Raw genomic sequence first — 72,089 nt, forward strand, 5'->3', positions numbered from 1 at the left:
CCGATAAACCCTAGTTTTCGAACTAAAATCGATTGACTGACCTAAACCTCTAATTTTTATCCACGCGAAGTGGGACAATTACACCATGGCCGAAAATCTGTCCAACAAAAAGTTTCGGCAAAATTGAGCATCAAAACGATTAGGGGTGAACAAAAAGAGTGTTGGGGTTGGTAGTACATACCATGAACTATTTCTAGGAGCTTGGAATCGATCAAAAAGTCGAAGCACGGAAGGGAGGGGGTGGCTGGAAGTGGCCGATCGGACAGGGCTGCACTAGGGTTTATTTATTTATTTTTTGTTTAGTGTTATATCATAAAACTTTTTCATTCTAGCCCCCGTAAAATAATAATAATAATAATGCAACTTGGAAGAAATGTTAAGCGATTAGACGTACCGGGATGACGTAAAGGCTTCCGAGAAACGTCGGATAAATCCCGAGAATTATACATACCCTACAATCTTTCTTCCTTGAAATCGGAACTAACGGGCGTTACAAGTCCACCTCCCTTACGATGGGATTCGTCCTCGAATCCCGATGCGACAGGAACAACTGCGGATAATGCTTTATCATCTCGTCTTCGGACTCCCAAGTGGCCTCGGAACCCCTACGATGCTTCCACTGCACCTTCACCTGTCTAACCACCTTATTCCTCAAATGCCGCTCCTAACTGTTAAGAATAGCAATCAGTTGTTCAACGTAGTTCAGCTTACTTTCGAGCTCAATCTCCTCAAGAGTCACATGGGCCTCACCATCCGCTAAGCATTTCCTCAGGTGGGACACATGGAAGGTAGGATGAATCCCCGCGAGCTCCTCGGGCAATTCCAGCCTATATGCTACCTCACCGACTCGGGCTAATATACGGAACGGGCCAATAAACCTCGGACTGAGCTTCCCCCTCTTATGAAAACGAATAATGCCCTTCCAGGGAGAAACTTTTAACGTAACCCAATCCCCAGTCTCAAACACAATAGGCCTTCGCCTTTTATCTGCATAAGACTTCTGACGATCCTGCACGGCCCTCATAAATGCTTTAATCTTGTCTAACTTCTCAGTCTTAGCCTCGACCACCTCTAAACTACCCAACTGCTTTTGACCAATGGAACCCCAACAGACTGGAGTCCTATACCTCCTACCATACAACATCTCAAACGGTGGCATCCCAATCGTGGCGTGATAACTGTTATTCTACGAAAACTCACGGTAAGTGACGGTCCTAACTACCACCAAAATCGATAACACAAGCCCGCAACATATTCTCGAGAGTCTGAATGGTCTTCTCGGACTGACCATCCGTCTGCGGGTGATAAGCAGTACTGATGAGGAGTTTGGTGCCCATCTCCTCGTGAAATCTTTTCCAAAATCTGGAGGTGAAACGCGTATCCCTATCCGAAACAATAGGTACCGGCATCCCGTGCCTAGAGACGATCTCACGAATAAACACATCGGCCAGCTGCTCAGAATTAAAAGTCTCTCGAATCGGCAAGAAATGAGCGCTCTTGGTCAATCTATCCACGATTACCCAAATGGTGTCATAATTACCCCTAGGAGTACGAGGCAATTTAGTTACGAAATCCATAGTAAGATGCTCCCATTTCCACTCAGGTATTTCCAACGGCTGAAGTTTCCCAAATGGCTTCTGATGCTCGGCCTTAACTTTTAGACACGTCAAACACTTACTCACGTACTGAGCCACCTCAAACTTCATCGCAGGCCACCAATTTTTCAAGTCTTGGTACATCTTGGTCGCGCCCGGATGAATGGAATAGCGCGACTTGTTCCCCTCATCCAAAATTTTATCTCTGAATCCCCCATACCTCGGTACCCATAAACGACCATCCTTATATTTCACCCCGTCACCGACGTCTTCCAACAATTTCTCCTGACCCCAAACACGTTCTGACATAATCCATTTCACCTGCAACGCTTCATTTTGGACGTTGGCTATTTGTTTCAAAATGTCGGGTTTGAGAATAAGCTGGTAGGATTTCACACGAATCGACTTCGTTTTCTCCTTCCGGCTCAATGCGTCGGCCACCCCGTTAGCCTTACCAGGGTGGTACATAATATCCAAATCATAGTCCTTAATCAACTCCAACCATCGACGTTGTCGCATATTCAGTTCCTTTTGCTCAAAGAAGTATTTTAAACTCTTATGGTCGGTATAAATAATGCAAGGAAGACCGTACAAATAATGTCTCCACAACTTAAGCGCAAACACCACCGCCGCCAGCTCCAAATCGTGGGTAGGATAATTCGCCTCATGAGGCTTCAACTGCCGTGAGGCATAAGCGATGACTCGACCTCGCTGCATCAAAACACACCCAAGCCCGTGGTAAGAGGCATCAGAATACACCACCAAATCATCGGTGCCATCAGGTAAAGCTAAGATCGGGGCATGCGTCAATCTGTTTTTCAACTCGAGAAAAGCCTCCTCCTGTTCCGTACCCCAAACGAACTTAACACTCTTCTTAGTCAGCTTGGTCAGTGAAGAAGCAATTTTCGAAAAATCGGGAATAAAGCGGCGGTAATACCCCACCAAACCCAGAAAACTACGGATTTCGGTTGGAGACTTAGGAGACTCCCATTCATTCACAGCTTCCACTTTTGCAGGGTCAACTAGAATACCACTCGGGTTAATAATATGGCCCAAGAATTGGACCTCACGTAACCAGAAGGAACACTTTAAAAATTTCGCATACAATTTGTTCTTCCGCAGAGCCTCCAGCACTTCCCTGAGATAACCGGCGTGATCGGATTCACTTTTAGAGTACACAAGAATGTCGTCGATGAACACAATAACCGAACGATCGAGCATCGGTCTACACACCCGGTTCATAAGATCCATGAACGCAGCCGGTGCATTGGTCAAACCGAAAGACATCACCAGAATTCGTAATGTCCATAACGAGTGCGGAAGGCAGTCTTAGGAATATCTTCCTCCCGAATCTTTAGCTGATGATACCCGAACCTAAGATCGATCTTCGAGAACCAATTAGCCCCTTGGAGTTGATTAAATAAGTCTTCGATCCTCGGAGCGGGTACCGATTTTTAACAGTAAGCTTGTTTAATTCACGATAGTCAATGCACATCCGCATGCTACCGTCCTTCTTCTTAATTAACAGGACCGGGGCACCCCAAGGTGAGATGCTCGGTCGAATAAAGCCCTTATCGAGCAAGTCTTCCAACTGAGCCATAAGCTCCTTCATTTCATTCGCCGCTAGGCGGTAGGGAGCTCGGGCAACGGGCTTGGCGCCCAGTACAAGGTCTATCTGGAACTCGACCTCGCGATCCGGCGGCACATCTGACAAATAATTTGGAAATACATCCTGGAAATCCCGAACAATAGGAACATCACCGACGGTAGCCACCTTGGTATTCACATTCATAGCATACGCCAGATACGCCCCGCACCCCCGCTGCATCAACTTTCCGGCCTTAAGCATTGATATAATATGTGGCGTCACAACATTCCGATCTCCGAAGACCGTAATTCGAGTCCCATCCGGGGCCCATAGACGAACGAGTTTCTGACCACAAATGATCTGAGCATCAACATTCGCGAGCCAATCCATCCCGAGCACCACATCGAAACAACCAATCGGCATCAAATACAATCGCACCGGAAATCTATAACCAGACAAATCTATGGAACAACCCTTAATAGCCCTAGACACGGACACAGATTTTCCTATGGCGACCTCAACCTCAAACCCATCGATTACGCGCTCGGGTGATTTATTCAACAAGGAACAAAAAGCAGTAGACACAAAACTCCTACTGGCGACCGAATCAAATAAAACTGACGCATGTAACTCATCCAATAGGAAAGTACCTGGGACGATATTATACTACTACTCAGCTACACGGTCAACACATACGATTTCAAAGGAACAAGAAATTATAATGGTGGAATGAAAGCTAAATAAGGAAAAAGTACCTGAAACGACATCCGCATCCTCCTTCGCTTCCTTCTTAGAGATGTTGAAAGCCCTATCCCTGGCCTTCGGCTTCTCATCCATCTTCCCCCTCGAGGAAGTCCCCTGCCCGGACACCCCCCCCCCCCGCCTTACTAGAAGGAGAGTTTGATGCCAAGTGACCCGAACCCTTACAGTGGAAACAGGTCAATGTCGGACACTCGAAATGAGGGTGTCCTACCTTATCACAACAAAAACAAGTGCCAGACCCAATCCTACATTCCCCTTTGTGCGGCTTCCCGCACTTCTTGCAATTAGCGAACTCCGCACCCCTTTTGAACTTAGAAGTCCCAGTCTTTACCCTTTTCTCTGACTGATTAAATTTTCTTCCCCCTGGCCGTTTGCCGTACGAATTTGAGTTCCATGTCTTCCTATTCTCGGGCGGCGGCAGCTTCTCCCTCTGATCATACAGCGTACCTGCTAGAGTTACCACCGACTGAAAAGAGTTCATGTCGGTAGTCAACACACCCCAACGGATATCCACCGGAAGCCCCTTCACGTACTTCTTAATCCTCTTGGTCTCGGGAGTAACCAAATCGGGACATAAACGAGCCATCTTGTTAAACTTGGTGGTATACTCCCGATGCGACATAGTACCAGCCTCCAAGGTCAAGAATTCCTGCTCTATCTTATCCAATTCATGTAGAGGACAAAACTGATCGAGAACCAATTTCTTCAACTCATCCCACGTCATCCTCCTAATCGAACGATCACCCATAGCTTGCGCCAAGTTATCCCACCAACATAGTGCCTCGGAACGAAACGAGGCAGTAGCATAAGTCACCATATCATCCCCCTTGCACTTACTAACCCTCAGAACAGACTCCATCTCTCTCACCCACTGATGTGCTGCCAATGCATCTTTAGTGCCATCGAAAGAAGGGGGTCGCACTTCTTAAAGTCACCATACGAGAAACCCTGAGTAGATACACTAATAGTCCGCACCTCATCTTTATCCCCACTCGCCACATATACTTCTTCTTCCTCTTCTACCTGCACCTCCTTACTCTTCCTTCTCTTATCCGAACCCTTACCAACTAGTGACTCCTCCATGGCCCTGACGGCCTCAACAACGATCTCGGGAATGGCGCTATGGAGCACCTGATAAACCTCATCCGCGATAGCCGCGCGCATAGCAGGATCTAAGGCGGGGTTATCCCCCTCCTCATGAATCGGGGTGTCCTGCTGGGAAGTAGGAATCTCACTCTCGGCTTCGGCACGTGGTTTACGACCACGAAAACTAGAACCACCTCTCTTAGCCGCTCGAGTATTAACCATGACTTATCCTTACAAAGACAGAATTTTAATATGGTCAGGTACAAGTGGCATTTAGAACATGTGAGGTAAGGGTAAACTGCTAATGACATTGATCAAGTGTAATTAGTCGTTTACTTTACCCGCCCGTCCAAATCACCCTTGCCCCTACCCACATTAGCCTTCTATCTAACACTTAAAAAGTTAATCACATACTGGAAACTTTTAAACTTAAAGGAATGACTAATAATCTAAAGTTACCTTTTGACGTGCAGCTACTCACAGTGGGCATACTGGTCTCTTTTCATACAGTTCGAGTCCAAGCATTCGGGGATGCTCGGATCCCTCGAACCAAGGCTCTGACACCAACTTGTAAGGCCCTGAACCCCAAGAACCCCACAATTGGTAATCATACAAAACACTTAAGAAAATAATTAAACTTGAAAACGGTTTCTTCCATTAAAACAAACATCTCAGAGTATAATTCAACGGAAAACATAAATAATAAAATAAGTTCCCAAAACCCGGGAATTTTTCCCAAAATCAACATAGTTATCTTTAAATAAAAACTTTTAATAATAAATGTTTAATAGTTAAACTTCAGTTCCCGTATGCCCTTCACCGTCCAAGTAGCTTCGTGCACGTCCAAGCGATAAAGCATCCTCTTCCTAACCTGAAACTCACACTAACATGCACACAAAGTCAGCTTGAGCTGAGTGAATTCAAGTTTTAAGTAAATAACATCAGTAGTAATAGTTAAGATAGTCAAACCAAAAGTTTTAAAAGTAAAAGGGTACATCCATCAAGTCCTCATTACCGAAAACTAAACATCCTCATACATACATATACAAAAGGCATATGTAAACATCCTTTCAATTACATCTCTATATATATCACAGTATATATATATATATATATATATAACATCCACGTATAACATCAGGGTCGAGCAAACGTACAACCCAAACACGTAACATCAGTGCATGCAAACACAAAGTAGGCACGCACAACATCAGTAGTCGAAACGACTACAACATCGCCAGATATAGGCCAAGAAATAATGTACATATATATATATTTAACATCCCAAGGCCTACCATATGCTAGCCAGCATATATAAATTCGTTTAAAACCTTTCATCATGTAAGAAAACACTTAGGTGTGCATGCTAGCCCAAAAGTAAAAAGAGTAAAAAGGGCATCATGAACTCACCTAAAATCAATCGAACAACTGCAACGAGCTAAGAAATTCCTAATTGCACGATCACAAGAAAGGGCCTGTAAATTATACAAAACACGTTACTAACCTAGACCGTAAGAACACTCTTGCCTAATGGGCCGTTCAAGCCCAACGCTTTGGCCCAAGGCCCAACAACTTGGCCCAAGGCCCAACACTTGGCCCAAGGCCCAACAACTCGGCCCAAGGCCCAACAACTTGGCCCAAGGCCCAATACTTTGCCCAAGGCCTAATACTTGGCCCAAGGATAGTCAAATAGGGTCGAATGCACGTGTAATAAACCTTAAAACAATTTGTTAAAAGAATCAGCCCCGAATGGACCAAATTCCATTTTAAATCTTTTCATTCATTAAGATTATGTCACCCGAGATGATAGGGTTGACGGTTCCTTTTTACAACTCTTACTTTAAAGTTTAAACAAAAATTCGCGCATCGCCGACTCGATTGACGAAGCACTAACCACAACAGCCTTGAGCATCAAAAAAATAATTTTTCCACAGCCCTTAAACCTCCCTAGGGCTGTACATACTGATTCGGTCGGTCACCCGATCAATTAACGCATTAAACTCAACAATTTGCAATTCTACACCCGATAAACCCTAGTTTTCGAACTAAAATCGATTGACCGACCTAAACATCTTCAATGAGCACGAAATTTTAATATGATGTAAATGCCATACCTGGGGATCTTTCTATACCGGAAACTCTAATTTTTATTCACGGGAAGTGGGTCAATTACACCTTGGTCGAAAATCTGTCCAACGAAAAGTTTCGGCAAAATTGAGCATCAAAACGATTAGGGGTGAACAAAAAGAGTGTTGGGGTTTGTAGTACATACCTTAAACTACTTCTAGGAGCTTGAAATCGATCTAAAAGTCAAAGCACGGATGGGAGGGGGTGGCTGGAAGTGGCCGATCGGACACGGCTGCACTAGGGTTTATTTATTTATTTTTTGTTTAGTGTTATATCATAAAACTTTTTCATTCTAGCCCCTGTAAAATAATAATAATGCAACTTGGAAGAAATGTTAAGCGATTAGACATACCGGGATGACGTAAAGGCTTCCGAGAAACGTCGAATAAATCCCGAGAATTATACATACCCTGCAATCTTTCATCCTTGAAATCGGAATTAACGGGCGTTACACTTATTTAATATAATTAATTTTTTTTTTGACAAAAAAACATGATTGGAATAAATGATGTCTTTTAGAATTTGAAAAAGATGGACATTGTATTTTTACTTAAATACCCTTTAAAAATTTAATATTATTCTTTCTCTTTCATCTCTTAATTTTATATTTTTTTAATCCAAACCATAATATATCAATGAATTAATTGAATGTGTGGCTATGATTTAGTTCTCAAAGTTCTTACAACTTAAATGGTTCTCAAATTATACAAACTATATATATATATAGGGAGATGATCAAGAGAGAATTCCTTCTTAAAAAGAGAACTAGAGAACTAATAAAGAAATATTTTTAATTTAATTAAAAAAAATATATCTAAATTTCCGTTTTTCCATTATTCTTATATTTTGTTACCATTTACTCGAAAAATATTAAAAAAAAAACTCGTTGTAGTGCACATATGCAATACATCGACTTTTTTTATTGCATATGTGCACTAGTGTATATTTTGATATGTGCAATAATATTCAATAGCATATATGCAATTTTTTGTATTGTATTAGTACAATAGTGTTATATTATATACAAAAATACCAAAAAAGCAATACAGTGCATATGTGCATTAGTGTTGTATTACGTATATGCGATAGTTTGTTTTAAGTACAATTATTAGTGTTTGTATTTGCATATATTCAGTAAATAGTTGTATTGTATAATGCAATTGTGTTGTATTATATGCAATAAAACACTATTGTACATATGCAATACACATTAGTGCACATATGCACTACACATTAGTGCACATATGCACTACATTGCTGGTTTTTTTTAGGAACAATATCATCTTATTAGAAATAGGAAAGAAAAAAAAATCGCAAAATATTTTTTAAAAAAAAGTTAAAAATAGTTTTGATTTTTTCTCTAGTTCTCTATTTAATAGGAGTTCTCTCTAGATCCACCCCTATATATATATATATATATGGATAGGTTAAAATAAAAACCCATTTCTATATAAAAACTATGGAAACTTGTTTTGAACCATTAATCTTAAAGACCAATGGTTGAGATGAATAGATGAAGGTGGGACTAACATTAAAAAGTAAAGAATGTTTCAAAAATGGCCAGAAGGGTATTTTGATAATTGACTATTTTATTGCTTTTTGCAGGCGGAACAACTTTTGCATGTGGACAAATATGACTACTAACATTGGAAATTGTGTTTCTCTCTCCAGCAAAAATGTAAAAGATGTAAACCAGACGTAAAACAAGTAAATAAAAATATTTTACACATTTTCCTAATTTACACAAAAAAGTATGCACTCCTAATTTTTTTTTTTGAGGTAAAGACCATTATATTTTTCTTATTGGTTTAAAGATCATAGTAACAATTACACGAAACAGAAGCAAGAGGGCAACAAGCTGCGTCGCTACCCCTGTTTGAATTGCAAAACCCAATCTTTTGAAAACCACATTCGCTGATCTTGGAGTCATAACATTACTATGTATAACCCGTTGAACTCGGGTAAGTAACTCCACAGCTTCAGGCGTGACGAAACCAAAAGTGTCAAAAGCAAAAGGAATAAATACATGTTGGTTGTCGATACGCCTGATCATGTTTAGTTACCTTGCCTGAAGCAGCTTTTAAAGCAGCTTGACCGACTGTGAAACAACTACTCCCTAAGCCAACCAGAGGGGAAACCCCTGTTAAATCCACGCACGCATGTTTTCCTCATATCCATCCAAATACCAAAATGTCAGCTGGTCGAATAGATGATCTTCCTTCCGATGGGTCAATCAAGAAATTCACAGGTGCTTCTTTCTTAACAGAAATTCCGCCATGCCTGAATATGCCAAAGAGCACATCCCTAACTAGATCGTGTCTGTACTTGAACCCTGGTAGCTCTTTACAATGCACCGCATGCTCCCCATATGAGTCTAAACATGCCTTATGATAAACATGACATATCTCATCAACCTAGAATAGAAGAATCATAAGGCGATACGTAAGGATATATGATACTTCACTGGAGACATATGCTGGCCTAACCCATATATTGGGATAACAAGAAGAAAATTTTGAGCATGCGGTGGTCATAGACACTCAAAAACTCATAATTTATACAAGTTACAGCAAACATATATATATATATATATATATATATATATATATATATTTACACATTTTTCTTCATTTCTTCATTTCTTCAATATATTCATCATCTTTGAAACACAAAAATCCACCTACGAACACAATACAAAAACAATTTTTAGGAAAGCTAAAATTACATACACAAAATTATCTCTCCCCCCCCCCAAGGTACATTTACATCACTTACAAAAATTACCCAAATTACATTTATTACCCAACCATGAAACACGTAAAATAACATTAATTACCCAACTACGAAACACCTAAATTACATAAATTACACAACACAAAAGACACATATTACATAAAATACACAAATTACCCAAAATACTTCTACACAAATTACACCAATTACCCAAATTACATTAATTACCTCACCACAAGTTACAGAAAATACATAAATTACAGTAATTAACTATATTACAAGTTACAAAAATTATATTAGCTACATGCTATATTACCTAAATTACAAAAATTATGCAGGTTTTGTACCACCACCAAACCCAAATCTTCATGTGTTTATAAGAACAAAATTCATTTTCTCATCACAAAAAAGTCTATTGCAGGTGAGAGATTTTCATTCATTTTCTTACATGCTAGCAAAACCTACAACCAACTAAAAAAATACCACCTTTGTTTAGAAAATACCACCAAACCCAAATAATATATCGTTTATATACCACCACCAAACCCAAATAATACCACCCGTGTTTGGAAAATTTAATAAAATAATAAAATTCAATCAACAAAGTTAAATACACAAAGTCAAACAACACAAAAGTTAAATAACAAAGTTACCAACCCTCGTTCAGCCCCAAATCTCGAGACATGTGTGTTTCTTCAAATATGAAAACTTGAAATTCGATTCAGTTTGAAATTTGATTTAATTCGTTTGTGATTTGATTCGTTTTGAGAATTCGATTCGATTCGTTTTGGAATTCGATTCGATTTGCTTGGGGATTCGATTCATTTTGGGACTCGATTTGATTCGTTTGGAACTTGATTTGATTCGTTTAAAATGTCAACTTTTTGATGAATTTTTAATAAAGACTTATTAACGAAAATAAAATTTTTCGTTAACCCCAGCCAGGGGCTTTACCCCCTGGACCCTACTAGGGGTTGACACCCCTAGGACCCCGCTACCAGGGGCTTGCCCTCGGACCCTCTTTCGTTAGGGTTTTCACTAACCTAGAAATATGATCTGATTAGGAGTAGTTAAGTGATGCTTGTAATTTTTTGCACAGTTAGCTGTGCCATGCTGAAAAGAGGTGTGATCGTTAACTTCGAGTGAAACAGGATCCAGGTGAGTTTCTAGCCCCATTTCTCTGTTATGTTTCTCGTGGCTGTGTGCACACTCCTATGTGTTTAGTTAATACACTTACGTTAAGTGGTAAGTGTATGCTATATGAATGCTTATGAATGATATTTGAATCATATAGAAAAGGTTAAGAGTATGTACGTAGATGAGTATGAATAAAAATATAATTTAAAGTATATATGAATATGTATGGTTGTATGGCCGTATGGTTGTATGGGACGAGAAGAAGGGACCGGACCCTAATAATATCCTTGGTATGAAGGGACCATACCCTAATAATTTCCGAGGTATGTTGGGACCAGACCCTAATAATATCTGAGGTATGTAGGGACATGACCCTAATAATATCCGAGGAAGTAGGGCGAAATGCTCTTTAAAACGTAGAGACAGCATGCATGAATTAAATAAGTTCAAACATGAAAGTATTAAAGATAAGAAAGCATGAAAGTATGAAAAGAAAAAAAAGCATGAAACTATGAAAAGATTGAATGTATGTATGTAAGTATGTATGAATGAACCATGAGCATTTTAAGTATGTTATATGTATATCCAGATACGTGCAATTAAGTATGTGAATGTAATGCATGTTGTCTGATTAACTAGAATTCACTCAGCATAGCTGACTTTTAGTATGCACGCACGCAAATAGGTAAAAGCAGTTGGCTTGAGGGAGACACATGGCATTGGACTGAAGAGGCTGACATCCAGGAAAGAATGTTATGATGTTATATTTTGTTATGTTTTTATTTTGCAAGATAAATATGAGTAATGTTAGTACAAGATTTTGAATGTTTTGTATTGAATGGTTGATGTTTTTTTATGTTCCGCGAGAAGTTTTAATTCACTATGATATTTAGAACTGTGCTTATGAGTAAATCCAACACCCAATGTAGGGCACAGGGTCCGGGGCCTTACAATTACACATACTATACAAGGTACATAAATTACACAACACAAAATACCCGTATTACATAAAATACACAAATTACCCAAATTATACCTCAAGTGCAACATCACATCATAATAACCAAATACAAAATAACCATCGTATGAACTCCAAATAAATTGTGTAATAAAATTTAATTGGATAACAAAAAGTAATCAAACTTTATGTATCTATTGTTATTTTTCCAGTCTTAATAAAATTTAAATTAAAAAGAAACTGAAAGCACAAACATAAAATTAGATCGGAATACATAAATTAAATAGAAGATTTGTTCAGACCCACATATCCATCTCTACACACATAAACTATTTGAACTTCTATTAAACTGTAAAAAAATATTTATATACATTTGTAACAAACCGGCTAAAGCGGAAACGCCTGAGTGTGACGTACAGATTGCTCAAACATACGTGACACTATTAGGTGACCATAATAACATTATTTCATTTAAATCTTCATGTAACACAAATTTATCAATTAATACAAGCTGTAACAAATAAATAAACAAAATGATAAGTTTTCTTTGAATATCCTATAAGCATGCTATGTGTCTTCTAACTTTCATCATCGTATCTTTACACCTGCAACATGTATAAAATAAAGTCAGCTACGAACATAGCTTGTGAGATTCCCACAGTTTGATATGATACGCAAAAATCATACAATTCCATGAAACTTGTGAAATGAGCACATAAGGGTTCTTTACACTCGATGCAATGGACCTGAGTGTAAAGAACAAACGAAGGTCCTTTCCAGTTGGGGCTACCAACGTACTCGGATATGAGGTCCCTTTTCCATTCAATACAAATGGACCTGAGTGCGAAGGGGGGCGTATGATCATACTTATTGAGGCATCCACTTGAAATCCATGTTTAAAACAAATAAGCAAGTAAGCACACAAGACCTTGATGTGAATTGTAGTTTGTAAGCAAAATTGTAAATCTTGAAGTTTGATAATAAATACATATGCCACCCCAAAATATATAAAAAAAAACCGTTTAAAAAGGGGTTGTGAGAAACTCACCTCGAAATCGTAGATAACTTGAAATATAAATCGAAAGCACAATAACAGAATCGAAGCAACCGAACTTTAAGAACTATAACAAAAATGAAATCTATCTAACGAGATTATAAAAGTTAAATATTGGATTATTTTTAGATTTCAAGGCATTGTATTATAATATTATTTTTAATCTTTACCGGCATTTTAACGATCTATTTTAGTATGATTGGATAATTAATCTAGTATTAACATGGGAATACGAAGCACGGTTTGAATGGAAAAGTTATTCTGCAAAACATAATTTAGCGTATTAAAAAATAAACTAAAGAAGGATTATAAAGTTAATGGTAACGAATTATAATATTAACGTTTTGTATTGTTTTTACATTATTTCAATTAATATTTTATTATTAATAAGAGGATTATGATATTAATGAAATATGAATTTTTGATGGTGTAGCTTTAATCTCTCAACCACAAAACGTTAGCGTTTTATAGATATTAACGAAAGGAAATGTAAAATTAATGGATTGGAGTTGTAAAATAATGTTACCGGGTTTAACGAATATGAAAATTTAGTTTTTAGGTGAAAAAGACGAATAAAATTTATAGTTAATTTTATTTAATTTAATATGATTTTATTTAATTTATAATATAAATATAAATCAATTTATTTTGGTTAATATAATATAAGAAGGAAAGAAAATTGATTTAACAAAAATAAAACCCAAAACCGGCCTGACCCGGGTTCGAACCCGGGTCCTTCCGGCCAAACATACATGCTGCAACCAGTTGGGCTGAGATTGATTGTGGTTTTAAGACAGAAAAAAAAGTATATAAATTAACAAACTAGTTCATCATCTTTCTTAAAACCCAAGCTTTTTAAATCTGTTAATTTGTTCTATGTTTGATGAAATTAATTTGGGGATTTTGTTTGTCGGTTGGAAACTAATCAAAAGCATATAAAATTTACCTCTAAATGGTGCCGGAAAAGTGGAGAACGATGGTCGCCGGAGCTCGGAGCTTGGGAGGGTAAATCGGAGGTTAAAGAGAGGATAAAAGGTGTGATTGATGATTGGAATGAGTTTAGATGAAACCTAAGGTCCTATTTATACTATCAATTAGGTTGATTGCACGATATTTGCATTAATTTGATTTGGCCATGTAACACCCGTAAAACTTTCGGTTTAATGATTTAGCGTGTGTAAAGTATGTATAACTTGGGGGTCTTAACCGATGTTTCTCGGAAGCCTTTACGTCATCCCGGTACGTTAAAGAACATAAGTTTTCCTTCCATTTTTCCTTACACTTCAATCTGGAGGGACTAGAGTGTAATATATTATGTTATAACATAAACTAACCCTAGCCCCCCCCCCCCCCCCCCCCCGTTGTTGCGATCGGCAGAAAGAGCAGACCCAAGAACAACGATTTTCTTTTTTTGCAGCCAATTTTAAGCCTTAGAACTTCAATTCAAGGTATGTACTACGATTCCCCAAGTCTTTTACATGTTAATTGATCTTTATATTGCGCGTACTGATAAAAAAACGTCTTGTTGTAGGCTAACCGGGTGGCTGCCCAATTGAGCTTTTCCGGGGCTGTTTTGAGTGAGGTTTTCGCATCAAAATTCCACTAGGTATGACATGTACATCAAATTATAATTTCATGGCCAATGGAGGTGTTTAGGTCGGTCAATCGATTTTAGTTCGAAAACTAGGGTTTACCGAGCGTAGGATTGACAATTGTTGAGTTTGATGTGTTAATTGATCGGATGACCGACCGAATCAGTTTATACAGCCCTAGGGGGGTTTAAGGGCTGTGGAAAAATTAATTTTTTGATGCTCGGGGCTGTTTTGGTTAGTGCTTCATCAATCGAGTCGGCGGTGCGCAAATTTTCGTTTAAATGTTAAAGTGAGAGTTGTAAAAAGGAACCGTCAACCCTATCAACTCGGGTGACATAATCATGATGAATGAAATGATTAAAATGGGAATTTGGTCCATTTGGGGCTGATTCGTTTAACAAATGGTTTTAAGGTTTATTACGCACGTATTCGACTCGATTTGATTACATTGGGCCAAGTTGTTGGGCCTTGGGCCAAATTGTTGGGCCTTGGGCCAAGTGTTGGGCCTTGGTCCAAGTTTTTGGGCCTTGGGCCAAGTTGTTGGTCCTTGGGCCAAAGTGTTGGGCTTGAACGGTCCATTAGGCAAGAGTGTTCTGACGGTATAGTTTAGTAACGCGTTGTGTATAATTTACAGGTCCTTGCTTGTGATTGTGCACTTAGGGATTTCCTAGCTCGTTGTAGGTGTTCAATTGATTTCAGGTGAGTTCATGATACCCTTTTTACTCTTTTAACTTTTGGGCTAGCATGCACACCTAAGTGTTTTCCTACTGGATGAAATGTTTTAAACGATTTATATAGGCTTGCTAGAATAGGGTAGGCCTTGGAATGTTAACATATATACATATATATAAATTATTGTTTGGCCTCTATTTGGCGAATGTTGTAGTCGTTTCGACTATTGAATGTTGTGCATGCCTACTGAATGTTACGTGTTTGGGTTGTACGTTTGCTCGACCCTGAATGTTATACGTGAATGTTATATATATATATATGTTGTTATACATATATGGATGTATTTAAAGGATGTTTACATATGTATGAGAATGTCTAGTCTTCGGTAATGAGGACTAAATGAATGTACTCTTTTATTTTTACTTTAAAAAATTTTGGTAGGATTATCATAATTTCCATTACAGGTAATATTTATTTAAAACTTGAACTCACTCAGCTCAAGCTGACTTTGTGTGCATGTTAGTGTGAGTTTAAGGTTAGGAGGAGGATGCCTTATTGCTTGGACGTGCACGGAGTTACTTGGACGGTGAAGGGCATACTGGAATGAAGAATTGTTTATGAACATTTTATTTCAAATGACTTATACAAGTTATACTTAATTTGGTTTTGGGCAAAATTCCCGGGTTTCGGGAACTTGTTTCATTTTTCATGTTTTCCGCTAAATTGACATTCTGATATGTTCATTTTAATGGAAGAAACCATTTTCAAGTTTAATTATTTTCATAAGTGTTTTTTATGAATATCAACTGTGGGGTTCCCGGGGTTCGGGGTCTTACAGGCCTTGAATTCCAGCGGACATTACGTGAATTAATTCGATGATTAGCATGTTATAACGCAATTAACATATTTATATAGGTCAGTTATTGACTTCTAAGGTTGTTACAATGATTAATTTTTACTAATATTCGCGTTTAATGGTTCAAACATGTCGCCGGACACGTTTAACGGCAGCCGGATCTTCGCCGGACTTGGAGCCGGAAAAACTCAACAGAAAGGGGGGAAGAGGGCTAGGTATTTTTTAATTATCATATTTTAAACATATTTACACTTTGGCCCTTTAATTTTCATGATCTATTAAAAAAACAGAATTAAACTATATTTACTACATGAACCTTGAACTTATGAAATATATATATATATATATATATATATATATATATATATATATATATATATATATATATATATATATAAAATATAAAATAAATTATATAATGCTTGAATAATTTCCATACTAATCCCGAATAGTTTGTGAATTGTTTAAAATGGAAACTTCAATGTCTCGGAGTTTAGGTAATTGAGCAAAAGTATGGTAAACGAACAAACGATACTCATGAATCAACGATGATCAGGAATACATTAAAACGATAACCGTAAATCCTCGAATTTCAAAATGAAATAAAATATGAACGATCGATAATCTTAAATCATTGGGAATGCTATATTGATGGTAACGATAAACAAGAATACATTGAAACGTAAATTAATTAATTATAATATTATAATATATATATATATATATATATATATATATAAACAAAACCGAAAATTGAAAACGGTTCGGGTTTTTGGGTTTGAAAAGTAACGAATGTTACAGGATTCACAACTTTAAGAAATTTCGTCCTGAAATTAAAGTAAAAATAAAATTTAAAAGAAAACAACTAATACATGGAGTGGTTTAAAGGTTTTAACAATTTTTTTTAAATACATAATTAAATAAAAGAATAACGTCGATATTTAAATGACCGGAAAGACACCACAAATGAGAATATGGCAAGGACACTTATATATAGGATGTACCAGCGGCGTATCCACAATGCCCTTGTCATACTGCATTTGTCCCGTCTTTCAATATCATTCTAGGTTTCGAGTTATTGCACACAATGTAGTTATTATGTCTTCCGTGCGAGGACTTAGATAATTATGTGTCGACCCATAATTACCTTTATTGTCAAATGGTTCACATAATCCGTCACAATTGTTTGGGTTTTTGAAAATGAATTCTTATAAGAAAGCTTTTTAAACCAAGGATAATAATAAACCATACGGATTGAAAATCACGAGTACATATAACCAAGTCCTTGGGGTCAAGGATAAGCGAAAAATTAGGTTAAAATAATGAAATCGTTTGAAGTTTAAATGAAATAAACGGAGTTATTGAAGTTTTAATGAAATAAGCGGGATTCTAGAGTAACCTAGAATAATAATAATAATAATAACAACAACAACAACAACAATGAATAGAAACGTTAAAGTCAGCATCAACATAATTAAATGAAACATTGGAGTCGAGAATAACAGAGTAAATAAATGTGTTATTGAGCCAACAAAGTTATAAACGTGTAAGTTGGTAAAGAATTGGGTTTGTGATTAATATAGATAACGAAACTTTAATAACCGAACAAAGTAAGTTCTTGGAGTCAATAATGACTCGATAAACAAATGAAAATATCAGCGTGAATAAGGGCCACATTTGAGATCAAAGTAAAACATTGAGAGCAAAGTAATCGAAATTTCAAGATCGAATTAAAATATTGTTCTCAAATTGGTAAAACATTGGAAATAAAATAATCGAAATTCAAAGATCGAATTAAAATATTGATCTTAAATTGGTAAAACATTGGAAATAAGGTAATCGAAATTCCAAGATCGAATTAAAATGTTGATCTTAAATTGGTAAGATATTGGAAATAAAATAATCGAAATTCCAAGATCGAATTAAAATATTGGTCTTAAATTGGTAAAACATTGGAATTATGAATAACAAAATGATCCAAACAAAACGTTGAGCGACAACAGAATGATATGACCAAACTATTCATGTAAAATAAACTCAACATGTGAGTAAAATGCTCATAGTCTCCAACTTCCACTAAACAATTATGTTTATGGGAAGTCGGTTATAGACCACGGGGTTGAAATAACAAAGTAACTATGAATGGAGATAGTTCACCAATTAACAAATAATCAAGCTTGATATTAACTTCATAAAAACCTTTGAATGGAATTCGATACCTAAAACTTCATGAAAATACCCAAACGGAATAATATCTCTAACATATGAAGGAAAGGAAAACAAAGAGGTAATTTGCGGTGCTCGTCTTCTCGAAGATGGGTGTTGAAGTATGAAGGTTATTATGGTGCGGTGGTATGGTTTACTACTCCAAAATTTGTTGGCGTTGACAAACAAGTGAAAAGAAATGATTGATGACATTGTTTGTGAAGGTCGTTTGTAGGGACGTGATGTTTTAAAAACTCAAAGGAAATTTATGATAATAATTCTTGCATATATACTTAGCTAGTTAGAAAACTTTGGAAAACTTTTGATGTAAAGGATTTACTGGTTGGGTGACGTTTAAGAAAATGAAAGTCGTTAGATAAAATCACTCGTTGATGGTAATATAATAGCCTCACAGGCTTAATAAAAGATTTTTACTTTATTTTATTTTAAGGGTTTTATTGGAATAATAATAATAATATTAATGGTAATAATAATAATAATATTAATAAAGGTATTGATAATAATAATAGTAATAATGTTAATAATAATAATAAAAAATGAATCATTTGAATTGTCATAAAGTTCTTTTGAAGAAAATTAACTTGAACATAATTCGTATAACAGAATATTTCGTGAATATATAAACATATATATTTCTATTAATTTACTATTTTAAAATAATAGAGATTTGAAATTTCACGTAAAAGAGTGTTTATAAAAGAACTAAATATGGGAAAAGTGTGGAAAAAGATATTGTATGGCGGAAACAAGTTAGGCCTTATAATGGGTGTGCTCGAGTTACTGCAATAGTAGTGAGTTTGAAGTACGAGCATGAGGTAAGACAGAAGGTGAGGGGGTAACGGGTCGTGGGAATAAAAGTGTTGTGTTGAGTATGCATAGATACGAGACAAAAATTGATGAGTTGGCTGAACTTAACACCATTTGGAATCTTTCGATATAGCGGTAGCAGAGTGGTGGAATTACACATGTTATACAAAGGGTGGGTTCTCGTGTACATATTTTCGTTGGGTTGGGTTTGAGTATCCAAGAGTTGTGTTGAGTTTGGATTTACTTAGGTATAGCCTTGAGGTTTGAATCTTGGTTTGTCATGGTTGGGTTGCGATGATCCATTGCTTGATGATTTGGGTTGTCATTTTGTGGTTTGAGTTTCTAGGGCAACGTCGAGGAAAGCGAGAAGACATGTTATGAAACTTGAAGAATTTACGTGACATAGAACATAAATATGAAATTCATATCAAAAATCAAAAGAAACTTTACATAAAAGATTTCTAAAATCGGAATCCATCTATAAATATGTAAATAAATAAATAAGTACAATCGAATGAAACAAGATTTGAAATTGAAATCAAAGTGCTCATGAGTCAGTACTGATCTCGTAAATCTTCGAATAAAAATATCTAAAATTTTGAAATAAATGAATTATATAAAGAAAACGAATTGAAAATCGACAATTCATGCATAACCATGACTTTGTCACTTAAAGCACAACGAATGAAACTAAACTTTTTAAAGGACCTAATCCATAAATTGGCTATGTTTAAAGGACAAAATTTGTAATTTTGTCTTTAGATAAATGATGATGAGTTTTAATTTGATCCATACATTAAGTTCTAAAGTTCTTACAACTCAATATGATTCTTGAATAAAATCAACTCTATATTTTTTTTGTTGGAATTGTGTTGGGATATTTGCTATGCATTTCCAACACGATTGCTTTTTTGTCGCTATCTTGTCACAATTTTGTTGCAAATTTAGGGTTCACTTTTCCCGTAGGAATTTCGTTGGAAATGTGTAGGAAATAGAGATCGTAGGAAACGTGTTGGAAATTTTCGTAGGAAACATTACTATTTTCTAGTAGTCGTGTACTATTGATTAACCTAGCAACAGAATTATACCTGAAGCATGTGTGCATAAAATCAAGAATGTTGGAAATGGTTCTGGTTGGGAGTATGTGCGTATGAACAATTTAGGAGAGTTTGGTGTATTTAGGTTGTGTGCATCAACTCACTCCTACAGATATCATGTGTGATTGATGACACATGTCTCATGCACTTGCATGGTGGACACATGTCTCACATGCGAGATATCTGGTCATCCAGCAAGGCGTACACATGTATGCATGCAACACATGCATTCCTCACACATGGTGTCGCAACAAATGCATGCCTTACACATGGTGTAAGAATGCTAAGGCGGCTTGCGATAATACGAGCGTGCGAAGTGCAAAATGCATCATCAAAACGTCACATACGCCCATCGCTCCTCGCCCGGTCTCGTGCCCGCAAATCAGGTGCTTCGCGTTCTTGCTAATGCCACTAAATGTGTACTTATAAGTCAATCACAAGTTTATCCCTAATGGGGAACAAATTCTTTTTCTCATTTCACCAATCTTCAAGTTCTCAACCACACAATTTAAGGTATCGATATCGCGTTAATCTTTACTTTTTCGACACATTAATAATTTATTTATTAGTTACAAATACTAATACTATTTGTTTGAAATTTTCCTGCAGTTAGTTTCATCAAGTGTCTACTAATCAGCAGTAAAACATCTTCAACTAAAAGTTTGAGAGACATTTGAACTAAATTGTGAAAGAACGAGAATGAAAGAAAACGAAAGAGATTGTGGCGTCCGCAAAGGTGGCTGGCATGGAGGCGTTTGTGCCACAGTAACACCAGGCATGCTCGATCATTACTTTTGGGGATCAAATTTAGGCTTAATATGATTTTTAAAATGTCACGTTTTCTTATTCTTTATGCAAAAATAACTCAAGTGTAACGTATAAAAGTTTTTGCACATGTAAAAGAAACACGAAAAACTTACCCTTCTATTACACTAAGCCCTTTAGGCCTTTATAGCTAAAAAAACAAACTTGTTCTTACTTACCCTTCTATTACACTACGTCCTTAGTTACCAGTTACAAAATTTTGATATGTAGTTAGTGAACCAACTACATAAAAGGATTAGGTATATAAAACCTCTTACGAAAGTAAGCTATAAATCTTTGGTATATTGTAGTTCTAATCCTTTAATTAATTTACACAATTATGGATACAACTCTTAGCTAGGCATATATTTAGTCAAATATTTGTATTTAGGTAGCAAATATTTGTGGTCATTGAAATTGATCCTTTCCATGTATATCTTCTTGTCAGTTATTTCTTTGTGTATATGTACTATCATTCTATGAATGAGAATTAATTTTGGTCAAATACCATTGCTTTCATGGTATCACAGCCATAGCTCTATTACCCTAACCCGTTCTTATTTTTATTTTTTTTAATTTGCCGCCGCTGACTTCGGTTAACCGCCGCCATTCACCGCCGCAGACTTCGGTTAGCCACTGTCGTTCATCGCTGCTGACTTCGGTTAGCCGCCGTCATTCACCGCTGATTTCGGTCGCCCCCCTCATCTTCCGGACTTGATTTCCTTCAGCCCTCAGCATGGTCGATGACAAGAACGGAACCAAAACTCATACCAAAGGTAGACAAATTCGTAGTCGAGGCGAGGACTCTTGAAATCACAGTCCAAATCAAAGGCAACAATTGGCTCAAGGTGGAAACTGTGCACATGTACCACCAACACATTTTTTTCAACCAAATAAGTGGCATCCACAATTTGGACCACAAAATCAGTGGCCAAATTTAAGGAATATGCCACCCCCACCACACAGTCCTTATCCCACTCAATCTAGACCCTTTGACCTAGTTGATTTAAGCAATGCTTTTGCTGCCATGACCGTGGACAACTCGGACGACCAATGGTACATGGACTCGGGTGCAACTTCTCACATTATCGGTAACCAAAGTAAGCTAAATTCCCCTTTGTTATCAAGTTTGATTAATTCTATACGTGTCGGGAATGGTCAACAGATTCCAATACTTGGCTCGGGTAATAGCAATATACCAAACCCCACAAAACCACTACACCTCAAAAACGTCCTTTTCTCACCCCATATTATTAAAAACCTTATTTCGGTCCATCAATTCAACATGGATAATTGGACCTCTATTGAGTTAGATCCTTTCAGGTTTTCTGTGAAGGATTTCATAAATGGAAAGATCCTAACGAGGCATGACTCGAATAGCCACCTATACCCAGTCATAAATAACACCACCTCGGCTTCCGTCTTCCACTTTTCTCATGAACAAGATTTTTGGCACAACCGACTTGGACACCCGGGACTTCCTGTTTTTGATTCTCTTGTTTTGAATAAATTTATTTCATGTAATAAACGTAGCCGTGAACTCGTTTATCAATCGTGTCAACTCTCTAAGAGTAAAAGATTACCATTTTATACTTCCATGTCACAAACATTGTGACTTGTGGACCTCACATATACCTAGAAAATCCGGATATAAATATTATATGGTCTTGATTGATGACAAAACGCAATACACTTGGGTCTTCCCTTTAAAATTTAAATCCGAAACATTTGCTAAATTTGCACATTTCCATAAATTCATACTTACTCAATTTCAAACCAACATAAAATCGTTCCAATGCGATTTAGGGGGTGAATTCGACAACCATAACTTTAAAAACCTTGCCACTTCCCATGGATTGCAATTTCGCTTTTCGTGCCCACAAACATCCCAACAAAACGGAAAGTCCGAACGCATGATCGAATCAATGAAATCATGCTTACTCTTCTAACTCAAGCTTCGTTACCTCAAAACTTTTGGGTAGAAGCACTTCATGTTGTCACTTACCTACATAACATCCTTCCCACTAAACTTTTAAAATTCCACTCACCCATGGCCGCCTTATACCAACGCCATCCCACGTATGACCATTTACGTGTTTTCGGATGTGCTTGCTATCCCAATACATCGGCAACTAGACCTCACAAACTTAGCCCACGATCATCTCTATGTGTCTTTCTCGGTTATCCGGCTAATTTTCGAGGCTATCGATGCCTTGTACTTGAAACGGGAAAAATTATCATGTCAAGACATGTTGTGTTCGATGAGTCACACTTCCCATTCAAATCCAAAACTAATTCACAGCCCACTGATTACACCTTCTTAGACAAAGATCATGTGTCACCACACAATAACACCCCAACCTATCAGTCCCATTCACCAACAACCAACACCTCCCCGTCGCTAACTGCTCAAGCACAACCCACACCCCTACTCAACTCTTCCACATCAGCTCACACTTCATCCCACTTACACTCCTCTCCTATTCACTACCCATCCTCTACTCAATCCTCACACAACAATACAACACTACCTGACCCTGCTGAAACTATCTCGCCACCCACACCACCTACTGCCATATCCCCTTCACCTACATCACCATCGCCACCATCACCGCCTTCACCGCCACCGCCACCGACCATTCACCCCATGACCACTCGCCTACGCGCGGGCGTTACTAAACCAAAAATTCCATTTAACCTTCATACCACCTCTATCTCCCCGTTGCCTAAATCCCACATTACCGCTTTATCCGACCCAAATTGAAACGTTGCCATGAATGATGAGTATAATGCATTAATGAACAATAACACACGGGACTTGGTTCTGAGTCCACCAGATGCACATGCAATTCGATGTATGTGGTTATATCACCACAAGTTTAATGCAAATGGCCAATTAGAACGCCATAAAGCACGACTTGTAGTGAATGGGAAATCACAACAAGTTGGTGTCGACTGTGACGAAACATTTAGCCCTGTTGTGAGGCCCACTACTATCCGCACTGTACTTAGTTTGGCAACCTCTCGATCTTGGCCAAGCCATCAATTAGATGTCAAGAACGCGTTTTTACACGGGGATCTTAAAGAAACAGTCTACATGTTCCAACCACCGGGCTTTAAAAATCAATCACACCCCGATTACGTTTGCAAATTAAAAAAAATCATTATACGGGTTGAAGCAGGCTCCTCACGCTTGGTTCCAACGATTTGCCACTTTCCTTATTAAGTGCGGGTTCAAAAGTGCAATCACCGATACATCCTTGTTCATCTACAAAAAGGGTAATCAAACGGCCTCTTTTTTACTATATGTAGATGACATCATCTTAAAAGCTTCACACCCAACATTACTACAAAACATCATTAAATCTCTATCCATGGAATTTGCAATGTCGGATCTTGGGAAACTTCACCATTTTTTGGGCATCTCGGTTAAACATCAAAATGACAGTCTATTTTTATCCCAGGAATCTTACGCGGATGACATTTTGGTTCATGCAAACATGTTTGATTGCAAACCCGCAAGCACGCCGGTTGATACTTCATCTAAACTAAGTGTTACTGTCGGCCAACCGTTACCCGACGGATCTCTTTACCGTAGCTTGGCTGGTGCACTCCAGTACCTCACTTTCACTCGACCTGACATATCGTATGCTGTTCAGCAGATTTGCCTTTTCATGAACGCCCCGAGGGAACCACACTTTAATTTTCTAAAGCGGGTTTTACGTTATGTTCGTGGTACGACTTCACATGGGTTATACATCAGCCACTCCAAGTCCAATGCTCTCACAGCATACTCGGATGCAGACTGGGGGGGGGGGGGGATGCCCCGATTCTAGACGATCCACATTTGGATATTGTATTTTTTTGGGTTCTAATTTGGTCTTGTGGTCATCGAAACGTTAAGCAACTATTTCTATATCAAGTGCTGAGGCTGAATACACAGGGGTGGCAAATATAGTTGCAAAAACGAGTTGGCTACGAAATCTACTTCTTGAACTATCGGTCCCCACTCGTCAAGCCACTATTGTTTACTGTGATAATATGTCCGCTGTTTATCTTTCCGAGAACCCGGTCCAACACCAACGTACAAAACACGTTGAGATTGATATACACTTTGTTCGAGAAAAAGTCCGGGTTGGTGACATTCGAGTTCTTCACATACTAGCGGACTACCAATATGCCGACATATTTACAAAAGGACTCCCTCGACCTCTTTTTGCCAAATTCAAGTCCAGTCTTTGCGTTCGTTCATCTACCGTTACGACTGCGGGGGTGTCTTAGCTAGGCATATATTTAGTCAAATATTTGTATTTAGGTAGTAAATATTTGTGGTCATTGAACTTGATCCTTTCCATGTACATCTCCTTGTCAGTTATTTCTTTGTATATATTTACTATCATTCTATGAATGAGAATTAATTTTGGTCAAATACCATTGTTTTCAACAACACCTGCTACATAGATCAAAGACCTAAGCTTAAAAATATAACAAAAACTACAAACCTTTTTAAATACAAGTCTGCGATCTCTAAACCTTCAGTCCTTCACTAATATTATTCGCCAGGAGGGTCTTGGGGTTAAAAAGGCTAATGCACATAAAATGAATATAGTTTAGATGATTTGGACAAAGACATGATGTTTTGATGATTTAGATGATGATGACCGTGATGATGTTTTAATTATTCGGATCAACTAATTATTCGTATGATGATATATATGATCATTCGAATGATAAATGATTTGGTCAAAGACGATGATTCATTACTATGTCATAATATGGAACTTAAAACTGTTTGGCTGGTGCATTTTTGGGAGCTATAAATAGATGCTTTGGTACTTGCAATCATAGCAGTTAACCACATTCTGATTTCATTTGTACGAACAAGTTCTTATCACTCAGTTTCTTTTAGATCTGGTGTTTACTCGTTTGTAACTTCGTGCTATGTCAGGATCGTGGATAAAATGAAGCTTACGTTATGTACGGTCCCAATTCACAACAACCATCCATTAATGTAGCGATAAACCAACAAACGTCTCTCACCTACCATAATCTTACATTTTTTACACCCTCTACAAAATCTCAAGTTTTGTTCTTTCGCACAAACAATTTTACATTTTTTTCAGTATCCCCAACCTTTACATTTATTTTGATAACCACTTGTTTATTATAAGAACAATTGATGGCTTTTTAAAAAATAAGTATGTAACGGTATAGTAGTGTTGCAATGAACATTTACTATTTAAGACTACTTATACAAGATTTTAGATGTTAGTAAATTTTAAAGTTTTGCTAAAAATTTTAAGTTAACAAATTTGTTTAAAATTATAATAAGTTAAAAATATAAACAATTTTACACACGTTTAATACAGTAAAAAACGGACATAAAGAATTATACTTTGTGGGGACTCACACGCTTCATCCGTAGAGTCCACCCCATAAAATGGTCCATAAAAAACCTATGAGGGGATTCGTGGATGTATGCAATATATCATACATCATCACTAGTTTGCGGCTTTGCAAACACTCATTATGAGGGATCTAAGCATAATACTAATTATATTTTATGATCAATACATCCATCTCCGGATACATATATAGTAGACTATGAGTGTTGCATGGTTTATACCAACCATGGTTAGTCCCACCATCAATGATAGGATGCCATTTATGTGGAACAACCATAAAAATCAGGACTTTGATATCAGAGTACATGTAATTAATGTCTCACATCAAGTATAAACAAAAAATTGTTAAATCATGCACATGTGATAATCTAAAATAAAATTGGGGGTTTACATCAATGATAACAAAAGGTGATAATCTAACAACTAGGTGGTGGGTGCCATCCTAATTTTCCCACACATCTTCGACGTTACTTCTCTCTTGTACATCAACAACGCATTATGTTGGGAAAATAATGATTTAAACAATAATCAACATTAAATATGGTATTTTTATTGACTACTTAACTTTATGTGACTTGAAATGTTACTGGTTCATCTTGATTTTGCATGTCACGTCCATGTTCCTAAACACTTAATTAATCATCTTTAGTCATTAAATAGGTATGATTAAGACAACAAAGTGTTTTATGAATAATATACATCACAGAATGAAGATGATGCAAATACAAGTCCCACCTATTGAAGATTCAGAGAATTTTATAAATGAAGAATGAAATTTTTATGAACTTAGAAAAAGCTTAAAAAAGTATATAGACTAAATTGTTTAAATAAATTTTATTATATAATTAAATAAGTCTTGAAACAATAATTTATCTGTTCTTCATCCGAATCTACATAGAAGACTTAAATTTGATGAAAATGAACAAGTCAAATGCATGAATGAAATGCATAGTAATTTGGGTTTGATAAACCATACAACGGTAAACTATTTAGTTGTAATACATGGGTATTTGTTGCGAAGTCAAAAGCTAGTGATAAGGACATTTTGCAACATGTGATGGATTCACAAATGAAGGAAAAAAGGAGGAAAAGGAGTTTACACAATATTTACTTGCACAATACCAAGAAAGATGTGGACTAGTCGTCCAAGGTCAATTGAACCGACCATGAGGATCGACTGTCTACCCACCAGAGTTTACACACCCCACTTCAGATATTGGGCTATAAACTGAAGTCATGGCAACCTTATTCCTTACATGTTTACTTTACAACATACATATACATATCCATTGAAGATTTCTCTAAATCACAAACATTTTATCAAGCATCAAGAAAAGATCAAGATTCAATCAAAGAGCAAAAGAAGAGCATAAACTAAATATTTCTAATTCATTCTTGTAATATTAAGAGGCATCACTAAAGTTTATTCTAATGATTATTTTTACTATTCTTAAATCACTTGGTACTATTTACACTAAAAACAATTATGTAAGGAACATTTTAATTAAGAGAATAACATCTAAGGTGGAGAGTTGAGGTGACGGTCAACGAAGAATCAAAAGTTCTCAACATTTTTCAGATGGATGATTTAATAAGAAATCTTAAAGTTTATGAAATAATCATGAAAAATTATAACAAAATCTCTAAACTCAAGATGAATAAAACAAATTCTATAGCCCTTAAAGCTAAACATTATAAAGCTCTAAGTGAAGATGATGCTGATTCATCCAAAAGTTGTGATGAAGATGACTATGCTAGGGCGATTAGGAAATTCAAGAAACTCTTTAGAAGAAAAGGTAGATATGCTAAATAACCCAACGATGAAAAGAAATTCCATAGATCATTGATCGAAACCACATGGATGATTGTCCTAAGCTACCAAAAGAAAACAAAGAAAAACCTTTTGTGATGGTGCTTACGAAGATAATGAAGCCAACAATGAAACATCCATAAGTATGAATAATTATCGATCAATAAATTATAGTTACGAGATAGGGTGTTTCTCTCGAGTACCCTAGAACTCTACCAATCCTGCACTATCATCTCAATTTTATCCATCAACTATCATGAACTACCCTAGAACCACATCTTTAGTGACACCACTCTTTTTTCAACTACCCTCGAGCAATTCTTCTATTTTTCTTTTACAAAACTATCAATTAATTACTGGATTCATTTAAAGATATAATTAAATTCGTTAAAACATAAAATAAAATACAATACAGATTCATTAAAACATAAAATGAAATACTAAAATGAGGAAAAGAAAATTTAATTCTCAACATCTGAAGTGCCACTGGTGGGATCGTCATGCCACATAGTTTGAATGGTTAGATGATTTTTTAGATTGTTCCACGTTGCCAAGTGATTACACGGATTTCTATGGTGGTGTACGTACTCGTGAAGGGCCTTGGAAATTACTTTATCCTTCATTCTTCGTCAAGTGCGCAGTTGCAGAGTACGCTGAAGACGATAACTTGCATTTCAAATCCCTCCACTTTGAAATAATTTGGTGTTTCGTGCAATTTAGCACACCAAAATTTGTTGAAAATCCGCTAAAGCTGTCGTCTAAAATCCCCGTTTACGACTCTTTGGTTATTCGATTCATTCATCAAACCCATTGCCAAAGCAATTTATCATCGACCCAAACTCTTGATGATATTCAAACCATTAGTGTGTGATTTTAAGTGAAATGGTCAAAAATGAATGAACAATAAAATATCATATAGGTATTTAAAGAGGTAAAAATTATTTTTTTGCTTGTTTTTTTTCGTTTTTGTTTTAATTTGATGGCTATAATTTCGTTGTTCAATGGTCATTATGCGACTTCTTGCTAAGAAAATACTACCTGTGCATAAGTATTTCAACCCCTACCCGAAATGATAGGTCTAGTGTAGTCACTCGAAAATGTGAAACCGGATACCCGAAAATACACTACCTTAAGAGGATTAAACTTCAATTTTCCTAAACTTAAAAAGTGATATTCAGTTTTCGTAGGATAAAGCTAATATTGTAGATTATAATAGATGACTTAAAGATGTTGTGAAAATGTTATACGAATGTTGAGCCAGGATCTAAGTCGCAATACCGATACGTGATTCGTACGAATACATTAAGATCAATACATTAAGATGGATGATTACGTAACAAAATGAGGATGAATACATTAATGGAGGTCTAGAGAGAATCCGGCATGGTAACAATACATTATGGCACGGATCTCTAGACTCTTACTTAACAATAACTAACCTAGCCTATTTATAGGCAAGCCACATTCGTTAGAGCTCATTCGTTAGACTTACTAACGAATGAGCCTTTCCACTAGAGAATGGCCTCTCATTCATTAACATTCTTAACGAATGAGTAATACATTAACAAGTGAGCTATCATTCGTTACACTATAGTAACGAATGGGCTCTTAACTTAACGAATAAACCTAGTCTTTAACGAATGAACCTCATTTGTTAAACATGCTTATCGAATGAGCCATTTTACATTAAATTTAAAGACTAAATTACCTTAGTCTATTCGAATAGCTACGGACACCAAATCCATGCACCAACAGACTTCCCCTTTTCCGTAGCTGTCGAATGCTTTCCAATACTTAACCTCGAATACGTTAACGATGAGTACGTTAACGTTGAATACTTTAACTGCAAATCATCAGTCGCAATACGTTAACCTCCCTATTGATTGATGATTCTTACGTTAACTCCCCATTGACTGATGATTCTTGGGCTTATGCAAACAGAAAAAATCTATCTCTTGTAAGAAAACCAATAACTTGTAGCTTCTTATATCAGATCTCCCTCTCAAATGAGCATCTCCAGGTGATCATTCCGATTATCCAACTGGCATATGATATAGATAAATCTTTCAACTATTATAAGCAAGTCATCAGCTATCTGTCAGCACTGGTAAAGTAAAAATATCTTTACGTTTGACCTCATCAGACATCTTCATGAACAGCCAGATCATTCAACATCTTTCACTTCGGTTTTCACTCTCTCGATAATGTCTATCCCGAAATATCAACCCTTTGAAGCTATTGGACATCCCATTCGCTTGGATGCGCTACTGTTTTGGGTATATGATACAGAGATCCAACCTTCGTTAATCAATCCCGAACGATCAGATTCTTCAATCCAATAACAAGACCCGTATATTCCTCACCAAGATCAACCCATTCAAAAATTGTCACCTTTAACCGAAGTAATACGCTGAATACTCGTAGCTAAAATTGTCATGATCAAAATCCTTCAGAAAGAAGTAAACGGACAGACACTTGTTTCCCACATAGTCAGGTTTCAATCTCGAACAAATCAACCAACAATTGAAGAACAATAGCAGTCTTGAACTCAGTTAAACGTAGCTTTGCAATCATGAATTACCACCTGAATTGCAGTAATTTTTCAGGAAACCTTTGCAAAGGTAGGAAGATACTAATAAAATAAACTCCTTGAAATTTTTATCTCCACCTTTTCTTAACAAATTCGGCAAGGTCTTGAACAAAACTTCGAATATCTTTAATAAATGTCTTTTTAACATAATCGGGTACTCCCCCTCGGCCCATCGAAAGGCGTGAAAAGTCTGCCGGAAAATATATCATCAAACTTTTCAAGAATAGTGTCCCGCATATTCGGAATGTCCCAATAAAATTTCGTTTAAGAAAATTTTCTGAAAATACCATTTCTTTTAGTCCTCATACGTTAACCTGGTCTTTATTTGTTTGAATAGTTGACGAATGTGGTCTCATTTGTTGAGCATTCCACATTCGTTAAATCCCCTAATGAATGAACTCAATACTTTAAACATCCTCATTCTATAACAGTAAACGAATGAGATTTATACGTTAAACCCTCTCATTTGTTATGAAACTGACGAATGTCAGAAAAAAATAACAAATGAGTACATATAGCGAATGAGTCCATGTCTTCGTAATGAATGTGCACATAACGAATGATAACAAATGATCCAATCCACATTAGTTAAAACTCCGTAACGAATGACTTGTTACTGTAGCAATTGGAAAAATGCATTTCGCCGGAAAATTCAGTTACGGTGGCCGGAAAACCGGTTTTCATGGCCGGAAACGTCAAATATTGATCTTATCTTCAAATTAATTCACCAGATTATACAAGAAGCTTCGGATTAGTATCTGGAATACGTTTTAACCTTCAATTTTATCAATAACACACTAATTCTTTGTCAATTTTGATCTGTAATTCAAAGCTTCATTAATGGCTGTCCATGGCAGATTCTAATCAAATGATCAACTGATCTACCAAAATACATTACGAAGCATCGGATTTTGATGAGGAACATGAATCATCAATTAGTTCCATCAAACATCCACCAATTCATCAGGGTTTAGATCAAAAGTAACTTAAAATTGAAGAACACAATTACGTATCATGAGCAACTCCTGCTTTGACACCACTTATCAAAACGTTATACGAACGTTGGGCCAAGAATCTAAGTCGCAATACCGATACGTGATTCGTGTGAATACATTAAGATCAATACATTAAGATGGATGATTACGTAACAAAATGAGGATGAATACATTAATAGAGGTCCAGAGAGAATCCGGCATGGTAACAATACATTATGGAACGGATCTCTAGACCTTACCTAACAATAACTAACTTAGCCTATTTATAGGCTAGCCACATTCGTTATAGCTCATTCATTAGACTTACTAATAAATGAGCCTTTCCACTAGCGAATGGCTTCTCATTCGTTAACCTTCTTAATGAATGAGTAATACACTAACAAGTGAGCTATCTTTTGTTACACTGTAGTAACCAATGGGCTCCTAACTTAACGAATAAACCTAGTCTTTAACGAATGGACCTCATTCGCTAAACATGCTTAGCGAATGAGCCATTTTACATTAAATGTAAAGACTAAATTACCTCTAGTCTATTCGAACAGTTGCGGATACCAAATCCATGCACTAACAGATGTTAACCAAATGCAAGAAACAATAGTAGAAAACTATTTAATACAATTCACATTATATAATTTGACTTCATTTTTAACCAAAAATATAATTTAATATTGTAACATAACCAAAATAAACTTTATAAATTTATCAAATACCCCTTATGATTTCTCATATTAATCTAAATATATTTTTTCTTTTCTTTTATAGGTTGAACATATAATTCTTATATATCTTCGAGTACGTACAGCATTATGTTATAAAATAATACTTTATTGTATATATAATATGACATATAAAAAAATTATTATATATAACAATTACATAGTTTGATGTCGTTAAATTATCACACTCCAACCTATGACAGAATATGTCAGGGCACAACTGATTGTATAGTAGTTCACAAGATAATAATAATAATAATAATAATAATAATAATAATAATAATAATAATAGTGACAATAACTAATTATTTAACTTTATATAATCAAATTATATCACAGAATCTATGACAAATACTATCTAAATAAATTGTTTATATCTTCAACAACCTAAGTCCAACTAAATATCTTCTCGAATTGCTAATTCTTCAACTAGCAAACCTGTAACATGTGTAAAAATAAAGTTTGATCAACATAAAGATGAGTGAACAATAAACGAATTTAAGTATGCAATTATATTGTAAAATAAACAATTCGCATGCAAGTATGAACAAATACAACATTAATGATATATAACAATTACCAAATAAAATAGATGTGGACCCTTTCGGTCTAGCACAAAGCCAACTTACCGAGGTAATGCATGCATGCTATATGAGGATGAGGTTGCCCAACCACCAACCAATAAAAATAAACACATAACCATATAGCAAGCCATGGATGAGCAATAAAGTCACAAACATATAGTATCAAATTGTGGTTGATGAGATATAGATGTAAATAAATAAAATAACTTTGATGTGTATGGTACGCTTGCTACTCCCAAAAGTAAAATATGAAAAAGGGGTGTGAATTTCTCACCTTGTAAGTAGGAAGGTGTAGAGATATACAATATAACAACTTGAATTATAAGATAAGTAAGCTGACAACCGAACTCACCGAAACATCCCTAAAATATGTTCAAAACCATAAATAAACAAGAATAATGACATTTAAATAATATAATTAATAAAATATGAGATTTTTAAGTGAAAAACACAAAGTTCATTTTTAAGCGAGTGTTCGGTTCGTGTCCAACCCGAATGTTGATATGAGGTCAATTTCGGGTTCAACATGATCAAAACAGAAATACAAACATAAAACATTGATAGTTAGAAGCTAATTTGGGTTAATTCATGATCTAATTGAAAAGCCCCAATTTAGTTTATAACATAAACCCAACCTAGAATTTGATTCAACTGAACATGAAATTCCTCAAATTCATTGAAATTGGATGAGGGCTTTCGTTCAGGGTTGGTAATTAACAATAAAAAACAAAACTTACTTGAGGATTGAATAAGAAAATAGAAGAATTAAGCATGAAACACCCGGTTAACTTTTAAAATTCAAACAATGAAGAACACTTCGGAAGATCTTGAATTCGTGAAAGTAAGGGGGCGTTGTGAGTTGTGTAGCAGATTATGAATGACAATATAACTTGGTTTATATAATAATAGGATTCAAAACCTCGTGTCTATCACAAAATATTAAACTTTGTTTTAAACTTCAAAATAACTAAGATAAACACTCAAATTGGATAATTATCGTAATTTTGATAATAGAATTCGTATATTAACGATAGATTATGCTAGGGAACATTCTAGAACCAAAGATTTGAACATTAGAAGAGATTAGGATGAAGATTAAGAGATAAACGAGTCAAAAACGAGCTAAATAACCTGAAACACAAACCAAACTGATCTACTACAGATCCTTGGTCATGCCACGTGGTGAACAAAAGCTCGCTCGTCGCGCGACGCAGTGAGGTGGGTTGGCTGACTTTCGTGTTTTTCCAGTTTTGGTCCCTATAGCTTCTAAAAATGCATTTTAGGCCAAAATTCGTGTTTTTATGATATATTAACATGTTTAAATATCAAAACAATATAATAAAGTAAACCACTCAAATTACTAGTAAGCACTCGATTTTAGTAATAATAAGAATCCGAATATAATCCCAAGTCGGGTAACCTTTACAAATATATTACCCAAATTGACGGATGCCACAGTATTCCCTACTTTTGAAATTTTCGTCTCGAAGTTAAGGAAAATTACGAAAAATGTTGTTTTTAAATAAAAGAATTTTTAAGAAAATTTTCAAGTAGAATTTTTAAATTTAACATAACACAGATCTTAAAGTGGCCCGAGAAGCGCTCCAAATGAAAATGAAATAGGGCACTTATATATGGGATGTACCAGCAGCGTATCCACCATGTCTTTACCATTTTTACATTTGTATCGTTACCCAATATCACCTTTAGTTCTAAGTTATGACACACAATCGTACGTAGAATAATTTGCATGCAAGGACTTGGATAATTATGTTTTGAACCATAATTACCTTTATCGTCGGATTTTTCACATAATCCGTTCTATTTTGTGAATTATAAAAACTTAAGTTATCAATTAAAATATACCTTTGAGGGAAAATAAATTTATTAGCAAACTTTGATTGATTTAATAAAAAGAAAAAATCAAGAACGTCGTCATAAATATATTAAGGGTGTGTTTGGGATTCCTTATTTTCCTCTTCTTATGACTTATAATGGTTGAATAAGTCCTTTTTGTGTTAACAAAGTGTTTGGGAACACATAAGGCCTTTTCCATATCTCCTTATCAACTGTAACGCCCGTCAATTTGCAATTTAAAGATTTAAGTTGTAAAGTGTGTATAACTCTCAGGATTTAACCGACATTTCTTGGAAGCCTTCTCGTCATCCAGGTATGTAAAAGCATTTAACTTTTCTTCCCAATGTGCCAAATACTTCAAATTGGAGGGGCTAGGGTGAAACTTTTTATATTATAACATAAACAAAAAACCCTAACCCCTTTTTCTCACTTGGTCCGATCGGCGCAAAGCTCAGCCCCCCCCCCCTATCGATTTTTCTTCTTTCCAGCCAGGTTTAAGCCATAAAACTTCAATTCAAGGTTAGTACTACGATTCCCCAAGTCTTTTACACCATAATTGGTCGTTATAACACTCGTATTGATCGATTAATGGCTTGTTGTAGGCTAACCTGGTGGCTGTCCAATTGAGCATTTCCGGGACTGTTTTGGTTGAGGTTTTTGCACCGAAATCTTCCTAGGTATGTCTAGTATAGCAGACTTAAAAATCATGTTTATTGGTGTTCGTTAAGTTGGTCAACTAGTTGTAGTTTGATTGTTGTGTTCGGTTGACTAGAATTGTAGTTTGGTGCGTTTAACGCGAGGGTTTAAGTGATTAATGACCAATTCAGCTCAGGGACACTTGGTTTGATGTACGGGCTGTTGAAAAATCATTTAAATACGATATGAGGCTGAATTGGTTTTCGGTTACTCCAACGGGTCGATACAATGCGCAATGGCGTTTATTGGGTAGTTGGTGCGTTGTACTAGCGAATTACCGACCCATTTGACTCGTGTAGCGTCGTGCGGACTTGTTGGCTGTGATTTTATCATGTTGGGTCCACACGGGGCTGAATTGGATGTTAATGGCCTAATCGACTCTTAAACGCACGTATTGGTATCACCTAGTGCTTCCGAGGGTAATTTAGGGATTCTTTATTCCCGGGAGTGTCTAAGGGTCGTTTTGGTGAATGTGAGGCCTCGGGGGCTGTGGTGATTTAGTTTGATGAGGTCGAGGCTTTAGGTGACCTGAACCCCGTTAGAACGTCTCGTAGGGTAAACAGTCATCTTGATGTCATTAGTATTGATTGAATGTTAACCGGTAGGTGTTTGAGTCTTGGGATTTCTTAGGGATTCTCTAGCTCGTTGTGAATCCGTGTCTCGTTTCAGGTGAGTTCATGATGCCCCTTTTAACTCTTAAAGTTTTTGGGCTAGAATGCACACCTAAGCTAATTGCTTGATGAAACGTTTAAACTATTTTTAAAAGGCTTGCTAGTATATAGTTGGCCTTGGGATGTTATGGTATGTATATATATATATATATATTATTGTATGGCCAATATTTGGCGATGTTGTAGTCATATCGACTACGGATGTTACGTATGCCTACTTTGTGTTTGCATACGTTGATGAGATGTTACGTGTTTGGGTTGTACGTTTGCTCGACCCTGATGTTATTACTTGGATGTATATATATATAATTATATATATAGGAAGGTACTTATAAGGATGTTTATATATATGTATGTATATATATATATATATATATTTAAGAATGATTATTTACCAATGATGATGGCTTAACTGTGTACTCCTTTTATATTTGAAAACCTTTGGAATGATTATTTTGATTTTTATTATTGATGCTATTTACTGACTTTGTGTGCATGTTAGTGTGAGTTTCAGGTTAGGAGGAGGATGCCTTATCGCTTGGACGTGCACGAAGCTACTTGACGGTGAAGGGCATACGTGGATGAAAGATTTTATTATTGAACATTTTAGTTTAAAAACTTTTATAAAATATATATTTAAATTAGTTTTAGGCATAATTTCCCAGGGTTCTGGGAACTTATTTTATTACTTATGTTTTCCGCTGAATTATACTCTGAATTGGTTATTTTAATGAAATGAATTATTTTCAAGTTTAAATATTGTTACAAGTATTTTGTATGAATACCAACTGTAGGGTTCCTGGGGTTCGGGGCCTTACATCAACAAAGCCAAAATAAGGGTTTTTAATAAGTTAGAGTTTGCTAACTTATCTCCTTGTAGGATTAGAATACCCATTCCACCCTTCCAAGTTCCATTCCACCCAACTATTTATTTATACAAGAATGTCCTTTTTGGTCATTTTACATCAATAAGTTAAACCAAACACTTTTTTGGAAACTCCTTACTAGAAAGCCATAAGACCTTTTCAACTTATCACAAAAGGCCTTTTTACCTTAAATAAGGACTCCCAAACACGCCCTAAACATCATCAGATATATACTAAATGAACATTCGCGTTTAAAATAAATAAAGTCTTTGTTTATATAAAATTGAAAATCTTGATATAGGCAAACAAATATTGTTTAGAAATCACGACATACGTTGGTGACATGACCATAACGACCACAATTGGAAAATTGACGACATAGCGTGGTAACTAGATGATGATACTTGAACTTGCTATATAAAGGATGCGATCTAGTGTAAGGCTTCTTGCTGGTTTGGGTTTGAGGGTCATGGGCTTCTTTCGGAGTTGAATTGGTTAGGGCATAGTTCCTACGTTTTGAGGTTTGGTAGTTTTTGGTGTGGGCAGGGTTAAATGATGATTCAGCCTTGACCTCCTTTGGAGGTTCGGTCTTAGCCGTCTCAGTAGTTTTGCCAGTGGGTTTTTTTGGAGTTTTTCCTCTTCAAGGTTCCGGCCTTAATGCGGTTTTAGGTGAGTGTAGCAGAAAGGGTGATGGCTACTCAATACGGAGTCTTGAACTTGCATCGGCATACCAGCAATGCATTTATCAATAGCAAGGGAAAAAGAAGTAACCAAGTGGGGAACCAACAAACTAAGCTCATGGAAACGGTTAATGTAAATGTCACTATTACCGTTTCTTTCTTGAGTACCCAAAATTCCGCTTCCAACCTTTGTATCTCGTGTTTCAGGCAGAACTCCATAATCATGATTTCCTTGATATCATCCCACAACATAGCCATGGCGACTTCGGCTCCTTGGGAGTATTTCTTGTCGTTCCAAAAAGTAAGGGCTCTCAAATAAAAGACACTTGAAGCATAAGTGGTTTTCTTGTCCTCGGGACATCGGAAATGGAGGAAAACGCTCTGTATGCGTTCAAATCATTGAAGGAGAACACTAGCATCATTCTCTCCATCAAACTTGGGCGGGTTAGTAGAGGTGAATTTCTTGTAGGAACAAGCAATGGGGTTTGCGGTTGTAGCGGGGACATTGATGATTTGTATCTGGATCATGAGTTCGAAGCATTGTAGCCATCTCCTTGGCAAAGTAGGAAGCCATCTTCTTCTTGGAATTCTTCTTGTTCCTAGTAGTGCGAACGTATCGACCAGAATACATTCTACAAGGACATAATATGAAATTTAATGAAATGAGGAAATTTATGAGGTTGTTATGAAAACTAATTAAAATATTAAAATTATTCAAGTTTGGTCATCGTTTTATGGCTACGATTGAGGTTGAGGCTTGAAGATTTAAAACATTCTTAAGTAAATATGACAAAAAATTTAAAATTTAAAATTTTATCTGATAACAGAAACATCCATGAATGACCATAGATTTTATGTTTCAATCCACAAGTAAAATTTAAAATAATTGAAAATAATTGATTGGATTTTTCATGAACCACCATGTTTATCTAACAAAATAATCGAAATTTAAAATAAAATCAAGGTTTGGGTGTTGGGTTGTCCATGAACCACAAGGATCTCCAATAAAAGAATTGAAATTTACATCAAAAGTTGAGATAAGGCCATAAGGGTGTTGAAGTGAACAATTAAAATATATTACGAATCACCCATTTACTTCACTCATTCATTCAACCAAATATAATAATGAAAAAAATCGAGTTTAGCCATGTATCATCGTGAATTCGGTTATAAATGGGGAACGCAGTTATCTTTATTCCAGATAACCACTAGCCTACTTAAAGCTTGGAAGTATGTGACACGTCTTCGCTTTGACCTATAAGTTCAAATACTATGTTCGGAATTTAACTCCGAGGAAAGGAATAACATTCTCGGAACCGTTTTGCCAAGGTCCGAATCAAAGTGTTCTTCCCCTTCTAGTTACTACGAAAACCTGTCACACATTCCCATAATTTAAGGAAGAATGGAAATAAAAAGAATCGAGGGAATTCTTAAGGAACTTTCCAAAAGTAAATTATAACTAGGATTTTGAAAACAAATTTGGAGAATGAGGCATAGCCTCAGAGTAATGTGTGTGTGTACATCAAAAATATAAAAATAAATAATTAATTAAGCAAGCTACGAAAAACATGAACTATTAGGGTAAGCACATATGGGACCCTAAGCATTCTACTAGGTTATTACGTTTAACAACCTATCTTATAGCCTTCGGCTGTGGTACCAATCTGCCACACCGGTGTGTATGAAGATAGGGTAGGAAAAAGCTTGTCAAGTTTTCAAAGGTTTGTTCACACAATGTCGAGTTTTAAATTTATAAAAATGATTATTAACGTAACTAAACCATACACAAATAGGCAAATGTACCTATCGCATATGTAGTAAAGTATAGGTAAGAACCAAGTATCGATCCACGGACACACTTGTTTGATTTTTACTACTAAATCATTGCATTTATTTTAACCAGAGTTAAATATCATATTGGTTTTGGGTTGACAAGTAAGTTTTAAAAGGAAAGAAAATACATAAATTAAAAGACAATATTTTTGTGTTTTATATTTTTGAATAAGTGATCAAGGGTAAAAGTGTGTCATCTTGGTTCAAACTCCTCTTAACTTGGTTTAACAATTAATTAGTAAACATGTGATGTAAGCTTGCTATGGTGATTAAATATGGGATTAACACCTTATTCCTAAGTCATGTTAATCCATGATAATTAAATAAAGAGATATGCATAACTTCGTAATCTCCACTAAAATATCATTTTATGTAAGCAAGTGGTTTATAATAAGTATTGATAAGATAACTCACTTTAAAGATGAGACAATCCCTTAAATTACTAAGTGAATTTCCCTTGATAATTCAATAAAAATAACCTTTGTATCATACATAAAATACTAATTAAGATTAGTTGAGTTGTGAAGGGTTAACCTTGCATTAACAAGTATTAATCCGCATAACTCTTGAACAATTATAGACATGTGCCGTGGATGATCCACATCTCAGAGTCAGGCACCGATGAGCACATTGAACTATCCATGGGGCTGATAGCCCTCACAACGAACTCATGCAATAACCACCCAAGAGTTGTTTAAATAGGTTATGTTGCACACTCACATAACAAGTAATTAATAAATTTTAGTGGATGAACGTCAACAATCTGTTTCCAGAAACATTGCCAATAGTTCCTATTTTAAAATGATTAGTTATTACTAATAGTTCATTTGGTCCATGTTAATATTAGGATTTATGTTATTTTACGAAGCCCTTACAAGAATGGAAATTTCCTCGACTTAACATCAATCTCGAAACTTGCTGTCTCTTTTAAATATTCATAATTATTAACCACGCCCTTATAAGAGTGGCAATTCCTCGGCTTATCGTCAAGTTCGGAACTTGGTGTCTATTTTAATGTTCGCCAAGGCCTTAGATGACTAGCAATTTCTCGGCTTATCATCAAGATTGACACTTGGGATATATTTTAAGAGTTTTATAACATTGCTCATCAACTGATGATAATTGCAACATAACCTTTACTTATTAAAAACTGATCACATGTTTAACTAATATTATTTAACTTCAATTAAGATTCATTATAAACCAAGATGATACTATGAAAGTTTAGCCAGAAGTAAGTATAGTGTCATATATCAAAGTAGTAGATACAAACATGATCAAATTGAAATAATCTAACCAATTCGAATGACTAATCCTTGATGCTAATGACTTCTTCCAAGAGCTTAATCTCCTTAATCTCAAAGGTTGGACGGATGGGATAATTCCCTTATTAGTGGTGGTGAAAATAGGTGGTTGAAGTAGAGTAAATGTGGTTTAAGGTGTATTGAATATGGAAGATGAGAATTCAATTTATAGGCTGATGTTCAGGTATTTTGTATATATATTAGTGTGTTAATTATGTAGTTTTGTTCAGTATATTGTTAGAACTTTGGTACTTCATACGTGCTTTTGTATTTCAGGTCATTGGTCATTAAATATGCTAAATTGGAGACTTGTACAAGCATGGAAAGATATCTCGTGAACACCAGAGCATAAGTTGAAGTCTTGGGAAGTGTTAGAAGGATTCGGGAAGAGTTTAGGTGAGAAACCTAAAGCCGATGCTAAAACTGAAGAAGATAGGTTGACGAAAAGCGACCAAGAGGTAAAACGAGCATATCCTGGGCTAGAAAATGAGTTACGAACCCATAATATATGAATTTTGGGTTTCTCAATGAGAGGAATCCAAAAATGATGTCATCCTCCATCGTGTAGCGTGATGGTATGGGTATATGGCCATCGCGCTACGCGACGGGCCTAAAAAACGGGGAAAAATGGGTTTTGACCTATATCTTCTATTTTACAAACCCTAATCGAGGAGGATGACTTCCAGCCGTTTTGGGAGGACAAGGGGCGATTCCAGGAGCCCCGGATCACCTCCGATCACCTCAGGATTCGTAGTTCATCATCCTGAATCAATAGCTGAAGACTAATCGAAGATCATGAGCGGCTGAATCTTCCCGAATCATACATGGGATGTAGAGTATTGTATTTTTCAATTTTAGCATCGGCTTTAGGTTTCTCATCTAAACTCTTCCCTAATCCTTCTAACACTTCCCAAGACTTCAACTTATGCTCTGGTATTCCCGAGATATCATTCCATGCACGTACAAGTCTCCAATTTAGCATCTTTAATGATCAATGACCTGAAATACAAAAGCACGTATGAAGTACCAAAGTTCTAACTGTTGGAATTACGTGTGCCCGAGACACATACTTATACTAATGTGGCTAACTGTGTTTGATCCAAGTCGGGTCATACCCAATAACAAGCTAGACGACACCAAATGTATTCTTTAATGATTTGATCATTTAAACGAATACCGAACACTACGTGTTTAGAAAATTGGTTTTCTAAACAAACACACTTGAGGATTTAAATAAATTATCTGGATAATTTGTTTATATAAAATAATTATTTAATTGGTTAAATAATTACATAAATGTATGTGCATTTTATAAAAATGAGTTTTATAAAATAAATGGAGATGTTTTAAATGTTAAAACAAAACAACTATAAAATAAATAAAAAAAAAAAAAAAAAAAACCGGCCACCCCATGTGGGTGGAGGTTTTGGTCCAACCAAATGTTTTGTCCTTTTGTGTTGACCATCCCTTTATATCTCCATTCAAATTACATGCATTTGAGTCTTGTCCCCTTCTTGGATTCTCAAGTAAACTTTTGAATTTTTCAAACTCTTTTCTCTCTACACACCCCACGGCTCATTTGGGGATTTTGGGAGAGCTTGGTGAGCTTGTTTTGGTGTTCATAATTCCTAGCAATCAACTTGGTGTTATCACAAATAGCTTGGGGTATCACACTCTTGAGGTCTTCTTCTTTGGAGGCTTGCCATTCATCCACCATCATCTTCAACAACTTGCTTGTTCTTCTAAAGGTAGAAGAAGGTACAATTTACATTTTGTGAGCATCTTGTTCTTGTAATTTTGATCCTTGTTCATTGGGTTTTAGTTTTAACATAATGGTATGTTTATAACAAGTTTTAAAATCTAAGCTTCCGTTGCGTTTTCTAGTTAAATTTGGTTAACTTGAACTTTGATAATCTTGTATAAAACCCAACAATGGCATCAAGAGCCGGTTACAAGGACTTATGCTTCTTACATGTTCATAGATTTCGGGTTTTTCATGGGTGAAAAAGGGGTCCGAAATTTTGGTGGATTTTACCCCTCATGGTTTTGTAAGATCTTGACATGCATGAAAAGATCTTAGGAAACCATTATTAACTTTTGGATGTTGAAATATCAAAATTGCAAAATTTTGGGGGAAGGGGGATGGGCCGTAGCCTCTTGGGGGGGGGGGGGGCCGATTCCTTTTGGTGATTTAGGGCATTGGTTGCTTAGGTTGCATGCTTAGAACATTTGGTATGTTTGGATGTGTCATAACCGAAACCTAGACCTTGGATGTGTTGATTGTTGTTTGTGTATGTTGATTATGTTTATTATTCAATATGGTTGTAATAATTCATAATCTTAGGCTTGTGTAATTTATTTATTCATAAATTGGTATGTAATAAATAGATTAGTTGCATTTTCTTTTTTTTAGAAAAATATGTATTAGGATACATTTTGTAAAAATTGAAGATGCAAGAATTGGTGGATTTGGGCCTTGGACCGAAATTTTGGGCTTGTTGGGCCTCACCGGCCCATCATGGGATTCAAGCCCATTAGGCCCATAAATTTCACTCTTGGGCCCAAGAAGACTTTTGGAAGTTTGGAGCCCATTAACAAGCCCAACAAGAACACAACAACTTGGAAAGGATACTTGAAGCATTTGGATGCAAGGTCAAGTGGGAGTCAACATTCCATCCTTGTGTCATGTTTTGTCCCTTAGGTGTGACTTATGACCTATACTTGTTTCGGCTAACAAGTATGGTCAAACTTAGCGGTTCTCGGTTATGACTATATTTTGCATGTGTTTGCTTGGTTGTTTGTTTTACTTATTGTAATGTGTGGTTGATAGATATTAGGATATCCAAACCGTCACATAGGAACGACAACAAGCATAAAACGGGTTCTAATATATATTTGGTAATATCGCGTCAATTAGTTTAATTAAATGGGTTTATTAAAACTAAGCGATTACTCACATATAATAAAATTGGTTTTATTATAACTTGAACCTTGAAAATTGGTTTTCAAAATCGCCATATTACTAAATGCATGTTAGGATATGGCATAATGTTTTTCAAACTAGAATATTGGAAAACTTAAAATCCCTTTTTCATAATTACCAAGGAAACAAGTCTTACACCATCCTTTTGTATGACACTTAACGTATTAGGGAACTTTAAATGGGATAAAGGTCACCTAACCATTTTGAGCAAACTAATATACTTAGGGTAATATTAACATATTTGTGGGATAAAGGTCACCTAACCACTTGTATGTTAATCTTACATGTTTATACAAGTAGGACGACTTGAATTGGAAACCATGTGATAAAGGTCACCTAAGCATAGGATCCAATGGTGTTGATGGGATAAACATGCCAACACGAAATAAGGATTTCGAATGGTCCCATACCTCTAGAAGTTGCAAAGGGTTGCAATTGTCAAGATTGACTACCTTGTTAAATCAAATAACGGGATAAAGGTCACCTAACCGAAATTTGATTTATCGTTGGATTCTAGAATTTAATTATTATTTTAAAATTTGGAATAAAAGGGTATTAATAATTAAATTGTTTATAATACTAAAATAAAACTTTGTTAAATTTTTGTAGATGGCCGCTAACAATGCAAACACCTCTACCCATAACACCCGTAACCTATCCTTAAGAACCATCCTTGAAAAGGATCGTCTAAACCATAATAACTTTATGGATTGGTATCGCAACTTAAGAATAGTTCTCAAACAAGAAGAGATATCATATGTCTTAGACGATCCCATTCCCGATGAGCCTAACGTGGAAGATGAGGAGGCGTATAACGATTGGGTCAAGTACACCAAAGATTCGGTGCAAGCCTCTTGCCTCATGTTGGGGACTATGATTCCCGAAATCCAAAAGGATTTCGAGCATCATGGGGCATACGACATGATAACTCAATTGAAGGAAATGTTCCTTCAACAAGCTAGAGCGGAACGTTTCGAAACGGTTCGAGCGTTTCATGCATGTCGTATGGAGGAAACCCAAAGCGTCTCATCTTATGTCCTAAAAATGAAAAGCTACATTGAAAAGCTTCGTAGGTTGAATTGTCCCGTATCTAATGAGTTGGCTACGGATTTGATCCTCAACTCTTTGACCAAAAGGTTTGAAACCTTTGTCATGAATTATAACATGAATGGATGGGACAAAAGCATTGGTGAGCTTCACGCAATGCTAAGAACGGCCGAAGCGGGAATGGGTAAAAGGGTTTTACCCGTTCTAACAATCAATGAAGGAAAAAGGGGACATAACTCCAACCCCAAAGCAAGTGTTGCTAAGGGCAAGGGCCACGTCCAAGGAAAGGGAAAGAGGAAAGCCATCACGCCCACCAAACCGAAGGAAAAGAAGCAAAAGGTTGCGGCGCAAGATCCATGCTTTGAGTGTGGAGAGATAGGTCATTGGAAAAGGAATTGTCCGACCTATCTCAATGCGTTAAAAGATAAGAGGGATGCGGGGCATACCTCAGGTATTATCTTTACTATACATATTGAACTAAATGTTATTTCTTCAAATACATGGGTACTTGATACCGGATGTGGAACTCACATTTGCAATTTGTTGCAGGGGTTCAAAAGAAGTAAACAACTCAACAAAGGGGACATTAGTCTCTTTATGGGCAATGGAGCAAGAGTTGAAGTCCAAGCCCAAGGAGACTACTTGTTAAAGCTTCCAAGTGGTTTGGAAGTAATTTTGAAGAATGTTTTGTATGCTCCTAAGTTAAGGAGAAACATTATTTCCGTGTCCCTTTTAAAACAATGTGGCTTTGATCTTAAATTTATAAATTGTGATATTCATGTTTTGATGAATGGCATGTTTTATTTTAAAGCTATACCCATGAATGGTATATATGAAATAGATCAAAGTGGTATGTCACATAGTAGTTCAATGTACAATGTCAACACCAAGAAACTCAAGAAGGACTTGGGTGATTCCTATCTTTGGCATTGTCGCCTTGGACATATAAGTAAGAATCGCATGCAAACTCTTCGCAAGAGTGGTATTCTAGAAACAAATGAGTATGATTCATTTGATGTATGTGAATCTTGTTTACAAGGCAAAATGACAAAGCAACCCTTTAATAAAACTTTTGAAAGGTCAAAAGAATTATTGGGTATCATACATTCGGATGTATGTGGTCCTTTTAGACCAATGACTAGGAATGGTGAAAGATACTTCATTACCTTTATTGACGATTATAGTCGATATGGTTATGTGTACTTAATGAAACACAAAGATGAAGCTTTTGAAATGTTCAAAGACTTCAAAACTGAAGTAGAAAGACAACTTAAGACAACAATCAAAGTACTTCGTAGTGATAGAGGAGGTGAATACCTAAGTGGTGTTTTTCAAGATCATCTTAAGAGTTGTGGAATTATTTCACAACTTACTCCACCTGGAACACCACAACATAATGGTGTGTCTGAAAGGAGAAATCGTACCCTATTAGATATGGTTCGATCGATGATGGCTAGAAGCACTTTACCTCTATCATTTTGGGGCTATGCTTTACTTTCCGCTGTTCGCATATTGAATATGGCTCCAACCAAGAAAGTGGAGAAGACACCTTTTGAAGTATGGCATGGAAAGGCTCCATCGCTATCATTCTTAAAAGTTTGGGGTTGTGAAGCTTATGTAAAGCAATACACCCCAAACAAATTAGAAGTCCGATCCACTAAGTGTATCTTTATAGGTTATCCTAAAGATGATTTAGGATATTACTTTTACGATCCTAGTGAGCAAAATGTTATTATTGCTCGAAAGGGTAAGTTCTTGGAAACTAAGTTCCTTGAGGAAGGAACTAATAGTAGAACAGTGAAATTTGATGAGGATCAAGAATCACAAGATGATACACAATTGGTTGATACTAGCACTCAACAAGAGGTTGTTGAAAGTGATCAAGTGGTTGATCAAAACACACAAAACGTTCGCAGATCTGGTAGAATTAGCAATCCACCTGAAAAATATGGATTTTTTGTAGAAGGTTGCTACGTGGTAGATTCGGATGAACCGACCACATACCGTGATGCAATGTCCAAGAATGATTGTGACAAATGGCTTGAAGCCATGAACGTTGAGATGCAATCCATGTATGACAACCAAGTTTGGGAATTGGTTGAACCACCACTCAACTCCAAAGCTGTTGGAAGTAAGTGGGTTTTCAAAAGGAAAACTGATATGCATGGAAACTTGGATACTTATAAAGCAAGACTTGTAGCTAAAGGTTTCACTCAAACTCAAGGGGTTGATTATGATGAAACTTTTTCGCCTGTGGCAATGCTAAAGTCTATTAGGATATTATTTGCCATAGCTGCACATTATGATTATGAAATCTGGCAAATGGATGTCAAGACCGCTTTCCTAAATGGATATCTTGAGGAAGATGTCTATATGGTTCAGCCTGAAGGTTTTGTCGATCCAAAACATCCTAATAAAGTATGCAAGTTAAAGAAATCAATCTATGGATTGAAACAAGCATCTAGAACTTGGAATCATCGTTTTGATGAAGAAATCAAAAGTTTTGGATTCATCAAGAACGCTGATGAGGCTTGTGTGTATAAGAAAGCTAGTGGGAGTATAATTACCTTCTTAGTATTGTATGTCGATGACATTCTACTATTTGGAAATGACATTCCAACCATGGAAAGCGTTAAGGCTTGGCTTGGAAGTAGATTTTCCATCAAGGATCTTGGTGAAGCTGCCTATATTTTGGGAATAAAGATCTATAGGGATAGGTCAAGGCGCTTGATAGGTTTGAACCAAAGTACATACATTGATAAAATCTTGAAAAGGTTCAAGATGGAAAACTCCAAGAAAGGTTTTGTACCTATTCAAAGAGGGACTATATTGAGTTCAGCTCAATGTCCAAGCTCAAAGGATGAGCAAGAGATGATGAAACAAATCCCATATGCTTCTGCTATAGGATCCATCATGTATGCGATGATATGTACTAGACCGGATGTGTCATGCGCTTTGAGCATGACAAGCAGATACCAACAGAATCCAGGAAACAGTCATTGGATGGCTGTTAAGAACATATTGAAATACCTTAGGAGAACTAAGGATATGTTTCTGATATATGGATCTGGTGAGGAGGAACTCGCTATAAAAGGTTACACGGATGCGAGCTTCCAAACTGATCGAGATGATTCTCGATCACAATCTGGGTATGTGTTCACTCTTAATGGAGGAGCTGTCTCTTGGAAGAGCTCAAAACAGGAAGTGGTAGCATTGTCCACTACAGAATCAGAATACATCGCCGCTTCATTGGCAGCTCAGGAAGCTGCATGGTTGAAGAAATTCATTACTGATCTAGGGGTGGTCTCTTCCATTCAAGACCCCCTAGAAATCTTTTGTGACAACGAGGGTGCGATTGCACAAATCAAGGAACCTCGTTCGCACCAAAAGACAAGGCACATAGAGCGGAGATTCAACTACATAAGGGATGAAGTTGAAAAGGGAAAGATATGTATTCGCAAAGTTGGAACTGATCAAAATCTTGCGGATCCATTCACAAAGCTCCTAGAAAGACCGAAACATGAGCGTCATGCGAGTGGCTTAGGACTTCGATATTCTAGTAATTGGATTTGATCTATTTTGTATTAAAGTTTAAAAGACTTTTGTAATTTAACTCTTTTATATGATTATGGAATCTTGAGTTAAATTCTGATTTTGCATGTTTAATCCATGAATAAGTTATCTTATTCTAAAAGTCCGTAGTCGATCACATTTGTGGGAACAAATATGAAGCAAGACTATTATGAACTAGGATTGGTGGATATTCATAAGGAATGAATATGGAGCATAGGTTTGCTGCCAAGGTTCATAGATATTTGTGGGATACAAATATTGGACTGACCCGCTCTCAATATTACTACATGGAGTCGATTGACTTGATCATTAGTAATTTTGAGTAAAGGAGAATTTCATATTATCCTTAGACCTGAGATGTATACTGGGTCTTGATTTTCACCAAGTATTACACTTTGACTCTCCCCTTCGCTATTCGTAAAAGATGGTACATAAGGATGAGCTCAGGTGGAGTATAAAAGTGATAGTGAGAGGCGTATACAGTCAAGAAGGAATTTGTTCCTCTTATGTGTTGAGAGTTTAGATGTCTAAGGCCTGATAAAGTTGAATTGTAAAGAGAATGATCGCCTATGTCTCTTAGATCCAACATGACATCTAGTAACAAAGGGATATAATGATAGATTCACCTAAATCATATCAAGTAAGGAACTTGAAGGGATGATGTTATTGAATGGCACTTCGTCAAACACATTAGGGGTGGTGAACTGTTGTTAGGCGGTATTCACCACTTGCATTAATTTTCTATGTATCTCGTGCAAGTGGGAGATTGTTGGAATTACGTGTGCCCGAGACACATACTTATACTAATGTGGCTAACTGTGTTTGATCCAAGTCGGGTCATACCCAATAACAAGCTAGACGACACCAAATGTATTCTTTAATGATTTGATCATTTAAACGAATACCGAACACTACGTGTTTAGAAAATTGGTTTTCTAAACAAACACACTTGAGGATTTAAATAAATTATCTGGATAATTTGTTTATATAAAATAATTATTTAATTGGTTAAATAATTACATAAATGTATGTGCATTTTATAAAAATGAGTTTTATAAAATAAATGGAGATGTTTTAAATGTTAAAACAAAACAACTATAAAATAAATAAAAAAAAAAAAAAAAAAAACCGGCCACCCCATGTGGGTGGAGGTTTTGGTCCAACCAAATGTTTTGTCCTTTTGTGTTGACCATCCCTTTATATCTCCATTCAAATTACATGCATTTGAGTCTTGTCCCCTTCTTGGATTCTCAAGTAAACTTTTGAATTTTTCAAACTCTTTTCTCTCTACACACCCCACGGCTCATTTGGGGATTTTGGGAGAGCTTGGTGAGCTTGTTTTGGTGTTCATAATTCCTAGCAATCAACTTGGTGTTATCACAAATAGCTTGGGGTATCACACTCTTGAGGTCTTCTTCTTTGGAGGCTTGCCATTCATCCACCATCATCTTCAACAACTTGCTTGTTCTTCTAAAGGTAGAAGAAGGTACAATTTACATTTTGTGAGCATCTTGTTCTTGTAATTTTGATCCTTGTTCATTGGGTTTTAGTTTTAACATAATGGTATGTTTATAACAAGTTTTAAAATCTAAGCTTCCGTTGCGTTTTCTAGTTAAATTTGGTTAACTTGAACTTTGATAATCTTGTATAAAACCCAACACTAACAATATACTGAACAAAACTACATAATTAACACACTAATATATATACAAAATACCCGAACATAGGCTGATTAGGTGCCCAAAACACGTCGTGTTTAGTAAAACACGGCCATGGTGATTTTTTTGTCTCGTTGAATTAAATTCTCATCATCAGATCATACAACAAGGGTTAACATGGCCCTGGTGAGTTGTGTGTGGCCGTGTTAAGTCCATAATAGTCCAAATTTGTCTTTTTTCCTCTGTACTTTAAACATGGGGTGTGTTTTAGTAAAGCACAACCATGCTAAGCTTCAGAATCTTCTATTTTGTCTATTCCGCTTGTTCTTGATAACATGGGTGTGTTGAGGTTAACATGGCCATATTTTATCATTCTAAATTTTTTCTTTACTTCGTATACTTTAAACATGGACATGCCTTGATTCACCATGGAGTGTGTTGAGTCTGCTTTCACTGTTTTTCTTCGTATATTAGCTCATTTTATTCTTTCGGTCTATAGTTACCTATAGATAGAGATTATAAACATTAATGGCTATGTATTCTAAAATAATTGCCAAAATTGCACTTATTTGGATATATTTTAGTGCTAAAAAGATGTGTAAATTCTTATACATCAAATTTCCCCACACTTGAACCTTGCTTGTCCTCAATCAAACTTTGAACAAATTTTTCGAGCTGCATGGAAACCGAAGCTAAACATCTAAAAAATTTTAGAAAATCCTGGTTATCCATAATATAAGTCCCAAATCTGGATCACTACAACACAATATCAACTTAACACGTGATTGGGTGGAATCCAAACACGTGATGAATCAAGAAACGAATAACAAGAACACAAACACAAGATTCAAAGCACACGTTTATTATATACGTCGGGTACTTAATCCCGTAATGCAAAATCGGTTACATCTTAGAGAGAATAATAACTAGTGTCCCTTAACAAATGATAAATATTAAGCTTATATATGCTAAGCCCAAGCCCAACCCGTCAAGCCCACTGAAATCCATAAGGATTTTGGTCCATTACAAACAAAACCAAAAACAAAGTATAAAACACAAAATATAACCCAACAATCTCCCCCTTAGTTTATAGATTTTTCCTCATCATGGTTTGTTGATTATCTCTGCATCAGGTTCTCTTAACACACTAGCCCATAACTTGGTTCTGATCATGGATGCAACCAATCCTGTGTACTCTTTAGCTGCCTCTTCAAACAAAGGTGATGATTGAATATTGAATAAAGGAAGCTGTAAGTCCCGTGTCGGAGGATCTTGCAATGTGATACCAAATACACGATGAAATGCGGAAAATAACAGCGAGTTGATTCAATACGTGAATGACAATAGCAATAAGAACACACAAGAAAGGCTTCAAAACACACGTATATTATACGTCGTGTAAGGCCCCGAACCACGGAACCCCACAGTTGGTAATCATTCAAAACACTCGTAAAAATAATTAACCTTAAAAAAAATTCTTTTCATTAAAACAAGCATCATAGAGTATAATTCGGCGGAAAACGTAAATAAGTAAATAAGTTCCCAAAACCCAGGAATTTTGCCCAAAACCAACATAATTATCTTTAAATAAAAATTTTTAAAAATAAATGTTTAATAATAAAATCTTCAATTCCCGTATGCCCTTCACCGTCCAAGTAGCTTCGTGCACGTCCAAGAGATAAGGCATCCTCTTCCTAACCTGAAACCCACACTAACATGCACACAAAGTCAACTTAAGCTGAGTGAGTTCAAGTTTCAAATAAGTAACAAAAGTCTTAATAATCATTCCAACGGTTTTAAAACTGTAAACGGAAATACATCAGTTAGGTCACCACATTCAATAAATAATCATCCTTACGTATGAACATCTCTATACATGCATTCCTATATATATAAATATATTTATATATAACGTTCAATAATAACATTCAGGGCCGAGAAAACGTACAACCCAAACACATAACATTCAGCGCATGCAAACACAAAGTAGGCATACGCAACGTTCAGTAGTTGAGACGACTACAACATTCGCCAAATATTGGCCATTCTAATATATATATATATACATACACACATTCTTTAACATTCCAAGGCCTACCAATACTAGCAAGCCTATGTAAAATTGTTTAAAACATTTCAACAAGCAAAATCGCTTAGGTGTGCATGCTAGCCCAAAACTTAAAAAGAGTATAAAAGGCATAATGAACTCACCTGACACAAGACGCAGATTCACCACGAGCTAGAGAATCCCTAAGAAATCCCAAAACTCAAACACCTGTCGGTTTACATTCAATCAATACTAATGACATCAAGATGACTCGTTTATCCTACGAGACGTTCTAACATGTTTCGAGTTACCTAAACCCTCGACCTCATCAAACTTAATCACAATAGCCCCCGAGGTCTCACATTCACCAAAACGACCCTTAGGTACTCCCGGGAATAAAGAATTCCCAATTTGCCCCCGGGAGCACTAGGTGACACTAACACGCGCATTTAGGAGTCGTTTAGGCCGTTAACATCCAACTCAGCCCCGTGTGGACCCATTATGATAAAATCACAGCCAACAAGTCCACACAACACCACACGAGTCAAATGGGTCGGTAACCCGCAAGTACAACTCACCAACTATTCAATAAACACAATTGCGCGTTGTACCGACCCGTTGGAGTAACCGACAACCAATTCAGCCCCATAAATTACAAAAATGAATTTTGAACAGCCCGTACATCAAACCAAGTGTCCCCCGAACTGAATTGGTCGTTAATCACTTCAACCCTCGCAATAAACGCGCCAAACTACAATTCTAGACAACCGAACATAACAATCAAACTACAACTAGTTGATCAACTTAACGAATACCTATGAACATGATCTTTATTTATGATATACGGGACATACCTAGGAAGATTGTGGTGCAAAAATTCACTTCAAACAGCCCCGAAAAGAACACAATTGAACATCCACCGGTTAAGCTTAAAACGAACTTATCGATGAATAACGAGTAAAACGTGTAAATTTTAGCATGCGAAGATGCATTTAATTACATAGGATAACCTTTGAAATAAATTATTAAATTTTTACCAGACTTTAATAAATGTCTTAGGTTTATAAAAATATTTTTATTATCTTTATCTTTTGGACAAAAAAATCATAAAAATTCCTCCAACACATCAAGGTACGTGCAGCTATTTCAGTGCGCAACAAAATGGTTTTATTTTTATAAAATTCATTACCAAACCAAATTAAACGATTCCAATTGGGTTTGGTTCCTAACTCAAAATACTAACTTCCAGAAGTGGAACCAACCAATTTGGACATGTCGAAAAAAGGTTATGACGTCGGGAAGACTTACCAGAATCCGTCATCCTGCATCAGCTTTGACACTCGATTTTATAAATTCATAAAAACCATTCAAATCTCGTCCAAAAATTACGTATTATACCTTTCTGGAAACTAGACTCAAAGTAGAACATCATGGAATCAAGAGTACATCGAAAAAAATGGATTACCATCACGTTACAGACCCTACAATAAACGTATACGAATCTGTCAGCAAACTGTTATCATCAAAACTCAACCTTAACGACCAATAAGCGCGTTAATATGATTAATTAAGGTTTAAAAGACATGGGGAATCATAAAACCGACCTTGAATTGAAGTTTTAAGGCTTAAACCTGGCTGGAAAGAAGAAAAATCGAAGGGGATGAGGCTGCCAAAGCTCCGAACGGCTGAGTAGAGAGGGTTAGGGTTAGGATTCTTTTTGTTTTATGATATAAAATAAGAAGTTTCATTCTAGCCCCTCAAGTATTAAGTGTAAGGCAACTTGGATGAAAAGTTACATAATTTTAACGTACCGGGATGACGTAAAGGCTCCTGAGAAACGTCGGTTAAATCCCGAGAATAATACGTACTTTACAAGCTTTAACTCTTGGAACCGGAATTAACGGGCGTTACACGTCGAGTGCTTAAGCCCTTAACAACTTACACAATGTCACGGCTTCAATACTAACAAATGACCAACCTTGATAATCAACAACCCTACAATGAGTTACATACATCATATATATAGACTACCAACCTAGGCCCAAAACTAATTAAAGCCCATTGAAATCAAGATTTCGGTTTACATAAATTAGCCCAGTTAAGACCAAAAACTACGTCTAATAAATAAAGCATTAGCCATAAATATAGCCCAACAATCTCCCCTTTGTTTTATTGCTTGATTTTAGTCGTGCTCGAGAATATCTTCAAAAATCTGTTCTTGAGTTTGTTGAGCACCATTAGATAGGCCTTGAGCTGTCTAAGCTTCAACATTAACAGGCTCAGCAACAGTTGGTTGAGTAGTTGGTATCACATCACTAGCCAGCACACCCTGTCTTGGATCTTACTTTTGTCGTTTTCGTGGAATGAGATCGGTGGCTGGTTCTTCTTCAATATCTTCTTCAACATGTGTCACAGCGACTGATTGAGGAGGCTTCAACGCAGTTGACTGGAACTTTTTCTTGAACGCTTCGAACTCTTTAACTTGTTCAGCAGTAGGTACTGACTGTTGTATCTGGTGTTCAGTCTCCATGGGTTGTGAAGGAGAACTATCCGACTCATCATCACCGGACAATGTCTCAAAGGTGGTAACGTGCCTTTGAGTAGGAACCACATGCTCCTCAGCAACAGCTGCACCAGCAGCATCAACATCTGTCTCGATCTCAGCAAATCTTCCAAACATAACCAACGGATGAAGACCTTGATAAACCACTTTGACTTCCTTCCAAACTTAATCAAATCTGTAAACAAAACTTTTTGCACTTCTGAGATACCCATCTGAGCCAAGAACCCAGATGGGCCGAGAGCACCATTAACACAAACAGCTTGGGCCAAAGATGACTGGGCAAAAACACAAATAATATGGACACATTGGGTCAAACATAATGGCCCCAGGATCAAGACTAGCAACCGTCAAATTTCATGATCTAAAAAACAATCCCGATTCATGATAAAAACGATTTCTTAAAGACATTTGTTTCGACACGAGTAGTCATGAGGTAAAAATTAAAAATTAAAAATAAAATAAAGTTAGAATAAAAACTAAACTAAAACAAAAATGATTAACCATCTGGCCTTTAGTAGATTTAGCATATTTCAGGATCAAATTTCAGCTGTCTTAAAACAAGCAACCCTTTTAAGAAAAGATCTGAACATGAAATCATATTGATTAGGATACTTTCACAACGATTCATTTTCAGCATTATTGTGACATAGTGAAAAGGTTGATAGCAGGTAATTAGAAACTTAGCATGATTTTCATTGCGCCAGTGATATGCTTAGATTCAATTAGGCATAAAGCTTATATGGACATCACTTATGGACCTATGATGCCCCTTATCTCTTCCCAAAGCGTATTTGACTTTTCCCAGATCACCCCAATTTGACTCGAAACCCCTAGCGCTTGATCAAAAGATTTTCTCTATACAAAAATAATTTTAAGCTTTAAGGTTGAACGTTGGACTTACATGCCATCCGGACTTACAAGCCTTACATTCAGGATGTTTAGAACTTATTTGTATGCCCCACCCCTGTAGTTCCCTGGGACCCCTTTAAGCTTTTGGAAACAAATTTGAATGACAATAATTTTCATATTTTTTTTTTATTTTTATGCTTCAAATGAATTTTATTTTATTTTTTTTGCGATCAAGACACTAACGGGCTCGTGTATGACTGGGTAATTGCTTTTCTGCCTATCATTCGGAGAGATGCATTTAGGGACATGCAAACATCTTCAAAATAACTCTCCACAATAAGTTTAGCAGATTTAGTTTATATCACTTCAAACTTTTACTTATCATGGAAAGCTACCATACACATCAATGACTTATCAAAAGCCTTTTTAGCTTAATAACTTCACACGTTAGGCACGCAGAATCAATTTATCTATCATTTTTCAAAGGTTGGATCAATTTTCATTTGAAAATTTTTAAGCTTTTAATAAGCTTTAGCTGAATATTAATATCATTTCCCAGATGATAATCCCGAAGACAATTTTAAGTCTAATCACCCCAGTTACCTTCAGTTTTCAGGTGAATGGCTATCCTATGTGTCCACAGGTAGACGATAGGACTAAACACATAGTAAAATGTGTCCCTCAAACTTTAGGCGGCCGACATAATTTTCAGTGGGAGAACATAAACCGATAGTTAAATCAAGAAAAGAATTTTTTTTTTATGTAAGTTCAGTCGCCCTAGTTGCTTTCAGTCCTAAGGTTAATGGCTATCCCGTGAGTCAAAAATTGATGACGGGACCAAAAATATAAAATATGTCTGTTGAACTTGAGTAACCAGCATGATTTTAAGCAAAAGAACAAATTGTTTAAAATTTTTATTTATTTTTTTAATTATTTTTTTAAGCACACACACACACACTCTTTTTGTATTTTTACACACACACTCTTTTTGTATTTTTCTTTTTCTCCCCCTAAATTTGTACAGAAATTATGAAAAAATATTTATGTACACAATTTAAACCTCAAAAAAATACCCAGTCATCAAAACGCAGCATCTTAAGAAACCCTACAAGCACATTGAATCTGGCTGTTCCGACCGGTTTTGTAAATAGGTCCGCCACATTATTATCAGTGTGGACCTGTTCAAGATGAATTAGCTTATGGTCGTAACAGTCACGAATAAAATGAATTTTGATATCTATGTGATTGGTTTTAGAATGCTGAACCGGGTTTTTAACAATGGCAATGGCAGCATCATTATCACAGAAAATTGGAGTGTCAAGAAATTCCAAGCCGTAATCCAGCAATTGATGTTGCATCCAGATAACCTGTGAATAGCAGTCTCTTACACCATTCTGTGTAATCTTTCCCTTCTCTCATCCCACAAAGAAAACTTACCCTCCATTACAAATTTGAATGTCGTCCAACTGAGAGATGCCTCCTATCATGTGCCTGGAACAGCTACTATCAATATACCATGGTCTGATGATATTCCTCCATAGCTGTTCCTGCAACATGTGCGAGATCAGTTAGATTTTGGTACCTAGTCCATAGTCACTCTGGGCACACCAAGTTTATCAATTTTAGATACTGGTAACCAAGACATGTCTTCCCGATTATCTAGAATTGTACAAGAAGAGTTTTGAGGTTTGGAAACCGGAGACTTAGGTAACCATTTGTATTTCGGTTTTAAAATTTTGTGGCTCACACAAATGATTTGCTTTGTCTCAGGTTTACGATCGGAAGACCGTGAAGGATTTGATTTGTTTTCTAATTTCGATCCTGAAACGTGTGAAGGTCTCGAAACCAAACTCGGTTTTCCGACGTGTTTTCGAGACATGGCAGGAGTTGTTTGTCTAACTTTGGCATGATCGACCTTGTCTCGAATCCAATTTCCATCAGAAGGACTTGCCTTGAAATACTTTGATTTATTTGAATGTGATTTGTTGAAAGTATTCCGAGGCACGCTCCTTTGATGGTGTCCATAAGGACGATGCAGACAGTTTCTAGCAATGTGACCAGGAATGCCACAGTTGAAGCAAGTTTGTCGCTTCACATGTAAATCTGGGTGGCCAATTCCTGGTCTCGATCTACTTTGCAAATTTTGCTGTCTCGCATCGACCTTAGTGGTTGATAAACTTGCGTTTTTCATTCCTGTGTTTACTTCTTTAACAGGTTTTGGTGGTGTGTATTTACTAGCATTTTCCTGTTTAACATCAATATTTAAAGATACATCACACTTATTAATACTACTAGAACATTCAACCACACAATTGTTTATGCTCTTAAAAACAGAGCTCACACAAGCATTAGTCTTAACAGAAGATAAATCACACAGTTCAAAACAAGCATTATTAAAATTGTCTTTATTAGGCAAAACAAGTAAATCTTCCTCATCGTCCACCCAATCCTCAATGATTAGTTCATCTGTACGCGAAGTAGAAACATTAGTATCATTCACTTTCACAACTGATTGAGCTGGTTTGACAAACCTGGGTATTATCCTTTCATTAATTTTAGGTTTGCCATATTTCAAAGATTTCTCTTTATCTTCCTCAATTACAAAAGGAGAGGGACTATAATTATCATTGTATGGAGGTGGAACTTCGTTATACCCAATTCCCTCACCCTTCTTTTCTTTCCATCTTAATTGCTTTTCAATCATTGACTCAACGATTGCACTAGAAACTTCAAACTTTTTAAAATTGAATTCAGCGTTTTCAAATTTATTCGTTAATTTAGCGCTTTCCAAGATAGATGCTTCAAGTTTGGCGGTTAGATAAGCAATTTTCTTATTTGCATCTAAGATGTGACAACACTTGACACTGAAATCACTTTGCAGTTTTGAAAAGTCTGTGTTTGATGCTTCTGGTTTTTCTATAAGACCCTTCTCAAGTTTCTTAAGTTTATCGTTTCGTGCTTTATATTTTCCATTTCCCTAACAAGATTACTATTATGCACACGAAATAGCTCTACCTTTCTAATGCATGCTTGAGAACATAAATTAGAGTTTACCTCAAATGAACCAGTAGGAGTAGAAGCCATGAAGGCAAACTGGAGACTCTTCACCTGATCTTCAGTCTCATTTCCTTCTTCAACATCATCAACTTGAGCGAGGTTTGCATTCTGATCCAGAATAGTGAGTGCCTCCATCTGATCAGCCCAATCAAACTGTTGAGCAACTAATCCTTGCTCCTTTCTTCCAGCAACAGCATTATCTCCCCTTGCACCATTCACAGGAACCAGAGCCCTTTCAGTATTTCCCTCCTTCGCTGGATTTGTGCATTCTCTAGAAAAGTGTCCTGGTTCATGACAGTTGTAGCACCTGAGGTACTCCTTGTTGAAACCCACCTTTTTGTTTGCAGGTAAGTTCCAATTGTTCATGCCAGTCCTTTTGGTGAACTTCTTTGCTCTGAATACAGCCATGGCAATTTGCTAGGAGATGTCCATCTCTTCCAAGTCATCAGGATGGATCTGATCTAGTTCAGTAGAACCGACTGGTTGAACAAGGTCTCCAGCAAGAATGGCATTATAGCAGTTCATGAAGCCTGCCATGAGAGCAATATTCTCTTGAGTTTCTTTTGAGATGGCAGGTCCTTGGACAGGAGACTTGCTGGAAGAAGCAACACTGGGTTGGGGTTGAGACTGTGGAGATGGCGGTGGATAGAATATGGAAGCAGGCGTCTGTGTCTGAGGAGTAGGTGGAGTGAATTGGCTTTGAGTTGATCTGAACATGGAAAAACTTCCATTTGGCTGCTGTGGCTGCGAGTACACACCCTTAGAGGACTTGAACATGGAGAAGTTGTCTTGTGATATAAGTGCGTTGTTTGATGACGCGGTGTATCCAGCAGCAGTATACGAATTGGCATGGTTGATTGCTCGCTGTTTGTCATCCATATCACATGACTTGATGATAGCGATCACCTCAGATAGGGTTAGTCTAGAAAGATCCTTTGTCTTCTTGATAACAACAACGTTCATATCCCATCCTTGTGGCAGAGAGTTGATCAACTTGTTGTTGGTTTCAATGAGAGTTAAGTGTAAGTTGGCTGATCTCATCTCGGTTACAAGTGTGACGAATCTTTGCAGCTGACTTTCCAACAACTCACCCAGAACATGATTGAACATATTAAACTTTTGGCGCAGCAAGTCCTGACGACTGCGCTTCATGTCTTCGTTTCCCTCATAGACCTCTATCAGTGCCTCCTATAAGGCCTTTGCTGATTGCTACGCACGGAATCCTTGAGCAATCTCAGGTGACAGGGCCATAGTAAGAGTGGCAAGTGCCCTCTCATCTTCTTCTACCTTGTCATATTCAGCATCGACATACAATTCGATAGACTTGACAGCAATCTCTCTTTCGGTTGTTTCATATGTGATCGGTTGAGGACCTCTAACTATGCTCCTCCACACCTTAGCATCTTTCATTTTGACAAACTTTTCGAACCTGAATTTCCATTCATAGAAGCCTTCGTGCTTCAGCAGATGGGGCACACGAGTAGCAGTACCCATAATGGAGTCTAGCTCCTGGTGAAGTGTTGAATTAACGGATGTGTTGATGGATTGATCCATGATGATTATAAAACCAAAACAAACCCAAAGTCTTTAAACAGAGAACCCAAAGACTGACCCGAGAACCAGATACTTGACCCGAGAACCCAATTGATGATCCAAGAACTAACCCGTCTATCCGAGAACCAAATTAGTTACCCGAGAACCAGTGAACCAGTAAACTATCCCGAGGACCCTTAATCCTGGCCGAGAACAATTGGCTGAAAACAATCAAAGTCTTCCCGAGAACCACTTTTGAAATGTTTTTAGATAAGGAAACAACCTTAAATCCCTAAAAATCAGGGATTTGAATTCCAGTTTTGATTTTGGTCAATCTTGAGTTCAAAATAGTCAGAAGAGTTCCGATGAACACGATGAGCACAACTTCAACAGCCACCACACTTGTAATTCCAGAAAACACACCAAAACATCAACCAAGAACCCAATAATTGAATCTAGAAATCACAACCGATCCTAGAATAGGTCTATAGGCTCTGATACCAATTGTACGTCCCGTGTTAGAGGATCTTGCAATGTGATACCAAATACACAATGAAATGTAGAAAATAACAGCGTGTTGATTCAATACGTGAATGATAATAGCAATAATAACACACAAGAAAGGCTTCAAAACACACGTATATTATACGTCGGGTGCTTAAGCCCTTAACAACTTACACAATGTCACGGCTTCAATACTAACAAATGTCCAACCTTGATGATCAACAACCCTACAATGAGTTACATATATCATATATATAGACTACCAACCTAGGCCCAAAACAAATTAAAGCCCACCAAAATCAAGATTTCGGTTTACATATATTAACCCAGTTAAGCCCAAAAACTACGTCTAATATATAAAGCATAAACTATAAATATAGCCCAACAGAAGCCTTTGATATCTTGCTCACCTAATGTTAGCAAATCCCTTGGGTCAATAATGTTAATCTAAACATCTACCAACTTGATAACAGTAGTTACAGTTTTACTATCGTATGCCCAGAATTTTATTGTGTTCAAGGTACCATTAGGATAAGCTTCAGGAATAGGCACATACTTTAGCTTATTAGTTGGAGGCCACATCACACTCATCACACTCTTATTGGTGCGTGAATCATGAACACATTTGGTTTTCTTCAGGAAAGATTCAGCCCTTGGCATATCAGGAAGTCCCTTTTCAACTTGCTTCTCTAAGAACCCAAAGAACTTCCAAGATATGCAACACTTTGAGGATTATAAAATGGAGATAGAGTTAATTCTCTAAGATCAACCTTAGTCCATGACTGAAAGTTCTTCTCCTTTGCATAATACTCAGTGTCTCCAACTTTCCTTTTTAACTCACCACATCTCTTTTTCTACATCATATCCTAAGCCTTTATTCTCGAACTATTGTCATATTTATCATAGTAATTCTTCCCAATTTCAATAGAAATTTTTTCAAGATGATTAGAATTGGTGACATTCTTATTTGAGTTCTTCATGATTAGCAATTTTGGTTTCTCCGTCTCTTCAGGAGTACTCCTTTTCTCGGCAACATACTGGTTTAGACATTCAGTACCCATAATATCACGAGTCACATCGATATAAGGACCACTTGTTCCTGAAGTAGGTGAATCAGCTTCATGAGCAGCAACATTTGTAGTCGCTGGTGTTTAAATATCACCACCAGAACCACCAGCATCAGCAACATCATCATCATCATCATCATCATCATCATCATCTCCTGAAGTCTTGAACTTATTTCCAAACCGCCTGATCAACTTTTGTTGCATTGTGAAATATAAAGCTGTCAAACCACCAAGATTTGTTTGTAACTCCAAAATCTTGTCTTTATCAATGTTATTAGTTTTTGGGGTCACGTATCTTCACATCCTTGACTGTTGAATTCTGCTCTTATCCTTGACCGTTGGAAAGCGTGAACATTAACAGTTTCAGTTTGGATACTACCTCATAAGAAACAGCAGGCTCCTGAAGTGGAAACAGTAGGCTCCTAAAGTTGAACATGTTTGTACTTCTTCATGGTGTGAATCCTCTACATGTAGTGGTATAGGATCTGCTGCTTCATTATTGGATACTACCTCATAAGAAACAGGAGGCTCCTGAAGTTGAACAACATGTTCCTCAGCCGCCATCGCTTGACTTCATCAGCACCCTTAGTTTTAGCAGATTTCCCAAATTTACCCAACTTATGAATGCCCTGGTATACAATCTTAGTACCCTTTCTACTTTGTTTCATCAACCCAAAAGTAGACGCAGCCAAAGCCTTTAAATCAATAGTAGTAATCGAGCATTCCAGATCTCGATAATGAACATCAAAGATCATTTGCAGTAACCTCGGATACGTTAGAAACACCCCTTTCTTCTTTCCTTGTAAATTACTCATCATCTCATCCAAAACAAATTTCAAATAGTTGTAATCCTAATCCATAATTAGAGCCACAATAGTTGACATCTGAGTTTAAATAATCTCATCTAAACCCGCCTTCCTCCCAGATATACACATAAAGAATGTATGAATGAGTAACCTCCAATACGGATGGAACAACTACTTGATGGATAATGGATAGGTCCCTTCATACCCCATTCTTTGCAAAACCTCTATCACCATACTCTTGGAATACTTAGTAGGATGATTAGGCTGATCGCCAAATAATAGAGCTTCTAGAATCAATGCCTTAAAATAACAATATTCTTCAGAATTACTGATTCAATAGTTCCAGCTCCCCTTTCACTGTCACACCCCAACCTATGGCGGAAAAGCTGGGTTGTCAGCTGATTGTTCACAGCTCAAAGATACTATCATAAAATAAGAATGACAAAATCTATTAAGTTAATTATTTCGTAAGAGGTGCACATAATATTCAAACATGACAAACAATCCAAAAAAAAACTTAAATATAAATAGTCTTCATTAAACCCTAAGGTCTTTTCTAGGTGTCCATAACTTCGAACTTCAAGCCAAGCAAAAACTTGCATATGCATAGAAAATATGATAGAGTTTGTCATCACAAGGTTGAGTGTGATTATCACCAGTTTTTGCACAATATAATAATAATATAATAAATAAGCAAAATGTAATAAATGCGGCAATAACATCAAACCATGAGCAAATAATGAGGCATTAGACCATTTCCATGCTAGCGAACGTTGGTTACTGTGACAGTCGTATGATCATACTTAAATGAGAATATGATGGACCTCTCCAGATGCGATAAAGTAAACAAATAAGCATGTAACAAGTGTATTTGATTAATCAAGCATAATTACATGTTCGCCAGTTTGAGATATATAGATAACACGAAATAGGGATTAATGAGCATATGTCCCCAAAACTTGTGAAAATTCAGCAAAATAGGGGAATGTTAAACACACCTTAAATTGTAGGCAAGTGAATAAAGAACAATAATAAATGATTAAGAATCGAACGGATCGTCCGTTAATGCATCGAACTAAATTAATAAAAAGAACCTAAATCTTTGAGATAAGAAAATATAAGAAAAAACAAACTCGTCGCCGCTAGAATCGTTCCAAACGGACGTCTAGAACTCCGGTTATGTTAAATTAAACATTTAAGCGAGTCGGTACTGACCAGAATCTGAATACCGTTCGAAAGTCAGTTTTTTGTCAGTGGCCTTAAAATCTCGTTTTGAAAATAAAAGTCTTCTGGACCGAACGTCGGTTCTGACCAGAAGCATGAGAAAACGAGTAGTCAAATTTGTTGACTATTTTGCCCTTTAACGGGTTTTAATCAATTTGACTAGTCAACACCCTTCAAACTCAGAAATTTATTGAAGGTTATTGACTAGGAAATATGTATGAATGATTTAAAACTCCCAACTTACCCGGAATGTTAATAAATCAACCGAAAGGTGATGTCAAAGGTCAATATAATAGGAAAGCCAACCACCGAAGCTTGAATCTTCAAATAAAATGGCTAAAACGAAGAAGATGATGTATGGCAGAGGTAGGTGACGACTTAGAATGTGTAATTAGGGTTTAGGGAAAGTTTGTCGCAGATGATATATGTGTTTTTTATATAATATATGCAAAAACGAACCAAATGTTAAGAAACCGAATAAGACTATAATGACCAAATCACTCCTACGGAAGGAACAATTCTATGCCAAGTTTTCAAAGTGTGAGTTTTGGCTCAAAGAAGTTCAATTTTTGGGCCATATTGTCAACGACAAAGGTATCCATGTCGATCCCGCAAAGATTGAAGCGGTCAAAAATTGGAAAACACCGACTTCTCCCACCGAAGTTCGCTCTTTTCTTGGTTTGGCAGGATATTACCATCGTTTCATTCGTAATTTCTCAAAGATTGAGTTTCCCCTCACCGCTCTAACACATAAGGGTAAACCTTACGAGTGGGGGTCAAAGCAAGAAGGGGATTTTCAAACACTAAAGGACATGCTTTGCAATGCTCCTATTCTTTCTCTTCCCGAAGGTAATGAAGATTCCATCATTTTCTGTGATGTTTCTAACCAAGGCCTAGGTTGTGTTCTCATTCAGCGAGGTAAGGTTATAACATATGCTTCGAGACAACTCAAGGTTCATGAAAAGAATTATACGACACATGATCTCGAGCTTGGTGTTGTTGTGTTCTCCTTGAAAATTTGGAGGCACTATCTCTATGGTACCAAATGCGTAGTGTTTACCAACCATAAGAATCTCCAACACATCTTTGTTCAAAAGGAACTCAATATGAGACAATGTCATTGGGCCGAGTTGCTTAGCGAGTATGATTGCGAGATTCGCTAACATCCTTGTAAAGCAAATGTCATGGTGGATGCTCTCAGTCATAAGAGACAATTTAATTCCATTTTGCTTACTTTTGTTCTTGTTCAAAGTGATCTCGAAGAGCGTATTCTTAACGCCCAACACGAATCCATCATTGAAGGCAATATGTATGACGAGATTTCATGTGGTGCGGAATCTCAATTGGAATCTAAGCCCAATGGTTTGCTTTATTTTCTTAATCGTTTGTGGATTCCCGATCGTGATAATATTTGCACATTTATTATGGACGAAACTCATAAGTCATGATATTTTGTTCATCCCAATGCGGATAAAATGTATGCTGATCTTTGTTCCATCTTTTGGTGGCCCGGAATGAAGAAAGGCATTACTCTCTATGTTTCCAAATGTCTCACATGTTCTAAAGTCAAAGTCGAGCATCATCGACCTTTTTGTTTGCTCGAAGAAACTCCCATTCTTATATGAAAGTGGGAAGATATTTCTATGGACTTTATCACTAAGCTTCCTTCTACCCGAAAGCAACATGACAGTATTTGGGTAATCATTGATCGTTTGACGAAATCCGGTCACTTTATTCCCATCAAGGAAACTTATTTCTGTTGATCAATTGCACGTATTTATGTTGAGAAGATTGTTTATCATCATGGGACTCCTTTAACCATTATCCCCGATAGATATTGTCGTTTTACTTCTCCTTTTTGGAAGTCACTTCAATCATCCTTAGGAACTCGTTTGGATCTCAATACTGCATATCACATCCTCAATCTGATGGTCAGTCTGAGCACACAATCCAAAATCTAGAAGATATGCTTCACTCATGTGTCCTCGATTTTGGAGGCAATTGGGATATTCATTTACCGCTCATCGAGTTTTCATATAACAATAGCTTTCACTCTAGCATTGGTATGGCATCTTTCGAAGCCCTTTATGGTTGCAAGTTTCGTTCTTTGATTTGTTGGAACGAACTTGGAGAATCTCAAATTACTTGTCCTGACTTAGTTCAAGAAACGACTGATCGTATTACTCAAATCCGTTAGAATTTACTCGTTGCTCATAGTCGTCAAAAGAGTTATGCGAATAAGTGAAGAAAACCATTAGAATTCAACGTTGGTGATCGTGTTCTTTTGAAAGTATCTCCATCGAAAAGAGTGGTTGGATTTGGGATAAAGGTAAGTTATCTCCTCATTTCGAAGAGATACACTAGCCAATAGTTCTGAATATTGATCCAGCCGGATCGTATAATGAAGCACCTGATTCCTCATTGCCCTCTCAGGAGCCGGTTCATGAGACAAATTCTTCTACAAACACTACTAAAGAGTTTGTGCAAGCCATAGTTGATGCTAAAGCAACAAGTGTTAGCGAACTTGTTTTTTAAACATTTGGAAGTTATATTTTCCTGAATCCTATTTAGAATGAGTTTGTTGCAAATACTTCTCACATGCATAGTTCTTCGTTCGGGGAGTATATTTCCACATATGGGATACATGATAATTTTTCAAATCTTCCAATCACAACACCGGTACCAAATCATTATATTCCTACCAACATTCAACATGATCATCCAATCGAGAACGTTATTAGTCCACTCAAGGAAAGAGTTTCCATATGCAATCAAAAAGGAGAAATCAATGATTGTCTCTACTCCTGATTCATATCCCAAATTGAGCCAAAGAGTGATGTTATGGCCTTATAAGAACCAAGTTGGGTTGAAGCCATGCATGAGGAATTGAATCAGATCGAAAGGTTACAAGTATGGAAGTTGGTAGAGCTTCCTGAGAGCAAGAAATCATTAGACACGAGATGGGTCTTCTGGAACAAATAGGATAACGGTAGGGTTATTGTGAGAAAGAAGGCCAGATTAATGGTTTGTGGGTTTCGTTAATTTGAGGGTCTTAATTACACAGAGGTTTATGCTCTGGTGGCTCGGCTTGAAGCCATTCGCATTTTCTTAGCTTATGCCTCTTACACGGGTTTCACTGCTTACTAGATGGATGTCAAGATGACGTTTCTTTATGGAGAAGTCAAGGAAGAAATTTATGTGGATCAGCCACTTGGTTTTACTGATCCAAAATATGCAAGTCATGTTTACAAATTGGATAAGGCTCTTTATGGCTTACACCAGGTTCCTCGAGCTTGGTATGCCACCTTGACTGATCATTTTCTAGTACATGGGTACACGCGTGGAACCATTGATCAAACTCTTTTCATCAAAAGAATCGATAGCGATATTTTTCTGGTTCAAATCTACTTGGAAGATATCGTCTTTGGATCCACAAATCAACAGTTATGTGTTGAATTTGAAGCGGTTATGAAGAAATGATTTGAGATGAGTTCTCTTGGAGAAATGACGACTTTCTTGGGTCTTCAGGTTAGACAAAGTTCATATGGTATTTTTCTCCATCAAGGAAAGTATGTTGAAGATAATTCGGTTAAGTTTGAGATCCAAGATTCTAAAGCGACTGCAACTCCAATGGCTGAAAGACCTCTACTCACATCTGCTTCAGATGGGCCATCTGTAGGGCGGACTCAGTATAGATCAATGATCGGATCGATGATGTATCTAACAGCTAGTCGTCCCAACATCATGTTTGCAGTCTGTCAATGTGCTCGATATTAGGCTAATCCTGAATCGTCTCATTTAACTTTTGTTAAGAGAATTTTTAGTTATCTGAAAGGGACACCGAAGTTAGGTCTTTGGTGTCCTAAAAATTCAAAATTTGACTTATATGCTTTTGCTGACAGCAATTATGGAGGTTGTGATATTGACAAGAAATCTACGTCTGTTGGATATCAGTTTTTGGGAGATAGGCTCATTTCATAACAGTGCAAGAAACGTCGAACGTTGTCGACATCTACTGCCGAGGCTGAATATGTGGCAACACCTGCTTGTTGCTCACAAGTGATTTGGAAGCAACATCAATTGCGGGATTATGGTTTGAATTTTCTTGACACTCCTAACTTTTGTGATAATGATGCGGCGATTGCTATTGGTAATAAACCGATTCAACATTCTAAAACCAAGCACATAGACGTTAACATATATTTCATTAGAGATTGTTACCAACGGGGTTTGATTCATTTAGAACAAGTCCACAATGATAATAATGTGGCGGACTTATTTACTAAACCCGTTGGTACCTCTCGGTTTAATGTTCTTGTAGGGTTCCTAAAAGTGCTTCGTTTTGATGATTGGCTTTTTTGTTTAAATTTATACATATAAGTTTTTTTAATTTTTTTTATGCACAAATTTAGGTGGAGAAAAAGGCAAAAATATGAAAATAGTGTGCGTGTGTTTAGGGGGAGAAAAAGGCTAAACAAAAAATTAAGTGTGTGTGTGTGTGTGTGTTTTACTTGTTTTGGTAAAAAAATATAACAATACAAAAAAAAATTATAAAATTTAAAATTCAAAAATATTGTTTCGTTGCATTGGGAAATGATATAAATCTTCGTGTGAAAAGGTAAGATCAAGACACATAAGGTACTATAGCAGAAACGGACAGACTCTATGATCTATGTGTCGGTTGACTCAACCCAAGAGAATGACAAGTCGGTCGGAACGTTGACTTGTTGAAACCTAATTGTACTCGTTCTATGTGGGACACATCTTAGAGTCTTGTAAACTTAACTTAGTCTTGCGTAAGGTAAGGGATGAAAGATCGGTCATACACAAGCCTGTTGGGGTTTGGTCAACCAAATAAATGCAATATTTTAATTATAACAGTTCATTAAAAGTTCAAAAATTGTTAGTAAATCAACCAAAATTTGGTGAAAATATACAAACATAAGGGGTTAAAGTTATAACTACTAAGGTGAGGGCATCATTATAAGTCCTAAACACCTCGAATGTAAGGAATATAAGTCCGTATTGCGTGGAATGTAAGTCTAGCATTCAACCTTAATGTTTGATTTTGCAAAATATTCCAAAGCTTGTTAAAAAGAAAATTGATCTATCATTAAAAAGATTTTGGCTGGCATCAGGGGTTGGAATCAAGTTCGGGTGACTCAATCCGGTAAAACTATAAATGAAACTTGGCGAAGTGGTTTTTAGGCTTTTTAAGTGTGGGTCCCACTAGATCATAGAAACCTAAATTGTGTCCGGTCTTATTTCACTAAGTAAGTATAATGGGCATGGGTTTAAGTGGACAACAATACCGATAATAGACCAGATCTTGCAAAGTGTGTGTGTGATGAAAAGTGTTCCTCGATTAAACCTAGAACGTTTGATCCCAAAAGTCAACAAAAGTTGTAAAATTTTTATTTTATTTTTGAGCTTATTTTACTTGTATTTTTCTTTGTAAATGTTTTATCTTCGAAACGAGCACGTTACAGGAATCACTTTTCACTAAAATTTAAAATATGTTTGACCTCGTTAAAGGCTGGTTTTGAAAACATCTTGGCACATTTGAGTTCTCGACCCAAATGATATGAGATATAAAAGGGGTTTTAGGTTTATTTCACATTATTTTAATAAAAAAACAATCAGTCTGTTTTTCAAATCCTGAAGTTGCCTATCGTCATTGGCCAAAAGATTTCTCAAGATTGATCATTGATTCATTTGAAAGACAATTGATTTTAAATGATGGTTCATTTAAATGTTGGAGTTGGATAAAGGTCTGTCACGTTCTCGGCATATTATCGGTGGTTAGGGTTTTAAGAACACCTAAATATGGTTTGAGTAAAGTTCAGGAATGGATTAGGAATGGATTTGATGTGATTGACATTTCGCTCAAAGTGTTTTCAGCGGTTCTCGAATGGCGATATGGAGTACTGAAGAAGACGACACTGTAATAAAGGAGGTTTTTGAAATTCTCTTTGGGTTTTCGGTGGGGTGTTGGCCAAAATTCATCTGGTCAACATAAAAAACCGTGGTCAGACCAAAAAATAACTAACTGAATGAACACTCACTATTTATACTGATTATCAGTGTTCATGCGGAAATCAACGATTGTTGACCGAAAACCATATTTAGTTGACCAAATACAAGGGAGTTTGATTAGATTATTTTAATTTTTCGAATTAAATTTTTATTCAGTAAAAGGTGTTAACTAAATCCGTTTGTTGGAGATACGATGGCGGCATATCAAGTTACTGAACAAATTCAGTTAAATATTACTGATTCGCACAATATTACTAGTTATCTGCTTAATCCACCCCCAGCGCACAATGATTTAACTTCCATGATTGTGAGGTTAAAACACTTGCAGAATTTCACATGCTCTATAAGAAAATCCAATCATCTGTAAGGATCTTATTTTAGATTTCTGGAACAAGGTACAAATTAATGAATGAGGTGAATGTAACATTTCGGGTTTTCTGTATTCGTATTTGTATTAATTGTATCGGTTTGCGAACATTATTTGGATCTCTATCATTAATAATATCAAGCTTTTATGAGTATTTAAGATTTGTATTTTCATTTTATACCCTTTATACTTTGCAAGTTGTTTATTCCTTGTTTTAACTATAAAATATTCAATATTTAGCCACCGTGCGCCACCATGGGAGGTCCGTGCAGATTTTATAGTTTGTTATGCTTTCCAAGTTCATTTTTGGCACAAAATCGATTAATTTTGGACTATATCGCATGAATTAAGCCCCAAGAAAGTTAATATAGACTAATTACATGTCCATATACATTACCCCTCCTCAAGAATGAATATTGGCTGCTCATTTAGTTGATCTGGTCATTAAAGTCTTATTCAGTTTCTTAAACGAGTAAAATAGCCACATTTGGTTCGTTTTTGCATATATTATATAAACAACACTTATATCATCTGCAACGAACTCTTCTTAAACCCTAATTACGCATTCCCAGCCGTCACCTACCTCTACCATACCTTATCTTCTTTGTTTTGGCCATTTTATTTGAAGATTCAAGATTCGGTGGTTGACCTTGCTATTGTATTAACCTTTGACCTCACCTTTCGGTTGATATATTCACTTTTCGAGTAAGTTGGGAGTTTTAAATCATTCATACATATTTTCTAGTCAATAATCTTGAATCAATTTTCGAGGTTGAAGGGTGTTGACTGGTCAAATCGATGAAAACCCGTTAAAGGGCAAAATAGTCAACAACTTTAACTACTCGTTTTCTCATGCTTCTGTTCAGAACCGACGTTCGGTCCAGAAGCCTTTTATTTTGGAAACGAGATTTTAAGGCTACTGACCAAAATCAGACTTCCGAATCACTGTTCGGATTGTGGTTAGTACCTACTCGCTTAAATGTTTAATTTAACATAATCGGAGTTCTAGACGTCCGTTTGGAACGATTCATGCGGCAACCAGTTTAGTTTTACTTATATTTTCTTATCTCAAAGTTTCAGGTTCTTTTTGATTTATTTGGTTTGACTCATTAACAGACGATTCGTTCGATTCTTAATCATTTATTGTTGTTCTTTATTCACTTTCCTACAATTTAAGGTGAGTTTTATCATTCCCTTATTTTACTGAATTTTCACAAGTTTTGCGGACATATGCGTATTAATCCATATTTCGTATTATCTATATATATCAAACTAGCCAAGGTGTAATTTTGAGTGATTAATCTGATATACTTGTTACATGCTTATTTGTTTACTTTATCGCATTCAGAGAGGTCCATCATATTCTCATTTATAGTATGATCATACGACTGTCATAGTGACCAACTCCCGCTCGCATGGCAACGGTCTAATGACTCATTATTTTCTCATGGTTTGATTTTATTACCGCATTTATTACGTTTTGCTTATTTATGATATTATTATTATATGGTGCAAAAACTGGTGATAATCTTACTCAACCTTGTGTTACCTAACTATTTTGTAGTTTTTACGCATATGCATGTTTTAGCTTGGCTTGAAGTTTGAAGTGATGGAAACCTAGAGAAGACCTTAGGGTTTAATGAAGACTATTTATATTTAAGTTTTTGTTTGGAT

This window comes from Bidens hawaiensis, unplaced genomic scaffold (assembly GCF_021521415.1).
Source record: "Bidens hawaiensis isolate Kalapana, Puna unplaced genomic scaffold, B.hawaiensis_p1.1 tig00018407_1, whole genome shotgun sequence".
Classification (NCBI taxonomy): Eukaryota; Viridiplantae; Streptophyta; class Magnoliopsida; order Asterales; family Asteraceae; genus Bidens; species Bidens hawaiensis.